Below are 72,089 nucleotides of genomic sequence, written 5' to 3'. Positions count from 1 at the left end.
ACATGCATATCGTCCCTTATATAGGTCTTCGAAACCTATAACATACATTGGGGTGATTCGGGACTAAACCAAGAACTTTGAAAATCTTTGGGCAACTTAACTAATTTTCTTGCTTCGAAGAGTCACACGCCCGTGTGGATTGGGCCGTGTGGTCAATTTCAAGGCTATTTTCCAAGCCAATTGTCACCCTTAATTACCTACATACACTTATACATTTTCATAGCAATTGACATGGCATATTTGAGTAATTATATATTCACAATCAAGACACAAGCATGACATTCTTACAACAACACATAACATATTACCAACCATGTATGGCAAACAAGCATATGCACATCACCAATATCAGACATAACATGAATAGCTAGATTTATAAGTTAGAATCATTAGCCCACTAAAGACCAATATATTTGGCCAAATTATAATAACACATATTATAAAACTAGGTCCCTATACAGGCCACTCACTTGATAATTCTAGTATATGTGTTTATACCGTCAAGGTGTTGGCTTGATAGTGTGATGCTGCCTCTAACGATCTCCAACCCCGAGTTAACCTGACAACACTAAAAGAAATGGAAAGGAGGGGGTAAGCTTTACGCTTAGTAAGCTCGCAAGAAAATAATAAGCAATTTATTAACATGCTTTCCATAGTAAAACTATCCCAATTGTACATTTACATATGTTCTGGTTAAGCTGTTTTCTTGAGTCACAGTCACTAAATCATTTATATCTGGAGCTACAGAACTTCAAATTAAGATCCATAAATTTTCCAAGAAACTAGACTCATATATATTTCCACCATAAAATTTTCAGAATTTTTGGTCCAGCAAATAAGTACAGTTTATTATTTAAATTCTCCCATGTTTTGCTGTTTGACAGCTTCAACCACTCTTTACTAAAATTTAATTATCTTTTCCTACCAAATTCAAATGAGGTTCTAGTTTCTTTATTCTGAAAATAAATTCAATAATTAATCCAACCAAATAAATTATGTTCCTTACCTATTTTTGTACAATTTTTAATGATTTTTACAATTCAGAACAGGGGATCACGAAATCAGTCAGAACCAGTCTTACAAAAATATAAATATCTCAAAATACAGAACTCCTTTGTTTTTTATGTTTATTTTATATGAAAATAGATTAAATAAGCTTTAATTCCATATCTCATTCCACTTCTAGTTCAACTTCTACTATTTTTGGTGATTTTTCAAAGTCACTCCCCTGATGCTGTTTTAGACTGTTTATCCCAAATTTCATTCCTTCACTAAAATTTCTTATTATCAACTTTCAAGATAATACTTATCCATATTCATCTTATCAAAAATTCAATCACATATCTAACTCATAATTCAAAACTCATATATTCATATTCCGGTATTATCCCACATTTTTTTTTCACATTAAATTTCTTTTAGCAAACTTGTTTCTCCCGATGAACACTTCGGAAAGTAATAATATCCGGTGGTTTTAACACATAGCTCCACACTATTGGGCTAACATGTAATTGTGGCATGCGCACTTAGCGCCACTTTTCAAATTAACATGTATAACCGTGGCATATCCACTTAGCACCACGTTACATGTTTAACCGTGGTATATCCACTTAGCACCACGTTAATGAATCAATATATATAGCCGTGGCATATCCACTTAGCACCACGTTACATGTTTAACTGTGGCATATCCACTTAGAACCACGTTACATGTTTAACCGTGGTATATCCACTTAGCACCACGTTAATGAATCAATATATGTAACCGTGGCATATCCACTTAGCACCACGTTACATGTATCAATATTTGTAATAGTGGTATACCCACTTAGCACCACTTTAGCCTTGAAAACAATGTTGCCGTTTCATGCTTGTATTAAAACCCCAAATTTTTTAGATTCATTTTCAGCTTCTTCTTTTAAAAAAAAAAACAGAGAGCTTCTTGTCTCTCTCTCCCTCCTCTCTTTTTTTCCCCTTTGCAGCTAGGGTTTCGAGACCCATCCTCGCTGCCGTCTCTCTTGCTCCACCACGGACGGTGGTCAAAACCGTATAGAATGGGATTTTTCAGCCCCGTTTCGAAGCAACTCGAGAGCCACTTCCTTTTTAGCCTAAAAATGAAGGAGAAGAAGATCTTTTTGCCCCCTTTTATGAAGTCGACACCGTGAACGGAGATGAGGCTCCGACAGTGCGACTCCGGGGCGATCCAGGTGAGTGTTTTCTTTTTATTATTATTTAAAACAGATTTTGCAAAAAAAAAAAATAAAAAAATAATGAAAAAACAAGAAATCGAAAAAAGAGAAGGAAAAAAAAAAGAAATCAAATCAACCTTTACTTTTTTGCTTCTATTCTGCTTTTCGATTGTTTAATGTCTGTAAAAAATGCAAAGAAGATCGAGAATGGCTTTTATAGCCGAGTACACATTTTTTCTATTTCTATTTTCTGTTTGTTTCTTCCTTTTTTTTTGCTTTTTGTTTCCTGCTTCTTTTTTGTTTTGTCCTTCTTTGTTTTTTCTTGTGTTTTGCGTGCTTTGATCTGTTTGCAGGTGGTGTCAGACGCACGTGCCGCGGTGGTGGCGTAAGGTGGCCAATGGTGAAGAGGCTGGTGCCGTACGAGGTGGCCAATGGTAAAGAAGCTGGTGGCTGAAGGGACGGCGGCTACAACTTGGGGCTAGGGGTTTTTTTGTTTGTTGAAAATGTTTAAGATAGTTTGGGCTTTAGGGTTTTGATAATTTAGGCTGATAGGGTTTTGGTTTGGGCCTGTTGGGTTTAGTAATTGGGTTATTTGATGTGTAATGGGTCTGGTTTTAATTTTGGGCTACACATGTTGTAAATGGACTTGAAATTTGGACTTTTATTTAATTATTTGGGTTTTGTTTGTTTTATCATTCTAGGGCCAAAATTGGCTATTACAACTGCCCCTCTTTGCTCATTGTCGTGTAACGAGAATGGGGCAAAGACCTTAAAAGAGCCAATTTTGCCTAGTCTTGTCGAATCTTGACTTCTTTTATTCTTCGAATAGCTTCATTCCAATCCTCTGTATCTTCAGAGGTATAGAACTGCTACTTTGATCTACTCCACTGCATCTTCAGGGAGATGAGGTTTGTTTTGGTAATTTGATCCGACCTACTGCAACTTCAGAGGTATAGGATCTATAGCCTTAATCTGCTCTACTGCAACTTCAGAGAGATAAGATCTGTTTATCCATAGCTTCAGTCTATTCCACTGCAACTTCAGAGAGACAAGATCTGTAATTTTCAGCCTATTACCCTACTACTTAGGGGGTTAAGGCTTGGTGGCTTGAATCTGCTTCACTGCAACTTCAGGAAGGCGAGATTCGTCGTCTTTGATCTGCTCCACTGCAATTTCAGGGAGGCAAGATTTGTAATTTTCAGCCTATTACACTACTGCTTAGGGGGTTAAGGCTTGGTGGTTTGAATCTGCTTCACTGCAACTTTAGGAAGGCAAGATTCGTCGTCTTTGATCTGCTCCACTGCAACTTCAGGAAGGCAAGATCCATAATTTCAGCCTATTACCCTACTGCTTAGGGGGTTAAGGCTTAGTAGCTTAAATCTGCTTCACTGCAACTTCAAGAAGGCAAGATTCGTCGTCGTGATTTCAGTCTGTCCCACTGCATCTTCAGGGGTGTAGAATTTTTATTTCTTTAGTCTGTTACACTATTCTTTAGAGAACATGACCTGTTGAATCTATTTCATGGACCTATTTATGCCAAATGATTAGGATGTCATGATCAAAATAGATCAAATGCTCCTAGCTAGATGTGCATGAATGATGTTTGCATGAATGCAAAATGTCATCGTTTTTAATGCTTGATCTGATATTACTCATTGTTCACCGAGATTTTATCAATGACGTATTACTCTGCCTTTACTTCGACTGGTATCTCTGACAGGAAACCCGAAGAATAGTCACAATTTGGGCTATTCTTTCCCCAACGCTTCCAACCCTTGAATTTGGGTAATTCAAACTAATTAGTCCCGTTTCAGGTCCTTGTATTGTTTAGAAACATTTCAGAGTAATATGCAGAACTTGTAAATATTATTAGTCCATTAATCATCATTTCAACGAAAAATGCTTAAAAAGATTATCGCTTTAGACAAAATGGAATTTTATTGAGAGCAAAGCTCGAAATTAATAGGGTAATCGAGATAGCAAATTTGCTAAGATACAAAATGACAACTAATAAATTAATGAAGATAGTGCATTAGAATATAAAATGAATGAGATAAGAATAAGTGCTCCAGATATCACAATATGAGCTTTGTTGCACAAATCCTCTAGAGGACCCTTTGAACTCGGTATGTATTTGGAAGACCAAGAGTACTTTGTTGATGCCCCCAAAACGTAGCATCCTTCATTCTTGTTAATTCAGAAAAGACAATACTACTGGATGCCCCACTTCGATTTGAATTACCCATTCCTGGGTTTTCAATTCAAAATTCATTTGGTCTTAAAGCGTCATTTTACGGGTTTTCACCTTGGCCTCTCCGTTTTTTTTTTGGTAAAATACATTTTAACTAAATCTGAATTCACGAGATTAGGCAGGCTTTCACCATCCATCTCGGTCAAAATTAGAGCTCCTCCAGAAAAAGCCTTCTTTACCACATAAGGTCCCTCTCAATTCGGCATCCATTTCCCTCTGAAGTCCTTTTGTATGGGGAGGATCTTTTTCAATACAAGGTCTCTTTCATGGAATTCTCTAGGGTGAACCTTCTTATTTTAAGCCCGCATCATCCCCTTTGATACATTTGACCATAACGGATAACAATTAGCCTATTTTCTTCAATCAAGTTCAACTGGTCGTATCGAGACTGGATCTATTCTCCTTCATTTAATTTTCGTTCTGAAAACACGCATAAAAAGGGAATCTCGACCTCAATAGGCAGAACTGCCTCCATTCCATAAACTAAAGAAAAAGGTGTTGCCCCGGTAGAGGTTCTGACTGACTCCCGGTAGGCATATAGGGCAAATGGTAATTTCTCGTGCCAATTTTTATAGGTCCCAGTCATTTTTCCTATGATCTTCTTGATGTTCTTATTGGCTGCTTCCACTGCACCATTCATCTTTGAACGATACGGTGACGAGTTATGATGTTTAATCTTAAACTGGCTGCAGACTTCCGCTATCGTGCTGTTGTTCAAGTTTAATGCATTGTCTGATATGATCCTTTCAGGCATCCCATATCGACATATGATCTCTTTCTTTAAGAACTTACTGACTGCCGACTTTGTGACGTTGACGTAAGAAGTAGCCTCTACCCACTTGGTGAAGTAATCTATGACCACAAAGATGAATCGGTGTCCATTAGATACCTTCGGTGAGATCGGCCCAATGACATCCTTGCCCCACATGGAGAAAGGCCATGGAGAAGTCATGACATGAAGGGGTGAAGGAGGTACATGAACTTTATCTCTATAAATTTGGCATTTATGGCACTTCTTGGCATAGTTGATGCAATCTCCTTTCATAGTGGACCAATAATATCCGAATCTCATAATCTGTCTGGCCATGGTGAAACCATTAGCATGTGTTTCGCAGACACCCTCATGAACCTCTTCCAGGATTTGCTTAGCCTCGACAGCGTCTACACACCTTAGGAGTACCTGATCCTTCCTTCTTTTGTATAGGATCTCTCCATCCAAGACATAGTCACTAGCCAGCCTTCTTAATGTCCTTTTATCATTCTCAGTCGCTTGGTCTGGGTATTCACAACTCTTCACGTATCGCAAAATATTCTAATGTCAAGGATGATTATCTTTCTCTTCTTCTACTTCAATGTTCCAACAATGAGTCGGAGCCTTATAAATACTTATTTGGATAGGCTTCATATCCTCTTGTTTATTCACTTTGATCATAGAAGCTAAGGTTGCCAAAGCATCAGCCATCTGGTTTTTATCTCGTGAGAGGTAACGGAAAGTGATATCGTCAAACTTCTCGATTAACTCAAGAACCAGCTTTCGGTAATTGATCAACTTAGGGTCTCTTGTCTCCCATTCACATTTAAGCTGATAAATCACTAATGCCGAATCCCCATATACTTCTAGCACTTTAATCTTGCGTTCTATGGCTGCACAAATTCCCATGATACATGCTTCGTATTCGGCCATATTGTTTGTGCAATCAAAATCCAATTTAATGGTGAAAGGATAATGATCTCCATTTGGGGATACCAAAACTGCCCCAATTCCGTTCCTCGCAGCATTGGAAGCTCCGTCAAAATTCAACTTCTAGGGGTGGCCTTCTTGAGAGTCTTCTTCCATGGTTGCCACGTACATTAGATCCTCATTTGGGAAGTCAAAGCTTAACTGCTCATAATCTTCGAGAGCTCTACTGGCTAGAAAATCTGCTATTGCACTCCCCTTTACAGCCTTTTGGTTTACGTAGACTATGTCAAACTCAGAAAGTAAAATTTGCCAATGAGCCATTTTTCCGTTCAAAGCATTTGAATCCATCATGTACTTCAAAGGGTCTAGTTTTGGGATGAGCCAGGTTGTGTGGTACAACATGTATTGTCTCAGTCTTTGGGTTGTCCAAATCAAATCAAAGCACAACACAACTTCTCGATCGACGAATACCTTATCTCCCATTCGGTGAATTTCTTGCTGAGATAGTATATCACTTTTTCTTTTCTTCCTGACTTATCATGTTGGCTTAGGACGCATCCCATGGAGTTTTCAAACACTGCCAAATACAGTATCAGTGGTTTATCCGGGAAGGTGGCATTAGTACTGGGGCATTAGACAAATAATGCTTGATCTTATCAAAAGTTTTCTGGCACTCCTCATCCCATACACCTGCATTGTGTTTCCTAAGGAGACGGAATACGGGGTCGCATTTTTTCGTCAATTACGAAATGAACCGGGCAATGTAATTCAGTCTTCCTAGGAAACCTCGAACTTCTTTTTGAGTGCGTGGCAGAGGTAATTCTTGTATAGCCTTGACTTTATCTGGGTCAATCTCGATCCCTTTTTCACTGACCACAAATCCTAACGACTTTCCTGATCTGGCCCCGAAGGCGCACTTTGCAGGATTGAGCTTTAGTTGGAACTTCCTTAACCTTAAGAATAATTTCCTAAAGACTTTCACATGCTCCTTCTCTGTTTTGGATTTCGCAATCATGTCATCAACGTAAACTTCGATCTCCTTGTGTATCATGTCATGGAACAAAGTTACCATGGCTCTCTGATATGTTGCTCCTGCATTTTTCAGTCCGAATGGCATACCTTATAACAAAATGTTCCCCACATGGTCACAAATGTCATCTTTTCCATGTATTCAGGATGTATTTTTATCTGATTGTATCCCGAGAAGCCGTCCATGAAGGAAAAAAATGAGTAACCTGCTGTGTTATCCACTAGTGTAGCAATGTGAGGCAACAGGAAGTTATCCTTTGGGCTGGCTTTGTTCAAATCCCGATAGTCCACGTACATTCGTACCTTCCCATCTTTCTTAGGAACTGGTACTATGTTGGCCACCCATTCTGAGTAGTTTACCACTTGTAAGAAACCAGCATCGAATTGTTTCTTGACCTCTTCTTTTATCTTCAACAAAACATCAGGTCTTATCCTTCGGAGAACTGGCTTGCATTCTTTTTTTATGGGGAGTTGATGTACCATGATATCAGTATTCAACCCAGGCATGTCTTGATATGACCAAGCGAAGACATCCTTGAATTCTCAGAGTAACTCGATGAGGTCTTGCTTTGTTTCTGCAGAGATACTAACTCCAATCTTCACCTCTTTTCCTTCTCCTAAGCTAACAGTTTCCACCAACTCTTTGTGAGGTAGGATTTGTTTCTCCTCTTGTTCTACCATCCTTAACAAATCGGGAGATAGGTTATAATTTTGGTCATCTTCAAAATCTTCAGTATCTTCCATACACAAATCTTGCTCGAAAGGAATCTCTGAGTCATTGGCAACGTTGCTCATATCATTGATATCTGGAGACCTGTTATGGGTGAAGAAAGAAATCCAAAGAACAAAAGAATCTAAGAATATTTGATTTGTGTGGTATGATTATGAATAAAGTAGAAAGAATAAAAGAATATTTGCTCAAGATGATACCCAAGAATGCATTTTTTATTGAAATAACGATGTTTGGACATTTGCCTATTTCATAAAAGGATTCTTATTGCCCCTAGGCATAGAGCAATAAGCTTGTTTTGAATATTACTCTGAGCTAATTCTAAAAGTTACAGGGATTTCCTCTGCGGTCCAATTGTTCAAAACACTTCCAGAAATATAAGGGAAAATTCTAGATAAATCCCCTTCTTCGACTTTTTCTTCAGATATGGCGTTAATGCTCCAACTTCCCAACATTTCTTCCACCATTTTCTTCATTGTCATCTCTTGTTTTGGGTGGATAGTTCTTCCGGACACAAACGTTTGGGATAAATAAGGAAAGGTCATTTGTTCCCACTTAACCTCCTCACGCGCAAACGTGCTCTTCTCATCTCTTGCCTTTTCTTTAGCTCTTTCTTCTTTTGCTTCGCATCTGGCTTAAATCCTAAGCCAAAGCGGTCTCGTTTTTCTCTTAGCATTGGTACCTCGCTCCTTCTTTAGAGGCACATTCCAAGTCCTCTTCCTGGCAAGGTTCATTTGCCGACCGTCAATCGCAGACCCATCCTCGTAATTTTGGATATTTTGGGCATTGGGATCTTGTTCCCTTCGACAATGAATGTAGCATTGACGAATTCTAGTGATCGAAAGGAACATTCTATCGTCTCATTGTCCGTACCCACGTATGGTCCGTCACTGGTAACGGATGCAATGATGTCTTCCTCGGCGTTTATCGTTACCAACCTAACTTCAGTTACCGACTTCAATTTTTGGTGTAGGGACGACGGTACTACCCCCGCTGAGTGAATCCACGGTCTTCCTAACAGGCAATTGTATGATGGCTTGATGTTCATTACCAAGAAGTTTACCTCATATGTATTTGGGCCAATCAAGAGAGGTATCTCGATTTTTCCCATCACTTTTCTTTTCGTACCATCGAATGCTCTCACGATTTTTCGACATGTCTTCATGTGGGAGCTATCCACTGGCAACCTATTTAACCTGGACAAGGGCATGACATTCAATGCCGATCCATTATCAATCAATACCCCTAGCAATGTGTATCCCTTGCAGCGAGTGGTAATGTGCAGGGCCTTTGTAGATCCCATGCCTCCTGGTGGTATTTCATCATCATTAAAGAAAATAAAATTATCTGCACTGATGTTATTGACCAGACGATCGAGCTTGTTGACAGAGATATCATCCGCAACATATGTTTCATTTAAAACCTTCATCAATGCACTGCGGTGAGTCTCTGAGCTCAAGAGCAAGGCTAGTACCGATATGCGGGCTGGCTATTTGTGTAACTGTTCCACAACGCTGTACTCGCTGTGTTTTAGGAATTTTAAGAATTCTTTAGCCTTCTTTTCAATTACAGGCTCATTGACAGGTGATTCAGGTCTGGTTGTCTTTTCCTTTTCTTGCTCAACACCACGGATTTTCCTTTAGCTGGTTCTGCCTTTGTGTTTGGAGTATAACGCCTTCCACTGTGTGTATAGAAACCCTCGTCTTGACCTTTCTCCGAAGTGTCAGCTGGATTCTCCCCTCCCGGGATCGTTACATTGCAATCGTAATTCTAAAGAACCCTTTTGCTATCTTTATAAGAGAAAGCAACGGGCTTTTGAATTATGACCTTTGGCGCAATTGGTACTCCGAATTCATTGACTCTTGGTCAGGATATAATTACGACCAAGTGATTGACCCCATGGACATTGTTGGTTGGCCCTTGCTCTGACGTGCACACATCTTCTCCTTTTGGGCTCTTGGTATACTCAAAGAATTCAATCTCTTTATTTTTCATTAGTTCCTGTACCAGCATCCTGAATTTATTGTACTCTTGGATCTCATGACCTTCTTCGTTGTGAAATTCGCAGTAGTACTTTGCTCCTTCAGGCTTTTTCTCTAAATTTTGAGTGACTAAACCCTCTTCTATCTATCATCTTCTTCCAAACCCATCTCAACGGCGTCTTCACCTCTTCTACATCCATCATGGTTCTTCTCTCTCTATTTTCAATTATCGCATTTACCCTTTTTCTGAATGACTGGGTAACGAATTTCCTGCCACATTAAGTCCTGTGAGATCATCGAACTTCACAATGCCCATCTTTATGAACCTTTTGACTAACTTCTTGAAAGCCGTGCAATTCTCAATTGTGTGCCCCGAGATTCCTGCATGGTATTCGCATTGAGCGTTTGCGTCATACCACTTAGGGAATGAAGGTTGCATGGGTTTCAGGTAAAATGGAGACACTACATGCGCATCGAACAGATTCTGGTAAAGTTCCTTATATGTCATGGGATTGACGTGAACTGGACTCTTTCCGTATTAGATCTTGAGTTGGAATCTTGTCTGGCGGAGCCCTGATGGCTAGCGATCCACGCCTCTACCGCTCACTTGTGGATCGGCTTGGAATAACCTTTATTGTATACGCTCGCATTGTTCACCTCATTTTCTTTCCTTCTCGGAGCTGATCTCTTAGCACTTTCTCCCGCTTCAATTTTCCCATATCTCACCGCGTTTTCTATCATCTCCCCAGACATCACTATGTTTGAGAAGCTCTTAATAGCGCTTCCCAACATATGGTTAATGAATGAGCCCTTCAGGGTATTGATAAAAAGCATGGATGTTTCCTTCTCTCCCTCCATCGTTGGACATACTGTTTAAAGCTCTCACTTGGCTTCTTTTTCATATTTTGTAGAGTAATTCTGTCGGGTGCTATGTCCGTCACATGACCGTATTGTTTCATGAAAGCTTGACCCAAGTCCTTCCATGAACCAATTTGGGCACGGCTGAGCTGGTTGTACCACTTGGCCGCAGATCTGATCAGATTGTCCTGGAAACAATCGATCACCAGCTGATCATTGTTAACATACCCTGTCATCCTTCGACAGAACATCGTAATATGAGCTTCAGGGCAGCTCATCCCGTTATACTTTTTGAACTCCGGGGTTTTAAATTTTAGCGGGAGCACTAGATCTGGGACCAAACTTAAGTCCTTAGCATCGATCCCGTCACGGTAATCGGTGGTCTCCGTTGTTTTGAACCTTTCTTCAAGCTATTTACACCAATCATCGAGTTGTTTTGCCAGGTCTACTTTTCCTTTCTCCATTTCTGCCATGTCATCAAGGTCCGGGATAAATGGATTAGCTGGATTATCTCCAGGCTTCGAGCTAGATCCTATAGGAATATTCATTGGTGTCGAGGCATTAGCCTGGTATTGCTGGGGCCTGATAGTGATGGGTACTGCTCGTGGGTGTACCTCCGGTTGTGGTTGAGTATTTACAGGAGCAAAGCCTAGAGGATAGATAGGGTCTTCATTATCGTTCTCCAGAGTGCTCTTCCCTTTTTCGCGTTCTCTAGCTAGCAACTGCGCCAACTGGCCTATCAGATTATTTTGGGATTCTTCCTTTTTTTTCCTTTATATCTTGTTGTATTTTAGCCAGTTGCTCTTGCATCTGCGCTTGTAATTGCTCTTGCATTTCCCTTTGCATTTGTTCTATCCTTTCTAATCTTTGATCCATTGCTTTGGTTTTACGGCAGGTATAGTAGCTGTGTTCGGTTGGTTGATTCTCGTTAGTTTCCAGATTAACTGAAATAATTTTACTTAATCAGGGTCTTTTCGTGAAATTTAATGCATATGATGAAATGTAATGCAAATGAATGAATGCAAAAAGAGGCGTTGATTCCAATTCAATTTCATTAGAAGAACTTCACTAGAAGAAAAATTTCTTTACATAGAACGGATGATTACATATACGACTTTGCCCTAATGCCCAAAGCCTTAATTTTCCTAAGAAGCCAAGCTAAGTTTCGGCCTCGATCTGATTCTGACTCGTGCTTTAAGCTCAATACATCAGCCTAAACTGCCAATGTTTGCAAGTGATCGGCTACCTCCTGAACCTGAGCTACAGCTTCACCCATGACATAGTCTCTATCTCTAATCTGGTTTTGAGAGTAGTGGAGCTGTTCCCTGTAATGGTCGTTGTTTGTCTCAAGAAGTTCCACTCGAATTTTACTATATCGCAGCGCAGTCTCGAGTTCCTCTACTTTCCCTTTCAACTCCTCGATCCTATTCAGACTAGCTTTCAGCTCAAATACGGAATTACGGCTACAATGTTGATGTAGTGATCTTTCCAATTCAGCCACACGAGCTCGTAACTTCTCCTTTTCGCTTTGGCTTTCTAACGAACTTTTTTTCAGAGTGTCCTCTCATACTCGGGCATCTTGAAACCTTTTCTCCCAATGGTCGGCTCTAGTCTTTTCTGCTTTGATTTCTTGACGCCATTGCTCTGACGTTTTACCTAAACCGGTAGTTCTTATTGACATACGCAGCTTTTTGTAATCGGTTTTCAGACTATCCAAATCTTCCTTGGCCTTGTTCTTTTCTTTCCTTAACTTCTCAGCCTCTAGCTTGTGGATATCGACGTCTAATTTCAACTTTATTTTCTCTTCTTCTAGCTGCTCTATCTTCTTCCCCAACTCTGAGTTCCTTTTCTCAAAGTCTTGTTTAATGATCTCTAACTCAGATGGGATAACCCGTAAATGCTCCTCTATTGGTTGAGTGTTCCCTTGATTCGGCTTAGGGATATGGTCGTTGACTCTCTTACCCTACCACCATTCATACTCGAGGGTCGTCATCGGGCCCGTGGTGAATCCTTTTATTCTTCGGGTTTGGTTCCAAGCATCCGATATCTTGCGAACCCTCTTCTTATAATTGTTGTCTTTATAGGGGAACTCACATTGTGCCAACCCTTGTGTCACCGGTATAAATTGCCTTGATCGATATTGCCTTAACACTATCAGTGGAGCGTATCCAATGGCTCCCCATATTCCAGCCAGAGGGACCCATTCAAAATCACCGCACCTATATAAGATCTCGTCAAGAATCAACCACAGAGCCCTCCATTCAATGTCTTCGGCCCGTAAATTTTGGAGAATAGTTTCCACTTCTCTTCTGAGATGTCGTCTCGCCTCGATGTGGCCACTAATTCTCTTAATGGGGAATAATCTTTAGAGAATACCCGATAGGAGACCTTCTCCACCTTCCAAAAATGACTGTGGAACCAAGCCAAAAGAAGCTGTAAACAACCAATAAATCTTCCCTCGCCCGCTCTCCTGCATGCATTCAAGGATCGGAAAGTTTCTGCTAGGATTGCCGGACGGGTGTGGTACCTTTATCAAGTCGATCGAATAAATTTGAGACAGCTTCATCTATGTGTCCTGCCGCCTTAGGAAAGATGATCAAGCCGTAGAGGCTTAAGGCGAAAACGTCAACCCCTTTCTTTGAATCCGGGTGCGCAATAATCAAGTCCCTTAAATTCCTCCAATGAATACACTTACTATCCCTTTTTTGCTTGATGCGGGCTGCAACCCATTGCTCGCTTATCCCTGTTATATTCATCAACTTCTTCAAAAAGGGAGGGACGTTGACAGGTCTTGAATAGGCCCTATCGGTCTGAATCTTCGGGCAATTAAGTAACGCCATGTATTCCTCCACAGTAGGTACTAAATCGACTCCTTCGAAGGTGAAGTAACTGTAAGCGGGGTTCCAAAACTGTGCAAGGGCCCGAAACAAGTACTTGTCATCGAGTAAATAGGGTAGGTCGTCGTAGTTACAGTAAAAGAGTTGTTTGACTTCGCCATTCCAACTATTCCATATATCCCTTAACTCTTGCATGTCGTTCTGAGTTACACTAATGCGAGTGAAATCCCACAACTTCGACTTATATCCCTCTGTCAAACTATCTCCTTTCTCTTGTTGCGTTCTCTCGGACCACACTCGGACGGCCGCATTATCCTCCACTCTATCAAGAAATCCTTTTTCCATGCTAAACTCTCTTATCTAGTAACCGAACGTGAATCAACACCCTTTTATGATGAGATGCCATGCGAAGACAACAAAACATAACAAGCCAGTATTATATACAAAGAATAGAATTCAAAGCAAAGAAGAAATAAATAAGCACCTAATCCGGTAACCACTAGGGTTCGGTGTGGTTCTACCTAGGGTAGGCTCTTAGGGCTCATTACATGTGGTTCGGTTCTAAAGTAAAGGTACCTGAACCAACAGATTCCTCGATCCTCACCCATTATAGGTTCATATAAACCGAGTTCGATTCAGGGGAATACATTTCCCTATGGCTATACGGAGATGAAAACCTCACGAAGACGCAGGTACGGATGTATCCCGAAAGCGATCCACTATCCTATACGGAGGTGAAGACCTCACGAAGGAGTAGTTTTTCACTTCCACTTAAGAGGGTGAAATTGACCAATAATGCGATGCGATATGCAAAGATACATCAAAGAATTAAACCACTTAAAGCAAGCATATTATGAAGAAAGCCACGAAAATAACAGACAACATACAATGCAGTAAATTTAAAACCGATTTTTAATTTTCGATAAAAGACAAAAATTAATCAATTTAAGGCTTGACTCTCGAGTCCCCAGCAGAGTCGCCAAGCTGTCGAAATCATTTTTTTGAAAACTGGGGTCGACTTGGTTTGAAAGCGAAAATTAAAACGGGAGTCACCATCGATTTTTGTTAGGTGTGATCGGATCACCTTTGTTTTAATAAATCAATTTTAGTTTACTAAAACAGCGTCTTTGGTCTACGAAACTTGAGAGAATGAGTTCGGGAGTCGGTTACGTGCGAGGAAGGATTAGCACCCTCGACACGCCCAAAAATTGGTACCGAATTGATTAGTTAGTGTCTTAATGTCGAAAATTAAAAAATCGGGAAGGGATTTGAAATACAATCTTTTCTATTAATATTGATTTTAAAAATCTTGAATTAGCTTGAATCGATTGTTTAAAGATTTCCTTATCTCGAGATATCGGAGTATCACATCCCGTAAGTTAGGAAACAATACCATGAATTCCCGAGCACAAGGTCGTCTTTTAATTTAAATGAGAATTTCATGTGTTTTAAAACTCGAAAAGGATATTTAGCTATTTAGAAACAATGAGAAAATCGAAACCCCGTAAGTTAGGGCACAATTCCTCGATATTTCAAAATGCATAACATTGCCTTATTTGGAAAATTTCGTTTTTAAATAGTAGCGAATACAATATTTAAGCAACATGTGTTATTTATTTAGGTTAAAATCAAACGATTTGTTGGATAAATGTATTGGGGTCTAATTTGTGGCAATGATATGAAATGAAATATAGTGCGACATAGAACAATGATTCACGCATAAAATATTCCACAAGCGCATGGCAATGATATAAACACGAGTAAGCAGATTAACGTACATGCAATAGCAATAATTTCACAACATACATTATTTAACATTAAGCTTAATAAACATAGAAATGAAGCATAGTATAAAACAACTTAGATCAAATAATAAGATAATCTTAAATATAAATCTCATATGTAAAGGGTATAAAATAAATACTTACGAAAGCAATTTGAAGTGAATGATAAAGAATAATTTAAAATCATTAATGAAAAGTCTAAAATAAATGATACGTAAAAAGAAATTTACAACAAATAATATACATAGTATAAAAAAACTTCACATAAATATATATATATATATATATATAAATGTATAAAGAGTTTAAAATAAAACATTTAAAATTTGAAAATAAATGATCCATACAAAAGAAAGTTCAAGAATAAACATTCTATAAATTTAACATAATAAGCAATTCAAAAATAATATATAAAAAGGGTTTAAAATAAATAAATAAAAGTAATGTGAAATAATTAATATATATAAAATAATTCAAAATGACATGTATTGGAAACATTTTAAAATGAACATTATATAAAAAATTTAAATTGAATAATATGTAAAATAGTAAAAAAATATTTAAAATAAACAATGTAGAACAGTTTAAAATAACTAATAAAGAGGGTTTAAAATAAATAATATATATAATAGTTTAACTACATAATGTATATAAATTTAAAATAAATAATATGTAAAAGTCTAGAATAAATAATGTATATAAAAAAATCATAAAATAAATAATATACAAGATAATTTAAAGTAATATATAATAGAACCGTTTAAAGTAGCTAATTAAGAAAATATACTTGTAACCTAAAATAATATACAATAACAATTTGAAAAGAATACCATAAATCAATTTTAAATAAATGGTTCCTAAAATAATTTTAAGAGAACTAATAAATATATATATATATATATATAGAAAAAGATCTAAAATAATATATATATATATAATTGTTTGACGAATACATGTTTTCTAAAGAATAAATAAGCAAAATATGCCAAATAGTTTGACATTAGAAGGTTTATGATCAAACTAAAAATAAAATAAAATTAAAGGGACAAATTTAAAAGAGAGAGGACCCAAATGGAACGTATGCAAAGAAAGAGGGACTTATTAGGAGAATATCCCCGCCCTTATGTGCTTTACATCATGCAGGACCAAAATGCGACTAGCGTAAAATCTATAGGGCCAAATTAAAGCGCAAAATTAAGAACCAAAGGGGGATATTGAAAACGGGTAGCAAAACTGAAGGACCTATAGTGCAAATGACCCACTTTAGCCTTGAAAACAATGCTGTCGTTTCATGCTTGTATTATAACCCCAAATTTTTTAGATTCATTTTTAGCTTCTTCTTTTAAAAAAAAAAAACAGAGAGCTTCTTGTCTCTCTCTCCCTCCTCTCTTTTTTTCCCCTTTGCAGCTAGGGTTTCGAGACCCATCCTCGCTGCCGTCTCTCTTGCTCCACCACGGACGGTGGTCAAAACCGTATAGAATGGGATTTTTCAGCCTCATTTCGAAGCGACTCGAGAGCCACTTCCTTTTTAGCCCCAAAGCGAAGTAGAAGAAGATCCTTTTTGTTCCCTTTTTTGACGTCGACGCCGTGAACGGAGATGAAGCTCCGACAGTGTGACTCCGGGGCGATCCAGGTGAGTGTTTTCTTTTTATTGTTATTTAAAACAAATTTTGCAGATAAAAAAATAAAAAAAATAATGAAGAAGCAAGAAATCGAAAAAAGAGAAGGAAAAAAAAGGAAATCAAATCAACCTTTACTTTTTTGCTTCTATTCTACTTTTGCGATTGTTTAATGTCTGTAAAAAATACAAAGAAGATCTAGAATGGCTTTTATAGACGAGTACACACTCGTTCTATTTCTATTTTCTGTTTGTTTCTTCCTTGTTTTTTTGCTTTTTGTTTCCTGCTTCTTTTTTGTTTTTTCCTTCTTTTTTTTTTCTTGTGTTTTGCGTGCTTTGATCTGTTTGCAGGTGGTGTCAGACGCGCGTGCCGCGGTGGTGGCATGAGGTGGCCAATGGTGAAGAGGCTGGTGCCGTGCAAGGTGGCCAATGGTAAAGAGGCTGGTGGTTGAAGGGACGGCGGCTGCAACTTGGGGCTAGGGGTTTTTTTGTTTGCTGAAAATGTTTAAGATAGTTTGGGCTTTAGGGTTTTGATAATTTAGGCTGATAGGGTTTTGGTTTGGGCTTGTTGGGTTTAGTAATTGGGTTATTTGATGTGTAATGGGTCTGGTTTTAATTTTGGGCTACACATGTTGTAAATGGACTTGAAATTTGGACTTTTATTTAATTATTTGGGTTTTGTTTGTTTTATCATTTTAGGGCCAAAATTGGCTATTACAATATGCATATTTTTATTTTTATTGGTTTTTGTTAATAAAAAGATTAAAATACAATCAATTAATATTTTAATTATGGAAGGATATTTTCGAAACCGAGTTAGTGCCTGATTGACTCGTGTCACTAACTCAATTAGAAGCTTAAATAATAGTATAGATATACAACTTATTGAGATAATAAATTGTGCATATTAAAATTAAAATGTATAAAATATATTAGAATGAAGCTTTGGTTAAGAGGTAAATTTAAAATTTTACTAATTCAAATAGGTGAAAATTCAAATCTTACTATATGCATATTTTTATTTTTTATTTCTTGGTTCTTGTTAACATAAAAATACTAAAGTTGTTGGAAAAAAAACTGGTTCGAAAACAGTTTTCTTGTATAGAAAAAAATAAAAATTTAAAAATTGAGTCGATTTATGATATTTATAGTAATAATTTTTTTCTCAAAATCACACATATGTTTTGGGCAAGACAAGTCCTTGTTGTTCTTGGCTTTCAATCGAACGGTCTTCCCGCTATTTTCATACCACGAATTGCTTCGAGTGTGGGATTGAATACTTCGAATCAAACATAGAACCAGAAAACATTTTCTTTATTTTAAGTGGGAAAGTAAAATTTTCCCTCTTGTTGAAATTAGTAGAATTGTTATTCTTGGAAAATAGAATTTATACTCAGAAATAAATTCTCACTATTTTTGGGCAGAATGACATTATCTCAAAATTGTATATAACTTGTTGTATATTTAGCCCTACCAGTGTCATCTATTTATAGGGAGAGAAAGTGAAACCCTAATTGATTTAGTAGAATGCATTTAATACATATTTAATAGAAAAATAATCCCTTAGTTGAACTAGGAAAAATGTGAGGCTAATAGGATTTGCCTTCCCTCATATGTATTACGATGGGGATTCGGGTTTCTCCTATATTAGGTCTAATTATATGTGCTTCCTAGACTTTTAACCCAACACTTTATAATTTAAACCAATCCAGTACATGTTTTTCTATTTCTCAAAATAGACATTATTTATTAAATTAATTTAAATAAATAAATTTTCTAATTAAATAATTTTCTCAACCCATTTCTAATTCCTTTAAAATCATGACAACTTTATCGTAAAAGAATCTATGAAAAATATATTTAATTTCGTATTCAACATATTCACAATGATCAATTAATTTAATTCCATTTTCAAACTTCAATTAATTAATTAATTGATAATTTGAAAACCATAAATTAATTCTCAAGTCATTTCAAACTTGAGAAAACCACATTCATTTCCATATGTTACCAATTTCTCTAATTTTATCATTTCTATTTATTTATGTTCATTTGATTCAACATCCAAAGGTTACAACTTTTCGCCTATTAATTATAAACTCATTTAGTTACAAAGTCATTCCACTATAGTATAATAACTGAGTTTTCCCTAATGACATATCATTACGAAAACTACTCGATCAGTGCTCGTCCAATGACTTTGTCATAAGCGTGTTACCCGCATATAATATCTTTAATCTATTTGGGATAAATCTGTTCTCCCAATATGAGCCTATTTTATCTAATGGTAACTATTACATCTTTTTTCATGAAAAGTCAACTATTTTAAATAGTAATTAAGTCATTTATCACAAATATAAACAACTTATGACCACGTTTACTTTTCTTCTATCATGTAATGCCAATGAGAGGATATCATTTACTTATATCTTAGGCTATGAATTCCACTGTTGTGAATGATGCTACATACTGCAAAAGTAGTATACCCAACATACTAGCTTTCAGTTCCTTATCTATTCGAGCTCAGGTTTTTACTTACATTAAAGTATACGAGTTAAGCATACATTGTCTATCATCCACTCGATATTAAGGTATAACACACTATAAACGTCACAAGTGAATAAATCCATAAACAGATTCAGGATTTATTCTGCTTGAGTCTAGTTTAATGTACTATTAGTGTAGTCAGTCACATCAATGTCTTTATCTTCTAGGAGTCATCCACTCTAATATCCAAGACAAAATATTTCCTAATTGGACTTGACAAACGATATATTAATCTTTCAATCGGTTTGCTCATTTCCGATTAGACTAGAACATGTTTAGGTTCGTGTATTAATATAAGTTGTCTTTCCGTATTATAATTGGACCACGTAATACTGTTTATTATTAGATAAACATTAGACAACCAGTGAGCTAATATTTGCTTCTATTTTGATTTACATACAAAAACCATATGAGGACATTATACAAAAGATATAAATGTAATTAATGAATAATTTTATTAACAAATTTGTTCGAAAAATTACAAGTGTAAAAACGAATATACTACATTAAGGATACGAATCTAACAAAAGTATCATCAAATAATATAACTTATTTTAATTACATAAGAACATTTCCATAATTTCACTTACTAAATTAGTGTTAGGTTGAATCATAACACTAACTCAATCATGGGCTTAAATAATAATATAGATAACAATATAAAAATTTATGAAAATTTATAATCTATAAAAATATATAAAATTTTAAAATAAAAAAATTAAATATATATATAAACTCTAACATATATATAATTAACCAGCAACATGGAGGGGTTTTCATGTTTTAACTCAGCGGTGGGAGGATAAGTTGAATGACGTGATTAAAAGGTGCAAGGAAATAAATGATATGGTTAATACGGGAAGTTGAGAACCCAACAATACTTTTGGAAGTTATAGATTACTTCACGGAGAAACAAAAGGAGATGTGTTGTCATCATAAAGTGGTTATTTTAAAATACGTAACTACCTTAAAAAGAAGATAATAAGCAAGCAATTATCTGTTAAAACATATATGTATCTTAATTTTATTTTATTTGAGCCTGTCATATTGTCAAATCACACCTTCACTTCACTTTTTTTTAATTTTTTTATAGCAGTCATTTTTAATTTCATATCCTCAACCAACACCATTATTATTTTTAAATCTTATAATTAGATGATACAGTCAATATATTAAGCGACACTCAATTTTAATATAAAAACATTTTATTTTTGTAAATAATTTAGATCAATACAATTTTTGTTATTAAATTTTTATATTATTTTATAAAAAATTTAGTAGGCTCTTCAAAGTAAGAGAGGATTTAAACTAAAGTACTGAAACTAAAAGATAGATTTAGACAATAGAAATAGTGCCATTTAAAATATAGGATGTACTTGAGTTCCAACATTCAAGAGTCAAGTTTGACCGGACTCATTTTCTACTCATATAAAATAAAATTATGTATACACAATGCTATAATATAAACATTAAGAGCTATGTGAAGTTTCTTATGTTTAAAATTAACAAAGAAAAATATTAAATTAATAAATAATACAAATTTTTAAAAAAAAATTTAAAAATAATATGGGTGAGCTTAAAACATACTTGTGTTAGCCATTTAAAAACATGTGCTTGGGAAAAATTTGAAGTCCATATTTCGAGTTGAGTCAAGCTTATACTTATATTAATATCATACATAGACTCGATTTAAACTCAATCAACCTTATCCACAAAAACCTTTATTTTAATCCATTTAATTATATTTTATTTAAACTATAATATAAAAATTTAAAAATATTGAATATAAAAATTAAATAAAAATTTATAAATATTTTGAATCAACCTTTGTATCTATATTAGATTATAATTATTATTTTAAATTAATTATCACTTAATTAAAAAACTAAGATGGAGCATTGTTTAAGCATCAGTATCTAACATTTAGGAAATTTCATTCTACCTCAAAAAAAAAAAAAAATCCAAGTAGAAAAACAAAACAAAAATCAGCTTATAATTTTATTAGATAGGTTTTACTTTCCACCCAATAAAAAGTTTGATTTTTGTTATTATTTTATATATTACTTTACCCAAATAAATTTTTATTATTATTCAATAACTACTTTAATTACTATTTGAATTCTTTTACTATTAGAATATTTTATACATTTTAATTATCTAGCTACTGACATAAATAACATAAAATAAAAAACAATATTAATTTCATTTAATAATAATAAAAGTTAACTGTATATTCACGTGTAACACATGTGATTTGAACAGATATTGTATAGTGGTATTCATGTTAAAAGAGTAAAGGAAGAAGCAAGAGTTGATCCAAGTCCCCGGTTGTAAGTACTTCAATAATTTTTCTTTACTTTTAAGTACAAAATGTGTGTGAAATGTAGTTATGTTCATCTTATATATGAAATTCATTAAAGAGTAGTAATGAATGTAGTTGAAACTTTACTTTGTGAAGACTTGAATGAATATTTTGAAGAAAAAAACAGCAAAAAGGATTAAATCGTGAAGTATGTCAAAAATTTGATATGTGAGAATATATGTGGTGAAGTAGAATAAAAAATATGATGTTTATGAGAATAAAAGAAAAATGGAAATTGTAGTGAAGTTGCAAGTATATTGAATTATTTGTTGACAAGGATTAAATTGTAAAAAATATAAATTTTGAATCATTTCATTCATTTTGAGCGAAAGAAGTGAAAGACGGTAATTAAAGCCCATGTAAACAAATGAGAACTAATGGAATATGATTAGCACTTCGATGCTTCTATAATTAGCACTTCGATGCATCTGTTATTGGCACTTCAATATATTCTTGTGACTGTGCACTTTGGTGCGATTGAAAAGTGACACTTCAGTGCATTACTGTTAATGTTCTAACATACCCTATAAATTTTTTTAAGTACTCTACAATGGGCTATACAAGTGATAAATGATAAGAGAATGGTTTATATGATTTGATATGTGATTTAGGTGCGAGGTATCTAACCGTAGAATAGTTAATAAATATATTAAAAAAAGCAAGAGAAATAAGGAAAGTAAAAAACTGAAATAATGAATGATTAAATATAAAACAATAATAATAATAAAAAGGCAATGAAACCTAAACATAAATTAGCGAATGTGTACAAACGTGAGAGTATTAAAAGATATTTAATGGGAGGAGAAAATATATGTAATATATAATATTAGTGTGAAATTGATAAAAGAAATAATAATATAAGATTTAGAATAAGTAAATTGACATGATAAGTGAAAGTGGAAACAATTATGAAATGTAGAGGACATGATAGAAAGTGAGACTGAATTGAATAATATGTAAAAGTGAAAAGAAAGATGTAAATAAGTATTCTTTAATTAGGAATTACTAAGTGAGAAGTGATTTAATTAGTAATTAAATGAAATTAGTAATGTGGGTATAGTAAGTGATATTAAATCATGGAGTAAATAAGTGACAAAGTATGATAAAGTGATATTGAAACGGGTTATTGAATTAAATGTTAACAAGGACTAAATTGGAATGATCATAAAGTTAAGGGTAGTGAAATTGATACAAAGTGTAAAAAATACAAGTATGAAATAAAAACTTCTAAATTTAATTCTAAGTCATATTAAAAGTGATATTCAAGTGAATTTTAGTGATTCTTGAATTTCATATCGAAAAGGATTAAATTGAAAAATATCTAAAAGTAAATAAGTGTATCAAGATTTTGAAATAACATATTCAAGTGTAATAATATATAGAAGTGAAGTGTTTATAATAATGAATTTAATTCTAAGTGATACTAAAGTAGTAAAATAATAAGTATTGATTTGTAAGAAAATAATAAAAGTTGAATGTATATATATTCACGTGTAACACATGTGATTTGAAAAACTTAAATGTATAAAGTAGGCGTTTAAAGAAACATTTAAATTAAAAATAATATTTTTATATAATATTTTTATATTAATATTAGAATAATATTTTATTTTTATATTGAAAAATTATTTTATTAAATATAAAAATACATTTTATATCCAATATTAAATTACACTTTCATTGTAATTTAAATATTCAATTTCGATTTACACTTTTACTGGTACTTCAATGTAAAAATTACCACTTTAAATCATATATACATTAACATTCAACATTCAAAATTTGGCAAACATTTTAATTACTAAAATAGTTAATAATATTGTTTTTGGACGAATAAAAGTATAATATTTCTTTTAGTTTGTTATACGGAATAAAATATATTATCTCATGAATAACAAATAACATAAATTTTGATAGATAGCCTTTTGTATAACATAGGATATATAATTTACGTTGCAACCTCTAAACAAGCATTCCGCTGTAGCACGATGGTTAAAATTCTATTGGTTGAATTTCCGGGTTCAAACCCCGGCAGCGGAAATATTTTTTTATTTTTATTTTTGCTGATGTATTATTTTTCAGTTTAATTTATGATTTGGTTTTGAAGTTTTCTAAAACATATAAATTTTCTTTTATAAAAAATATAAATATTAAAAATCCTGTTACACGTGGAAACATGGGTAGAGCCAAAAGAAAATTTTAGTGGGACCAAAATTAAATTGTATTTTTATGAAAGTAAAAGCGTAATTTCACCATTTTAATAGCATATATCTTTATAATTTTTAAAGGATTAAATCAAATTTTCATCATTTTTAGGGGCCAAAGTGTAATTTTATCTTTATTAATTTAAAATTTTAAAATTTCAAAGTGCTTAAATGGAAAATTTTCCATTTTAAGGGGGCCGAGGCCCCGCCAATTGATTTAGCCCTGCATAGACATCACGGATTTAAAATATCAATGTGTGTTTAAAATAATATTCAATAAATAATAAAACTAATTAATCATAATAACATAAAATATATACGACATATAAGCGATATGAAGGATATATTGTGCATTTTAAATAAAGATATATAAAAAATTGTTAAAATAATACTTTGATTGAGTGGTAACTTAAAGTTTTACTAATCCAATTATCATGGATTCAAAACCTAGCACATGCAAATTATATTTATTGGCTTTAAAAAAACTAAAATATGATTGAATAATTTAAATTATTTTAATTACAGAAGGATAACTCTGTAATTTTCCTAATTGAGTTGTTGCTAGTTGGTTCCCAGTTGACTTGTGACACCAATTTAGTTAGGGGCTTAATAATAGTATATATATTAGAGTTACTAAAAACTCTATCACACGCGTATGTATGTGAATATCACATATTTAGAATATAGAGAGTACAATTGCTTAGTGTTTAATTAAAAGACTAAAGTAACCTCAAATAATATAATTTATTTTAAATACGGGAGGATATTTTTGTAATTTTCCTAACTAAATTGGTGTATGGTTAACTCATGATACAAACTCAATCAAGGATTTTATTAATAGTAAGTATAGATATACAACTGATAGAGGTACTAAATTGCTCATATTGAAATAAAAATGTATAAAATAAATAAAAATTAATCTTTGGTTGAGTGGTATATTTAAGCTTTTACCATCCAATTAGTATGTGTTTAAATCTCATCATATGCATATTTTATTTTAAAATAAAAAGACTAAAATATCATCATTAATATAAGTTATTTTAATTATGAAATGATATTTTCGTAATTTCCTTAACCGAGTTAGTGTCAGTTGACTTCTAACACTAACTCAATCGAAGCTTAAATAATAGTATAAATAAAATATAAAAATTTATAATTTACAAAATATTAAAAATATTAAAAATATAAAAAGAAATAAATTTTAAATATATAGAAACTATAACTAGATAGATAGATAGATATGAGTAACCATAAACTTGGAGGGTTTTTCATGTTTCATCTCAACAGTGCGCGGATAAGGTGAATGATGTGAATAAAATGTAAAAGGTCGTTGGTAGGGGAAGTTGTTGAGAACACAGTTGTACTTTTGGAAGTTATAGATTACTTATCGGAGAAAGAAAAATTTAAGATGAATATGCATGTTTGTAGGAGGAGATGGTGACATGGAGAGTGATGATCATAATAAAATTGAGAAGCATCCTGCTTCACATGGGATTATAGAGAAATGTGGCTCTTGACTGCAAACAACTCATAAAGTTGTTTTCTTTTATTCATCTATCACCCAATATTCAACAACAAACAATGATTTTTGAGTCAGATTTAAAAAAAATTTTACAAAATTTTCAAGTCAATAGCCATAAGCTATTATAGAAGGACAATGTCATGGAAGGAAGGATCCATCACTCCTCAAGTCAATAGCCATAAGCTATCATAGAGGGGCAATGTCTCCCAATATCCTGTATAAGTGATGCTACATCTATACTTGATTCCCTAATTATGAAGCATAATCAACTTGATTTATTGTTGCACTTTGATAATAAATTAAAAACTTTTGAACCAATAAAATACCCTTTATTTGATATTATATTATATTGAATAGTAAAAATATTTTATTAAATATGAAATTATACTTTACATCTGCACTTTTATCGTGATTTAAGATTTTCAATTTTGAGTTGCACTTTTTAGTGGTATTTCAATATAAAACTAACTTACCATTATAAATATATATACATAAACATTTAATATTCAGGTTTTGGCAATCATTTTTTTAAAAATATATATTTTCTTTTAATTAGTAGCTAAAAAATTTAATTTTGATTTGTGAGTTTTTCTTATTGCACTAATATTTTAATTATTAAAATAGTTAATACATTTTAACATCTTTTATGAGATTTATGATTTTTAATCTTGAGAATAATTTATTAAATAAAATAAAATAATATTTTAAAATTTTTTTGAAAGTGTTTATATACATAATACACTTAATTATTCTTTTAAAAATTTTGATTACAATCTATGTTGATATTATATAATTTCTATTATATCACCAAGAAATTAATATAAGAGCGTAACATATTTACTTTAAAATTATAATCAAGAGTTTTTATGAGTAAAAATGATAGACTAGGGACTTTTACTTAAAAAATAGTATAAAGATTTATCTAAACATATAATTTTTTTTTGTTGTGGTACAAAATCAAGAACAATTATGGCAAAGAAAAACCAGTAAAAGCTTTGGAAGGATTTATAATTCACTCTATCGCCTCTTTTCTTAACTGATGGTTGTTTGCTGGTTAGTATTTAATGTTGACATATTGAAGGAGGAATCTAACGTGATTGAAGTTTTCATCCTATTTTAGCGTGTCCAACAATAATTTTGATCAATTTCTTGTTAGAACCCAGCAGCCTACAACAAACAATATTGTGAGATTTAAGCAAAAATAAAATAAAATAAAATAAAATACAAAGAGTAAGAATTCTAGCTTGAGGTTTGCTAGCAAAATTAAAGCTACAGATAGAAACCACTAGAATTTTGAACAATGGAAGCTCTTCCAATGACATGTCGATTTTGAACAACACTTTACACTTAAACAAAGAGACCGTTGTGAGTAGAGGTCCTCTGAACCGATAGCCGATTGGATCCTTTGCTGTCTGTTTTGAAAAGAGATACTCTAAAGTTACCCCTTAAAACTCAGTGTGAAGATGTGTGAGTAGCCGTACACTAACAGCTAAAGGAGGCTACTATGGGTGGTGGGAGCCAATCCCAAGGGGAAGAAGGGCTGAGACATTATAACTAATGAAACAAAGAAAAACATGAATGATGGAGGATCTAACCACCTTCGGCCCTATTTGTCAAGAAACGACAATGCTGGAAAGATTAGACCATCCACCCTAGGCCTAGCACCATTGCATTTACTTGTCTTTGCCATAACTCCAACGTATTTGAGCAAGTTACTATTTGTATAGAAAAGTGACAAGAAACTCAAGGGAAGGATGATGTGATTGATACCAGAAATGGCGATGCATTCATGTTATAGAAGACAAAAGTCAAATCCAACAAGTCCCCTCAACGGTTACAAATCTTGCCAGTTGCCAACAAAAAAACAGACCGACAGGGGCCAGCATATTCAATTCACAGCATGGTGAAGGATTCACAGTTCCCCTCCACCAATCAGAGCTATCAACACACACCCTTCATTTCAGTTTCTGTTTGTGCAAAACTAAGCATTTTCATATCTTTTCACGTCTTATTCAAACTGCGTAAAAACAAAAACGGATTCTTAGATGGTCGGTAAGTCGGCTGAATTGAATTTAATGTTGTTGTGGTGAGCCATTAACCAATGCACATGTATCCATGTGCCTTATCACAGTACCATTCAAGACCCCCCCCAAAAAAAAGAAAAAAAAGAAAAAGAGAAGATAACTACCTAGTTATGATTGTTTCTCATGTAAAGATGTTAAGATAATGAAGGAAAAAATGATAATAAAGTAACATTAATCCAATCCAAATCCTAGTTTCCTATGCAGGAACTTGAGTATGAAACAAGTCAATTAAACCCAAGTTGGGATATGGTGTGTTTTAACTTAACATGCATGGTTGAGTTGTCATGAGACATTAGAAGACAAACCTACTGATATAAAACCAGGTTTTGCCTACTGGTCTATTGTGATTACTGTTGACTTAACTGATTCCTAGCATTTTCCAGCAAAATTTCTGACACTATGATTAAGGTATTCAGGTCCCACAGGAAAAAAAACTCAAAACATGCATATAAAAATCGTCCGATGCATTAGATTCTCCTGTATAGATAAGCCCTCTGTTATCAAAGGCAAACGACAGAGAAAATGGAGAACAAAACCAGAGGCACCCCCAAGAAAATGAAGACCAGTAATCTATGCATGCCAAGGTGGAAACGAAACAACAAAAACAAACGTTTATCTCCAATGAATCTCCTCGAACGTTTCCGAGAAGCTGTTTTTCGCCTCATAATGTTATCGGCTCTCACCAAGGCGGCCGCCACACACCGCACACAACCCCTGCTGCCAGTGGCGCCCCTCGAAGATATTACCAGCCAGCTGACACTCACCATAGCGAAGCTGTGGCAGATTGCATCGAGTTCATCAAAAAAAAGTCGTCTAGGGAGGAGAACCGGGTGTCCGGTGCTAGCAGTTGTACTAGTGAAGTGGTGATGGCAGTTCCAGTTATGATTTAAATGTGAGTTTGTTTTACATTAAAAACATGTGTGGTTTTAGTTGAAGATTTGAGTAATCTATAAATTGGGTGTTTGTGAGAGATGTAGATTTGTAAATTGTGTATGAAATGAAGAGGGAGTTGGAGACTCATATTTTTGGTCTTGTTTCAGTTTGTATTTGATATGCTGAACTCTTAAAACTTGCTTCTGCTTCTATAATGATTGTTTGAATTTATTGATACATCAAAGCAAAAAAATCCAAGTCCCACATCTATTATCAGCCGAGATAACTTCTTGTTCAACGAGTGCCCATGCATCAATGTATAGCTACTTATTAGGCCAGATGTCCTGTCTTTATTGTGACAACTCGATTATTTGGGCTCTTGCTTTGAGCTTCGGTCTGTTTACAGAATCAGTCTTAGCCCAACAAGTGGCAATTGTCTGTTTCTTGCAACACTTAAATGATTTTTTCCTTTTAAACCTTCACTAACGTGGTGTTTGGTACGTCAAAATTTTGGAATGTGATTGTTAAGAATATAATATTAAGACAATTAGTATATTGAAAAATATTAATAAAAATCATGAAAAAGTTATTAGAAACGTGATGGTAAAATTCAAAAATACTCTCATATAAAATAAAAATTTTAACATTTTCAATAATATTTATCATTAACAAATAAGTAATTTAGTCTATTTATTTTTATAATATTATTTTATGCATTTTAAATAAAAATTAATATACTTATCTCATTAATCTGTCATTAAATTGAAAATAACATTTAAATATATCATATGCATTAAATTAGAATGTATTTTAAAATTTAATTAAATAGTATCTAAAATAAATTTAAAATCAAATGATTTTTATGATTTTATGGTGAAAAGTATGGTATAAAAATAATAAATATAAATAAATAAAAGATAAATTTTACTTTTTAACTTAATGAGAAAATTACTTTTCACCAATATACAAAGAAACCATATTTCCATGGTTGAAGGAAAGTAATGGTCGAATCTTACATTATGGACTGCAATTTCTATTCTAAAATGAGATTATCATGCATTCTCATATTCCTAAATAGTATTAAGATGTCGTAATAGAAGGTATAATTTTATTATGAATCTTTATTAGGTTATCTAAAATTATCTTTTATCTTTATACTACTTTGCTTACATTTCTGTTAAAAGAAAGTTTGATGAATGCTCTAGCAAAATAGAATTTTTTTTATAAACTTTGAATTTTGATGTTGAGCTAAACCAACAACTTAAATTTGTTTGATTAATCTTATTTACGAGTTTCTTTATATGGTTTTTATAAAATAAAAATAAAATCATCAATCTTTCCTTATCTTACATTACAAGACAAAACACATATTGCCATAAACATTTAAAAAAAAAAACAAACTATTTCAAAGACTTGTTGGGAACCCTCAAACCGTATTAAATAGGATAGACCTTTACAATAGGAACAATACCTCTTGTTAGGGAGAACTTTAGCTCCACATTTTCATTTTAAGTTTAGGTAGTAATTCCACGATCAATACCTATTAATATTTAGAATAAAATATCTTAGATTCAAATCGATCTAACAGTCAATAGTGGAGATCAAAAAAGAAAGTTCTTTAGCTTTTGATTCATAGATTCATAACAATTGAAACTATTTCATGAAAAAAAAAAAACTATAGAAGAGAAAGGAAGGAAAGCTTTTGAGTGGTGCAGATAATGTGAATAATAACTTAGTGACTTAAATAGAAACTTTTGAATAATTCAACAACTATTTTGTAACTTTTTTAAAGTTGAGTAACTAAAATCTAAATTTATGGTTTATTGACATTGAGTGTAATTTACCCAATATTCTATTACCATCTTCATCGTTATTTTAACTATCAATTTGGTTAAAAATTGTTGAATAATATATTATAATTAAAGTTTGCGCTGAACCCATGTGAGTAGAAGAGGTGAATTTAAGAAGCATTAATTAATTAAGATGCATGAATGCATGAATGTAGTATATCAAAGAGTTATGTATCAATTACTTGACTAGAATGGATGAATGTATATAATGTAAGAATCACTTGGAACATCTACATAAAGGATTGGAAGTAATGAAGCAAAATTGATTCAATTTTGATTCTCTCCTCTCTTTATCATTTTATATTTCTCCAATAAAAAATGTCTTAAAACCAACATTTTAAGTAATAAATATTATATAATTTTTTAATTAAAACAACTAAATCTTACCATTTTCTAACACTTAAAAGACTAATTAGTTAAGATGTCTGTGTTGGCACTTCAAGCCCTAAAATTATCCAATTTGTAATTTACCAAAATATGGTCAAGAAACAAAATTGAGATTAGTGAAAAATTGTGTAAAGTCCTTTACCACTTTACCTATAATTCAATAGATGTATGCATATTTTATAAATATATTTTTACATCAGATTTTTTTTCACCCATGGGTATGACATAATCCAGTATTTTTGGTTTTGTTTGAGTATCTAAGTTTCATGGTTTTGATGGACTTGCTGGTTCAGGGGATGGTCATGCATATGCATGTAGTGTAAGGAGTGGGAAAGAAGTACGATTCTTTGGTCATCTGTCTCAATACTCATTAGTTTCTTAAGCTAGTTGTGGGCACACTTCTCTCATCATCTTTATGTTATTTTTTCTATGGTATCTATCAAATCCAGATATTTATAGTATCAAGGCATTTTCTGTGTTACCCAGTAGTACTCCTAATACAAACAAGGCTTTGTCTTTGTGTAATATTATTATTTGAAGATTCATTGATCCCAACTTTCCCTCTAAGCCCCCCTCCCAAACCAAAGCCAGAAACGAGAAACATTCAATGCTGAATGTGGTGCTTTAAGTTCTTATATTTTTTGCTTCAATCTTAATAGGTTTTATTCAGAAAGATAAGCCTATGCATGTCTGCATTAGGTCATTTATAGACAACCCAAGCTCTATTATGAATTGTGCAATAGATTAAAACCATGTACAACAGTCGAATTTATTTATTGTTTGTGATTATTTGAAGTATCTTGATCAACCTGCATATATGTATTAATAATCCTCAAAGTTCAGCAGCTTAGGATTTAAAGAGGTCTTTTTTTTATTAAAAAATAATGAAAAGCCTTCAACTATAGCATTTTCTGAGTAAACAAGCTAGTTGAGTCATGACTGATTAGTTTTACCGCTAAAGGACATAACGTGCTTGGAGTCTCAAAAAGCTATCTTTCAATCTTATGGGTAAATGCCCCCAAAGGATATAAAGGATCATCGCTAGCCATAATGTTTGAAAAATATGTCAAACCAAATAAAGGTAATGCATCCATCCAAAATCTGGGTTATAGTGATAGCGATCCCTTTTCATTACTTTATTTAAAGTACAAATATTATTTTTAAATTTATAATTAGCTAAACCTTTTCAAAATATATAGTGTTCGGAATAGTTGTAAATAAAAAAAAAATTATAATTAACTAAAAATTATGTTACTTGATTATTAACCAATAATTGTCATCATTTACAGTGATGAGTTATGTCTCTTAAATTTAAAAAGTATGTCACTTGATTATTAACAAATAGTCATAATTATTCAAGCGGATATCTATTGAATAATTATGTTTATTGCTAAAGATATGACTATCCATTTTGGGTATTCATGTCATTATGAAGAGATATTATAAGACCTCCTATAAATAGGAGTGAACTTTCATTTTTATGACACACTGATCTGACGTCAAATGTAGTAGTAATTTTGGGTTATTCGAGCACTTAATGAGCTTGTTTTCTAGCCAATTTAGTATTTAATACTGCGTTTTTGGTATTTAGTAGTTAGTATTAAAAATTAATAAAATAAGTTTTTTTTTAACACATTTTGTGAGTGTTGTGACCTATTAGGCCGACACGTGCCTTAGGTATTTCTAATTTGTATAATTGAGTGGGTAGGATGATCTTTTATAGGCTCAATGGACGTAGGAGCAAAGGACGAGGGATGCATAAGCTACCCGAGACGTCAAAGCATGAAACAAACCAAAGGAGGCACAATTTGCTCATTGTGTCGCGCCATAGACCTTGCATGGCGCGACCTAGGGTTGACGTGCAACCCAAGTATCCTGAGACTATTTTCATCTACACAATCAACTTTATACGAAGACCTAAAACATTCCAATTACCTAATTCAGGCTGCCAACACTCCTATAAATAAAACCTTAGGGGTTTGATGTAATGAAGTCATCTTAGACGCATCCAAAAATCCTAGTAGTTTAGGAGTAGGGTTAGATTTAGTTTTCAGTTCTTTTCATAAACTCTTTGTTCTTTCCACTTGGAATCAATTTCGATTCAAGAGTTCTTTTATTTAATCAAAGTATTTCAGTTATTTCTCTTTTGCAAGTGACGACTCATGTTATTCCAATAAAGAGATCCACTACTTCATTTTTCAATTTGACATCACAATTAAGATTATTCTAGTAACTTTTCTTTTTCGATTCAATCATGTTAATTACATGTTCAAATCAATTGAGTTTGAGATTATGAATAACATGAGTGCCTAAATCCCTTAGGGGAGATTAACGAGTGGATGAGAACATGATTAATGGACGATTTAGGGTTTCTCAATTGGAGTAGTTGGTATAGATTACATGTTCTTAAACCCTAGGCTTGACAACGCTAGTAAGTAATCATAGGTTAAACGAGATCAGGAGATAAGTCTGCCAAGTAAAACATAATCTATGTTGGTTGAGAAAGTGAGATAAGTGAGTATCAACCAATTAATTAATCTTTTAGAGGCCGACAGGTAATAACTGGTTAGTTAATAGCTAATCCACCCTAAAACCCTAATATAAAGTTAATTCAACCCCTGAAACGATTTAATCTTCCTGATTAATTTTAATTGATTTAACTGTTGGTTAATTTTATTTCTTATTTATTTTAGTTGTTTAATTTCTATTATTCATCCATTTTATGATCTATTGTAATATAAAATTTAATTAGTACTATTTAGACTTATTATTGTAAAGAAGTTTTTTGTAAATTTAATCCCGAACGGTCTTGATCAAAGGTACTTTTCTAGTGGTACAAGTACAAGTACTCATAAGAGAAGAGAACAGGATAAATGGAGAGATCCCGATAAGATTGGAATTGGTTGAGCGGGAGAACAGCGGATGAAATTGAATAGGATTGCATGCAACTCTATTCAATTATTCAATTAAATTAATTAGTCATTATGAATCATTTGAATAGAAAAATTAAATATATTTTTGTATATATTATTTTATGTTAAATTCATCATGACTTTAATGGAATTAAAATTGTGTTAAAATTATTTAATTGTGAAATTAATTTAATTAAGTAAATTAATTAAATAAATAATATTTATTTTGGAAATAGAAAACAAATATTGGATTGGATTAAATTATAAAGTGTAGAGTTAAAAATCCAAGAAACACATATAATTAAACTCAATACATGAGAGGCTCAATTCCCCTCATATACATGTGAGGCGTGGTAACCTAATGTTTTTATCTAAGGTGTGCCTCATCCCCCTCTTCTAGTTGACTAGGAGATTACTTTTCTATTAAATAAATATTATTTATGTAACTCTTATTCAACTACAATTTTCTTATATATTTCCTTTAAATATATGACACTGGTAGAGTTATTAATATATTAGTTTCATATATTGTTATTCTACCAAAAAGTAATGAAAGAATAAATTCTATTTTCTGGGAATTACAATTTCTACCGATTTTTTTTTTTTTGAGAATTATTTTCCTACTAAACGTAATTAAATCATTTCTTATTTTGTGTTCGATTCGTGTCTCTTAAGCCCATACTCAACGCAAGTCGGGATACGAGGATAACAGAGAAGGTTGATCGGTTGAAAGTCGAGAACGATTCAAGTCTGTCTCATACAAAACAAAAATATTTGTCAGTAGAATGTTTATTACTATAAATATCGCAAACGGACTTGGTTTGAAAATTTTTAAACTTCTACTATAATAGTAAATTGTTTTAATAACCAGATTTAACGTGTTGTTCTAACTGATGTTGGAATACATGCTAGAACCAGAAAATTTGCATAACAAATCCAAGACGTGAGTTGAAGAGATAAATGAAGAGAGAATCAATACAAAATATTTATTAACACAGTTGAGATTCATCAATCCTACATCTATAGAGCCTCACTTTAAGAATGATTTTATTAAATAATTAATCTAGTATAACTAGCAATGGATAATTAAAGCCTTAAAGTCAAAACTAAAATGTTACAAATACATCACTTTACATTCAATATCTTCAAATAAAATTAATTTAGATAGGCTTGGAATACGCATATAAAACTCCTCTCTTTCTTCTTCAAGTTACATGACCAGATGATATTTATTATTCAATAATATTCGCCACAAAATATCTCCACATTTACTGCCTAATCAAAAGTTAAGCATACTTGGCCAAATATTTTGAGGGTTCCAAATTAGGTTATTCTAACTACAATTCAAATATGTTGGAACAAGCAGTACAGGAAATCCAAGTTTCCAACCATTTTCACAACAATTTACTGTAACTTTTCCAAAAAAAAAAAAACTGACAGTATGAATGGGCAAAAGAAGATAATTGATTTATTCAAATTCATTTCCTGGACGATTTTTTTTCCATACTCTTGAGTCATTATTCTTTGATTTTAAACAAAAATCCTGGTGAAAAGCTTTTCACAAATGGTTGCAGAAGGGACACTGATTACGTTTTTAACTGTATTTATTCAATGGTGAGTCAAATTAAAGGAGAAAAATGAAAGCTGAAAAGCATCCATTGTTTCCGTCATAGTTTTATAGGGTAAAGATCTTTTGCTGTGAAAAGAGGCATTTTGGTACAAACCGTGAAATAAGTGTAGGTGTGGAAAAAAGCTTCAACACGTTTTGGCATATATAGAATATTATCCAGTTGCAAGACACCGGTTTTTTCTTAATAATTTCCATTTCTTTATTAAGTAAGTACCTGATTGGGTTACCAAAAAGAAAATAATCACATCATTAATACTGTCATTATGTTAGACAGACAGGAAACAGTTTTTGTTTTTTTCTTCACAATTGGCATCCTCTAGTTAAAACCAACATTTTCGTTAGCTTTAACTTAGACAAGAATCACTAAACTTCCTAAACCAAGCCTCATTGTCCATATTCTTGGCAATAAAACAAACAAGATGCTCATTAATTAAGTTAATTTCTTTACCATGGCCCAACAAGAGACGAACTGATAGTTTACACCATAATATTAAAGCCATAATTTCTAGCTACCTATTTAAAGAAGCCAGTGGACATCTTCAATTATAGTAACATGATTAATACGAAGATTGATTTTGCATCAGATAGAATCCTGTGATCTGGCATTGTAGGAGTTGAGGCTGAGCTCAAGTGAAGCACGAGAGGCGGTGTAGCCATCATCAGACCTGTACCAACTAGAGTAGCAGCTATCTGCAGATTGAGGCTTCATATTGCTGCAAAAAGCATTGATGTCTTCGCCGTGCATGGGGAAGAGAGGAAGGGTTTCAATATGTGGTGCAACAGCCGCTCCTTCTTCCTCTTCTTCTTCTTCATCACCTTCTTGTTCTTCTCCAAATAATTTTTTCTTGTCAAAGAAAGCATAAGATGATGTTGTATATGCAGGATCCATGCCAACCCACCCAAGGTTGTGGCTTGCACCACCACTGCTGCTACCACACGCTGATATCGAGCAATCCTGGTTTTAAAAAACATAGATACAGTAGTGTTCAAAAATATATATAAATAAAGTTACTGCCTTTCCAAAGCTTTTATGATTATCATCTCTTACCCTAAAACTCTTCTCCATGGTCATAGATCCATAGCCATAGTGTCCTATCTGCCCAACAGTAAGCACACCAGTTGAAGGAGGAGATGAAGGAGCATAACCTACAAAATTTATACAAAAATCCATTGGGAATAGGAAAGTAAAGGGTTTTATAAATAGCAAGCAAAGGTAGGGAAAGAGAAAATAATTAGAGAAACCAACCAGGAGTTATGGTGGGATATTTATGATTATGGAGAGAATCATCAGGTTTCCTGGTAGCATTTGCAAGAATGGGTGTTTGCATGGGGAGAATATCAGGTGTGGAGGTGAACCTTTTCTTCTGCCTCTCACGAGCCTTGTGGTTCTGAAACCAATAAAAGACATTCTTGCCTTCGATTTTCCCGTACTGTCTAAGCCTAGCAGAGATCCTCTGAATCTGATCAGCACTTGGGGACCTAACTCCATTGTTGTAGTAAAGGTCTTTCAATATTCTAATCTGGTCAGTGGTGGGAGTCCACCGTGTACTACTTTGCCTGCAAAGAAAGCTTCCTTTGCCACTGCCACCGCTACTATTATCATCATTCGGATGTGGTTGTTGGTGTTGGTGTTGGGGTTCCATGATGGATTCCAAACAAGAAGAAAACAAAGAGATGCAAACAAAGCTAGCAAGTTAATTAGAGAGAGAGAGAGATGGTGTAGGTGTGAATGAAAGTGCATGAAGAAGTGAGATATAAAAGGAGATGAGAAGGGGAAGAGAGGATATTCATATCAGAGAAATATCTGAGAGTGAAGGAGTGAAGTTGTCAGAGTGATATTCATGAAAAAGGAAGTGACAAAAGAGGCATAGAAAGGGAGGATATCAGTGGAATTACTTGGATGAAAAGGCATGACGAGGTATGAAATGATGATTAACCAGCCTTCTCCTTGATAACAGTGACAGATATATGAGAGTTGCCCATAATATAATATAATATAAATATAATATAATATTGCAACTGAAATGAATGAAAGAGAGTCTTTCAAGGAATGATGAATCCGATTTACAACTCAATATATGACCTGAATCAAACCTTCATATATTTACTATATTATACAGACCCATCAAAACATAATTTGTGCTTCATTTATCAAACAAGAAGTAAACATAGTCATTAATGAATAAGCTCTACTCTATTTTGCAGATCCAGAAACCAGACTATAAAAAATATTCCTGTAAACTGACAGTGAATTTCAAGAGAGACATAAATGCTTTCTCCAGGATTCATTATCAGAAGAGAATCACACATTAAACAAAAAGTATTTTATATTAACACAGTCTATCTCTAGTCTTTACTGATGTCACAATCGTCCAATAGTAGGTTCCTTTATTCTTTATAGAGCTTTGATTACCCTATCCTTTAAGAATTTCAGGGATTTCACCTTGGAGCTGGAAGGAGCCCTCAGTTTATAGATGAGAAATGGTGTTAAGAGGATACCCTCCCTAGGTAGGTCTTGCAAGTACAACAAGTATTGGAAATTGAATTCATATCTTAGGACCAGCTTCCATGTGCAGTAAAGGAAAGCAGCTTTGGCAAACCGAGTTTTGAACGCCAAACTCTTTTAACTAAAATAAAAATAAAAAACCTCTTCATCTTTCCAGTTTAACTTTTTATTGTCCTAAATTCCATGTGGTGGATATGCAGCACGTGCATGCATAAAGGCAGCATTGCTTTATATTTCTTCCAACATACAAAATCAACACACTTTTACGTGCTAAAGTTGAAACGGATTGGAGATACAGTGAAATTTATTTAGATTACAGTTTCTTGAGATTTTGTTGCCTGGCTACGTAAACGCCCATTTCTCCATTATTCTGCATTACTCTTTGTTTCCTTTCATACAAAAAACACTCCTCCTTTTTTTGCTCAGTGTGGGATAATATATAATAATAATATTTTTTAAGGCGGAAAAAGGGGATTGTAGTATTACATACACCTTGAGTTCAACAAGTAACAGTCAGTCATATTCCATTTTTCTACAATAATTAGGACTGCAGCAGCAGCCTCTTTCTTTCAAACTTTTCAGATTGTGTTTTGATTCAGACATTAACATCATGAGATTTCCTCTCCTTATCATGCATTGCATTAATGCTTCTCTTTCTCTGATCCTCTCCATGTGGGTTTTGTCGGTAACTTGGTTCTTATTTTTCTCTAAACTCTATTCCACTCTCTTTTTCTTTATATTACCTCAAATTCCGTTTTTTTATCCTTTTTTAGCCAATACAATATTAATCTAGTTGAAATTTTATTAAAGAATTGTTTATTTAAAATGAAATAAATATTTTTATAATACTGTGTTTTATATTATTATATAATTTTTCTAAAAAAAACCAAGAATAAATTACTGAAAACTTATCACATCCAAATTCTTACTAAAATTTCATTTGTTTTCTACACAAGTTATTTATATTAGTGAAAACAAAATTATGTTTAAAAAATAAGCTAAAAGGGTGAAGTTGAAAACCAAGGTATCTTAAATTCCAATCTCATATGTGTGTAATTTTTTATATTTTTTAATTTTTAATTTCACAATAAAATTAAAATTAAATAAAGTGTATATATATATTAAAAAAGAAATAGAGTGCTTATCTGAGAAGTCCTAAGAAATGGGCTAGCTAGTTACGTATAGTGGGGGCAGTACACATCCTTTTCTTTGGGGTAATCATCCCAATTGCTGTTATTTTCTCCGCCATATCTGCAATGATACATCACAATATCATTCCATATCTCCTCACTCTGCATCTGCCTTTTTCCCTTTCTTCTGTCTCTATTAAATCTAAGATAGTGACTGTGCCAAACCCTACCCACACCCTTCTCTTTCTTTTCTTCTAATCTTTACTTACCCAGAATGGATGATAGACTGTCCGTAATCAAGTTTGATAACCCACACCTCTTCTTTTTATTTTATATATATTCCAGCTCTAGGGTTTTAGGGTGGACCCAATTTTGATGCACTAAGGTTTTCTTTTGGCTTTGGACAACATATCCCCCCCCCCCTTCTCCATTTACTAGTTTTGTTTTGATTCAATCTCTACCACTACCGACCTAAACCTTTATTTTCTTGTTTTAACTTTGTTTCGTATACTAGTAAATATGTTTTTGTGATGAATTTAACCCTTTTTTTTTATCTTTTATTTTTCTAGTTAAATTTAGTTATTAACATTTTAAAAATAATTAAATTTAGCTCATTAAATAAACATAACATATTAAATTATTAAATATAACAACTCGCATGACAATCAAGTTTATTGCATATTAATTTTATGGTTTTTTATTTTAAATATTTTTATTAATTTTAAATTATTTGTTCATATAGCATTTAAGAAAAATAATGATATCGTTAAAAATTATTGTTTAATCAACATTTTAGTTAAAAAAATAATTTGACTCTTTTTAAAAATTAATAATTAAGTTTAGTTAAAAAATCAAATTAACAAAAGATATAAACATTGAGGAACTCTAAATAAAGTTTACCACTAGAAATGTTACAAAAAATTCAAAATAGATATGCTATTATTAAAAGTGATGGATATAAATATATTCTAAAATTTTAAAATTAACAAATTTGAGTTATTTAATTATGTAACTTCATCATTTTATTTAAACTTAAATTTACAAGTATTTAAAAAAAATTCACATGCTGTTAAAAATTCAAAACATATCAAAACTAGAAAAGATCTATAAATAATGAAATTTAAGTAAAATACTCAGAATATATCCGAGACATAGATAATCTACACACGATGAAATTTAAGTCAAAATAATTCTAAAACAACCAACGTATAATTTATACAATGTAAAGGTTACACCTAAGACATTAAGGTCCCAAGATTTTATCTTTTGCTAAATGCTACTATCTTATTAACATTAATTTATTTGAAATTAAATAATTAAATATATAAAAATAATTTTCAATCTTTGATTAAAATATTATCTATATGCTCTTCCTATTGAGGTGAGAAGGGTTATATATAAAATACATAAGATGCCACGTGTAAGTAACATGTTTATGCAAAATCACATCTTATTTTGTTATAGAGAAAAAAATGTAACTTTATAAATTGATGACATGACAATGTAGAGTGATTTTATAATCAATGATTGTTCCATCATGATTGAAGCAGTGGCAAATTCAAGAGGACCTTTTGTAATTTATAAAATTTTAAATTAGTAATAATAAAATTATACTTTAACTTTCTTAAAAATGATAAAAATTTAATTTAATTTTTAAAAATTATAAAAATATAAACTACTAAAATGATAAAATTATATTTTTATTATCGTAAAACTATATAATTTAATTCTAATTTCTAAAAAAATAAAATTCTGACTTCGCCTATTTAGAAGGGTCGTAGGTACTTATGGCGTTCTGCTAATGATGCTCAAAGGGTGACATATGTAGGTGTTATGGAGGAGGTATAATAAAAAAAAAATTATAAAAATTATAAGAAAAACGTAAAAAGCATACTAACACAAGAGAACAACCATTAGAAGAACCTAAAATTACCCACATTTGCAGGTAAAGAAAGAATGGAAATTATAAAAAGAAAACGTAAAAATCATCAAATAATAGCTTACGAAGACGAAAGAACAATCATGAGAAAATTACCCTTTTTTGCAGGTAAAGAATGGAAATTATAAAATGAAAATGTAAAAAACATCGAACAAGACAAAAAGAAATATAATAATAATAGTGGAAGGAGGGAATGGAGGTGGATACCTGTAGGGGTAGCCTTTTGAAGATTAGCGGATGAGAATTCGTAGGGAATGGTGCATACCGTATAGGTCGATTCGATGGCCGTTGTCTGCAATGGATCCCTCTCCATTGCTTATTATCTTTTATTTATTTATTTGAGAGAGTATTTTTTTTTTATTAAGGTAAAATAATATTATTCAAAATAGTTAATTACAACAATAAGAAAACTCCAAATCATAATTAAAGACGTTTACCTTTGCATTATAGAATGTTAATGCATATTTTCATTGTGGTAAGTCATAATTTTATATTATTAAAATACCAGTAAATATATATTTCAAGATTGAGAAGTCGTTGCTGCAGATAACAAAGTATGTTCCAAATGTAGTGTGACGGATTTACGTTTTGCAGATGATGTTTTAATCTTCACCAAAGGCAGCCTAGATTCTGTGCTGTGAGTATAGAGTTCATTGCAGATTTGTTTTAGCACCTATTTGGCAACAACCCAACAACACCCAAAGTGAGTTTTTACTCACGTATCCAGCAAAGAGACCTACAAGCTACTGAATTCAAACTTGGCACTATTTCCATACGCTACCGTAGTAACCAAGGATGGATCACAAGTTGGACAGCCTACAACTGATTCGGTCTTATTCTTTTCAACCTACATAATTATTGGTGCAGGCACTTCTTATTACTTACCTATGCTCTAGTTTCTCCTGAAAGGAACAAACAAGTGGATTGGCAAACCAGAATCACAGGGTGCTCTTGAGCCGCCATGCATTTTCAAGCACTTATGAGCCTTTTTCATGATGTTTGGATCATTGTAGATAGGATGGCCCCAATCCTATGTGTTGAAAGGAAGAGATCTCTGTGGAGCATGAGGCAATTACTTAACATGAAAGGAATAGTCACATGGTTCTTGATCAGGTTTGAGCAAGGAGTCATCTGAAGTGTACCTGGGCACACCTTTTCTACAGCTACAGCTTGGGAAGCTCTTACACCCAAATTTCAGGAAGTGGGGTGCCGTCGATTTGTTTGGTGCACTCTCTATATCCCTAAGCATGTTAAGTAGACAAGACATGGCGTCAAGGGACCACCTCTTCTGTAGCTGCAGATATTCCCCAAATAAAAATTAAAAAAAAAAATCATAGGACGGCAATATGTTGAAGCTTTGGGGATTACTGAGGAGGGTAGTAGAATGGTAGAGAGGGATCCATTGGGCCATACACCAGTTCAAAGACAATTTTATTTCCATAGTCTTGCAAATTGCTTAAGCAGCCTCCATATACCACACCTTCGGCAAGACAGAAACAAGTGACTCTTTTTGCTACTGAAAGATTAACAACAGGCAGGACATGCAAATAATTAAAGAAGTCAGAATGAGAGTAACAGGACTCAACGGCATTGATGAAGACATAATCAATAAGAGAATTTGTGAGGAATGGAGGATACATAATTCCATGTTCTTACACTAAATATCTAACGTCTAGTTTTGTTGTTGCTGTTTTTGTTTGAGTACTCTGCAATGATAAGTCCTTTAATTGGATCCGAGATTCAATAGCAACATTATTGGGATGGAAAAGAGAATATCATAACTACTAGCATGTAAAAACCATTCAAAATTGCTATCAGATAAACAAAGAAATAAATAGAAAGCTGCCACGGCAGTTAGATCTCAGTCCAACACATCAGATGCGTATACACCACAAGGTTTTCAACATTTTATACAAGAAATACTAGCCAAATTATACAATTTAGTATTATAGAGAAGTTATATAAAGCTCTCCACCATTGTCAATTCAAAACTCATAATCGCTGTCATAACTAATCAAACCAAATCTACAGCTTTTGGTTTTTTGTTGTACAAGAGAGAGAGAGAGGGAGAGAACCTACGCACTGTGCAAGAAAAATCCTTATGAATCAAAACTGGCATTAAATGGCAACACTGCAGCATTTACCAGCTAAGTCACTGTCTCTCTTTGAGTCTTACACCTGTAGAAGGAAAAGTAAACACCGACCGGTGAGTTTTCTCCAAAATAAAGTGAAACATCTTCCTTTAAGGGAAGTCCGCAATGTCAAACTGTCAACCTATTTGTTGTTATACTCCCATGGTACGGACTCACCCCTGCCCTTGCAGAGATGCAGTGAAGACAACGTCTTCTGAAATCAAAATTTCCACAATTATCATACATATTACATGCAATGGTTTACGTGACTAATGTACAAGAACCCACAAATAGAACAAAGAAAAATTCCATAATCTTGTGCAGGCAACCATATATAATATTAAGCAGTTTTTATTTCTAATACTAAATCACTTCAGACATCAAATGATCAAATTATTGATTGATATAAGGCACATCAATCACATCATATTTCTGCTGACCACAATCCTCGCATAATTCAGCATGTAAAAGCCACTACTTAGCTACTGACCTGTTGCATTGAGCTCGAGATGCATAATTGTGATTGTTGCATTTTGCACACATCCAATCTCCACTACGCCATTGTTTTGCCCTGATAAACGATGTTAAAAAATTTGTAGCTTTAAAAAGCAATCCTCTGAATCTCATGAAAAATATCATATTTGCTAGACATATGACTCAGCATCTAGATGCAAAAAAGGAACATAAACCTGATTGGATTCTAAACACAGAAGTTCATAACACCTTAGTGACCATCTCTTTAGCATACTACATTCAAGCCTACAACCAATAAGAGGCAAGAGAACTTTAAATAGCAATCTAGAAGCAAACAACACCGATTTCAGGACCAGTTCCAGAAGCTAAAAATCATTTACAATATCTAACAAGATTAAGGGACTGGAAAAAAAAATATCATTGCCATATGTTGACAAAGGAGTTAAGTATCATCTAACTCATGAAATGAATCACTAATATGTCCAAGATATACAACAAGCATGTAATAAGGGGTCAACATAATAAAAAATTACCCTTTTCCAAGAAGAGTTGTTGCAGCTTGAGGAGGAAACGGATTGGATGCTGGCCAATTTGAAGCCATAGCAGGATTTATACTGGGATAGGAAGGATATGCTCCAGGTTTTGGGTCACTGGTGGCTCCTACCATTTGGTCAAATTGAGGATACAGTTGTTCGTCCTTGCCCTGAAAACCCAGAAAAGGGGACACAGTAGTTCAGTAGTTAAAAAATTAAAAACCTGCTGGAAAATAACAATAATTATAAATGCCACAACAGAACTGATTACTTACATTTCCTAAATTTAATCTTTTATGATCCCAATCATGTACAAATTCTTCAGATGCTAATCGCTTAGTTCCAAGTGCTATATAACCCAAAAAAGGAAAATGAGAAAGAGGCAAATACTCAGTTACTAGTAGTAGAAAAAAAACCATCATATCAGAATATAAGCATTAAAAGCAAAACAAAGCAAATGAATGTACCTGGTGGTATGGATGCATTGCAATTTTTGCACTGCAAAAACAGCCGATTGGATCAGAAAAATAACATGGAATATTTTGTAGAATTCGTAATGAGTAAAAAGAAGAAAGCTGAATCCAGTTTAGGCAGCAAGATAAGACCTGTGACCGTGAAGAGTAATTATGGAAGCCACAGTTGCAAATCCAGTCACCATTTCGCCATCCCTTTGGAACAGAAAGGGGCTGATTACCAGGATTTGCATATGCCCCAGGAGACTGGTTTCCAGCAACAGGCCATGTTGGTGCTGATTGAAGTCCACAATTATCAGCCCCTCCCAAAGACCAATTGGAACTCAAAGGAAGGAACTGTTGGGGAGCACCACTGCCTACAAAGCCAACATTCATCTTTTGTTCCAGTGCTCCTAGGGCCCTAGCAAAATAATGTGAATAGGTTGGGAGAGAAGCTCCAGGCATTGCAATTGCTGGCATTGCTGCAATCTCCTTTGGTTGCCCGCACTTTTTGCACTTCTCTCTTGATGCATAATTGTTGTTAGTGCAAGCTATTGATCCATTGCCACACACACCCCAACCCACAATGCAGCCACGAAGAGGACAAGGAAGCCAAGCACACGCACACCAACCAGTTCATCCCATACCAAAGTAAACATACAAAAAACACAAACCACTCAACCTAATTGATACTGATTTCCTAACCTCAACTTCGCAGAGCACATATCACTATATTTCATTTAACATGTTACATTCATAAACATACAACGGCCAAAAGTTATGCTTTCGAAATGGCAACTCTGTCAACAATTACCATAAAACCAACTGTTTTAGCGCGAATTAACATAAGTAAAGCAGAAAAAAGTTCAATAAAAACTCTCCCCAAGTCATTGTTTAAAGACAACCCATCGTAAATCTTTAATTAGGCAAAGGAAATATGGAATTTTAACATGCCCTTTGTTCTATCTCAGCTAATGAAATTCCAACTATTATCAATGCTAACAACACAGATAAACTCCAGAACCCAACTTTTGATGTATAGTCTTAAATTGAATAATTGAATTAACCAACATGAGTAGTAATAGGAAATAATAAGGAAAAAAACCCAAGAAAAGAGAAATAAGTATAAACTGACCAGTGCAGATCCAATCACCAATACGAGGAAGCCATTTGGAATCAGCAGGAGTTTTGGTGTCAACGAGAAGACGAGGCTGCTTACATCGGTTACAGAAGGATCTAAAGGCATAGTTCCTGTTCTTGCATCCACTGCACTCCCAGTCTCCTTCCCTCCCTTCTCCCATTCCTTCCCCTCCCCTATTAATCGTTTGTTTATGTACAAATCAAAAGAATAATAAGAGCTTGTTGCTTGGGAAGCAGGAGAAAGTAAGAGGGGAGGTCGGGGGCACCCTGTAGAAATTTGAAAAATGAAAATTGCTGCAAATTATGAAAGTGTTGGGAGTTGGGATCGATGGAGCGCAACAAATATCAACGAATGTGGTGAAAGAAAGTTCTTCGTCAGACAGGGCAGGGCCTAAACCATGACCGAGAGAGATGAGGGCCATCAGGCTAATTACTACTCTTCCTTGGGATTAAAATTAAGCCTCTATTGTTGTAAGGTGCTTACTTATGTGGGCTTTCTTTAGGCTTCAGGGTACAGGCCCATCTTTTCTCGGCACAAATATCACCATGCATTGCGTGGTTATCAAGATTCTCGACTCAAAAACTATGGCTTCAGCGGCAACCTTGTTTCAAGATCAGGGCAGTGAGTAGTACTGATATATGGAGGTGTTATACAATTCACTTGTATTAAAGTAAATCTGAATGAGCTAAATAAATTTTAAAACAGATTTAAAATGAGTTAAATTTGAGCTCAATCCGACATATTATTAATTTAGACAATTATATCAATATCTTTATTTTTAGGAATTAATCATATTTCAGTAATTAAGACAAATTATCTCCTAATATTTTTTATTTTAAGCCATTCTTACTTCACATTAAAATCTAAACAAATATTTTTTTAAAATAAATTTTCATATAAATAAAAGAAAATGGTGTTGTTAATTACTACATCCCACGTCTCAATCCATTACCAAAAAAAAAAAATAATAATAAAGAACAAACTTAGTCAAAGAAAAAACCAGCAAACGAACAGACACGATTAAAACAAATAATGTAAACTAAACCAAAACAAAAACAAATAACAGCACCTTGTTTCAATTCCGATGAAACCCAAATCAAGATCTCTCCCCGGCAGCGCTCCATATTATCCTTGCGTATGCACAATGACAGATCAAGAGGAAAGGAACTTTGGAGACCAAATGGAGGTAAAAATGATAGGCATCTCCAAAACTAACTGTCGACCTTCATCTTCGAAAAACCCAGCGCTGCAAATCTCTAAACAAATAGTTTTTTAATGCATGTAAAAGTTATGTCATATCTAATCATCATATCCAACAATTACACACTTTGTGTAATACACACAAATTTATTTTAAAAAAGTAAGGCATCGTTCATAAAACCCAATTAAGCGAAATATTATCATTTATAAATTATTACTACTGTTTAAACAAGTTCTTCATCCCAATTTTCATGCCTTTGACAAAATATATATTGATGGGAACTAAAATTTGGTAAACTATAAAAATAGTGACTTAACTATGCTTTTGATTTTATTTTAATCACTCTTCCATTAATTGTCATTAGAGAAAATTGACTTCACTTTTATTTATTTGCCTAATAACAAATTTAACTCTCAATTTGATATTAAAGTTTAAAAATCAATGTTTATAAAATTTTTCATTTTAATTTTAAAAATTTAATAAAATTAACCATCAACATTTACAAAATTTATCAAATTAATATTAAAAGTTTAAAAATATTTTTAGATAAAAATGATTTAAAAATTTAAAAAGTATAAAAGAAAAAAAGCTGGATTCAAATATACTAAAGTAATAAAATTGTTAAAATTATCATAATATGGAGTAAATGAAATGAAATTAGTGGAATCATTGAGGTTTGGGGTTAGTATTTTTATAGTTTTGTTGTAGGTAATTGGGGTTCATATAAGAATGTATGCAACATTCCTTTTCATGGAATAAATGGACAATGAAACTCTCACAAAAAGAGTAAAACCTCTTATTTTCTTTGGTTTTTCATCACATTGTTTTCTACTCCCTTTTTATTCTAATTTATCAGTATATACATGGAATCACAATGGCACCAATTTAGTAATCTTAATTTATCTTGAGGGAGTTAAGCCCTAAAATAAGTCAATTCGTGTTTAAGATAAGAATATTTCTAGATTTTCGTTCAATGGGTTAACCTAATTTACTAACTAGGCTTAATTGATGAAATTAAATTTTACGTTTGCTATTAAGTGATTAAATAATTGACGGAGATCCAGATAATTAATTATATTAGTTTAATGAAGTTCAAGGTGCATAATTTCATTTACTACTTTCAGAATTTGCTTCTATTACGTATTTATTTAGTTTTTTTTCAATAAAATAGAATCTATAATCTATATAAAAATCACAAATTTAAATTTTTTTGTACTGATGAGAATTTTTATTTATTTATTTATCATATCACTAAATTTATATTTAAAAATAAATATAACATTTAATTTAGAATTATTAGTTAAAAAGTTGAAGTAAAATACAAATTGTGATAATTATATATCTAAAATATTTATAACTTTGTACAAGTTGTGATGATTACACATTTAAAAATCAATATAATTTACAATTATTTTTTGAAAGGTAAATTTATTAATTCATTTAATGAATGGAACTTTACAAATATAGAGGAAGAATAGCAAATATTCATCATAGATGGTGAAGGATAAGCTCCATCATCACAACAAAGGTTTTAGCCTCAACACCAATAGAACATTATGACATATTGACAATTGGCTTTGTCACAACTCAAGCATGACATATTTGAAGTGGTTGCAAGCGCTTAGTACAATAAAGAAATCAGCACAGGATGGTCCAAAGCAGCGACCAAAAATCGATAAAAGAATCAAGCATTCACCAAACTAAAGAGGATAACAACAAAATCATCACTAAAATCACTTGTAAAACTAAGATTACATGCATAAGTAAGACTAAAACTTCTAAAACTGAAAATTTATTAAACAATGGAAAAACAAATAAAAAAAATATAAAACTTAAAGACAACACGGGTCCAAATCGACACGTGAAATCATTTATTATTCTAAAATACTCTCAAAACAGAAACAGATTAAGAAGTTGACAAATAGCCACCCACTTTCTAAGAAAAACTATCGGTGGCTAGTGGAGTTTTAGCGAATGACAGGCACCGCCATCTATTCATCACAACTTGTGAAGACAACAAAAATAGTATTATTAGTTAAAAAGATTGTGCTGATTTTAAAATAGTATTATTACTTAAGCGAAGTTTAAGGATAAAATATAGGAAAATCTGTGATAATTATAATTATAATTATAATTGAAATTGAAATTGAAATTATTAGTTTAAAATTTTGTGCTAATTTTATTGATATAAACTAGAGTTATTACTTTAATAGAATTATAAGCAACTTAATTATCACTTAATTAATATTAGAGTTAATTATATTAGTTATTATTTTGAAGAATGTTACTTTACATTAATTATATAAAGTAAAACTATATTGTATGTTGAATATGTTAAAAATCAATAAAAAAAGTTAAAAATAAATATGATTTGAAAATTCTCTATTATGATATTTGAATAGACAAGTTAATATATTTTAATTATATCTAATAATCTAAATAAGAAATATTATTTTTAGCTAATTATTGTAAATAAAAAATAATTTTAAATATTAATTAAATATTAAATGAGTAAAATCACATGCAATGCATGTGACATGAGCTAGTATATATAAAAGCATGAGTTTAGAGAAGCTTTTGAATTAAGGAGGGTCCCTTTATTGTTCAATATATTATTAAATTAATATTAAAATAATAATTAGTTAATATTATTATATGATAATAATAAAAGTAATATTAATTAATATGATGGTATATTAATGTGAAATTAATTAATTTGGTAATATATTTTAAAATTAAAAATAAACAATAACATAATTTATAATTAATTAATAAAATTAAAAATCTATAAAAACAGTGAATAAATTAAAAATAAATAAATAAATAAAATTCTATATATAAATATGATAATAATTAATAATGTTTAAATCAATATTTTTATAATTAATAAAAATAAAATGTGTGACATTGACATTATATATAAAAGGATATTATCAATATATTGGTAATTTAATCTATACATTTAATTATTTATTCATTCTTAATTTATACATTAAAACTCAAAAATATATTTTATAATTAAATTTAACTAGTAACTTTATTTATAAATATTAATGGCATCAAATCAAATCAGTTCAATCCAACACAAATTTCGACTTGACAAATGGTATATGACTCATATTTATTTGAGAAATTAATATAAAGAGAATCATTTAGTTAATAATTAGTATTTTGTATTATTTATATTTCTCATAATTTTTAATATAAAATCATATTTTAGCATTAATTAATAGGTTTTGTTTTGAAAAAAAATATGAGTTTTATTATTATTATTTGAGATGCTTAGTTATTGTTATTTTATATTAAATAGATTTAATTAGTAATATATATTTTAAAATTTTAAAATATATTATTTTAAAATTTTAAAAATAAACACGTACAGAAAACAAAAGGATGAGCCCGCAAAAACTCAATGCTTATGGGAAATCTCACTTATCCTTTTATTACTTGATGGATACATGCAATTGCGTAAACAAATCATCATGAAAGCGAGACTGTTTAATGAATTATCTCAGCCCTGGTTGGAGCTAAGTCATATATCTGGACAGACAATTGTGGAAAAGTAGGAAAATTAAGCATAGAAAAAATTGGACCTATGTTGTCCATATGAGAGGCAACCTGGTAGGCTAAGTCCCACTAAAGTTGAACGTGAAACCTGCATGCATTTTCAGCCATCTCCATTACGTAGATCCTCGGTCTGTTCATTTCTCCCACATACCACATGACTTTGTTTCCACATAGAATTCTCTCTTCCTACGCTTCCTCCACGTATATAAATACCTACATTACCTTCCTCCCTCGCCGCCTTTCTTTCCATTTCTCTACGTTTTAGCCTCCTTAACTATTCACTCTAATCACAAGACATGGGTATCAAGAAATCAAATAAACTACCTCAAACGACAGCTATCAAGCAGATTATGAAAAAGTGTTCTTTGGGGAAGAAAGAAGGGTATGGTCATCAAGGAAGCCTCCCTGATGATGTACCTAAAGGCCATTTTGTTGTATATGTTGGTGAAAACAGAAGCAGATACATAATCCCAATATCATGGTTGGCTCACCCTGAGTTTCAAATCTTGCTTCAGCGAGCTGAAGAGGAGTTCGGGTTTACCCACGATGCCGGCCTTAGAATCCCTTGTGAAGAAGTCATTTTCCGGTCTCTAACAGCCATGATTAGATGAACAAACTTTGACAGGCTTAGTCAGGGAATTGAAGAAACATAGCTTTGCTTCATTGCAGCCTTTTACATACTTACTTACATACATACACCCTTTTGCATGATATGCGTTGTTGTTGTTTTTACCATAACTGCTTGACATTTTCTTTTTCTCAGCACTATTTACAAAATGTATGGAATTTTCCCTCAAGTGAAACAAAAGTAATGAAAAGACATCATGGAAAATCTAAGATTGTGTTTTTATGTTTTCCTTCTTGATATATGAAAGAGTTTATAAATTTCAAACCAGGACACAATCACTTGTAACCGTTGAAATTAAAAATAAGATTGTAAAATAAATTTGTTAGCACTTATTAGAAATAAGATTGTAAAATAATTTTGTTACCGCTTAATAGAAAATAAACCAAGCGAAAATAAAAGAAGGAATCATTGTGCCGTGAAAGAATCACTGTCTTAAAAGCAAATTCGCCTTGATTAGTATGTTGTCTTCCAAAGTTAACACTGGACTTCAATATTTGTACACTAAAATAAAGAACCTGGAACACAATTATATTGCTCTTCTTTAAGGAATCAGGAAATAAGATAAAAATAAAATATTACAGTTGGTCGGAAAAACTTGGTTAAAAAATTTACACTAGGTTCAATTTTCAAGAAAAGTTACAGGGGTTACAAATGGTCCCGCTTAAAATCTAATCTTCTAGACGGAATTCTCTAATGTAATTTTAATAAGATGCAAAATTTTAGAAAAAAAGAAAGATGAGAGAATTGAGAAGAATGGAAAAAACTCTAATTTTATTGCTTGTAAAAAATAGGAGAAATGAATCCTATTTATAGGATTCTTAAATGGACAAAATGGTCAAATGACCATATTGCAATGATTAAATTCTAATAGTCATATTACAGCGGCCAAATTTCAACAGTCATTTTATAATGGCCATATTCCAACGATCATATTGTAATGATAAAATATTTGCGTTATTCCGAATAAACTATTTCATTATGATCATGAATTACTAGGTGATCATACTGCAATATGTTGACTTAAATTTAGCATGCATGTAATTAATAGAAAAAAGAAGAAGAAGAATGGCGTCATAATATGGAGTTAACGACAAGGAAATAAAGTGAAAGATGTAGCTCCCATTAATTCAAGTGTGTGCATTATTTGTTAAACAACATATTAATCTATTGATAAGATGGAGACCTTACACAATAAATGGTTTATTGTTTACACTGCTTAATCTCCTTGTCATCAATCTCGTACACTATGCACATGCAATGAGGGTCCATTGTTAGCTAGGTAGGGTTCCTTTAGCAAATTTCTAAGTTTTTGTCCCTTCCATTTAAGCAGTCCATAAAGTGGCTGAATTTGATAGCCACTCGCATAAGCAAAAGCCTTCGGTTTACTGATTGGCAAGCATCTGTCATCGGGAATATATGGCATTCAAAGTGATGGTCCTGCGTATTAAATGGTTGGAATTTGTTTTACATGTCTGTCACATTTGTAGCAATTGTCTCTACTTTCATGTGAAATAAATCTAGTTTGAATGGATAAACTTGTGTATTTTTTAAATTTGTGATTGGCAATGGCATATATATTAGCTACACAATAAATATCTAATCTGTTTCTTTGTTTAATTACAAGTACAGAAATGCAGTACTGGGTGGAGGTGGGTTAGGTGGAGTGGGTTGTCAGTAATTGAAGTACACAGAATATAGATTATATTTAGGTTAATTTGTTTACAGATGTTTAATCATGCATGTGAGATGTTGGCAGTCAATAATGATGGAAATTAGGTAATAAGTTGAATGCATTTGGGACTTATTTTGTTGACAACTGTCTCTCCAACTATTCTTATTTCGTATTGCTTTCAGATTATATGTTCAACAAAATGGATAATTTTTTAGCATTACATCTAATTAAGTCTTAGATTTTTTCTATTGATATACTCTTTTATGTTTTTCATAATATATCTTTTTTCAACAATATATATTTTACAATCTTAATGTAATAATTTGAGTATTGCGCAAAAAAGTAGGGAATTTTAAGTAGTTTTTGAGATAGGGAAGATGGATAATGTTTTTAAAGCTTTAAATTCACTATGTGGATTGCTTGTGTTGTTTAATATCATTTTAGTGTGAATTTTTAAGGAATGATTATCTGTAAATTATCCTAAAACATTATCAGTGAAAACAATTAATTGAGAGAAGTTAACTTGAGTGTGAGTTGAGAATTTTACTTGACGACTAGCAAACGCTTAAGTGTGGAGATATTTGATATGTGCTAAAAGCCATATGTTTTAATCTCATTCTTAATGCATTTTTGGGTGATTATTCGATGTTAATGGTGAATTTTATGCTTCTAATCCTTTAAATTCATGTTTTTATACTTATGAGAGCATTTGGGAGCAAAAGGAGCAAAAAATGAGTGAAAACCGGAAAATTGAAGCAAGTTATAGGAGCCACACGGCCTGGACACACGACCGTGTGAGTCACATGGGCTACCATACAGCCATGTGCCAGGCTGTGTCGATTTTGCGAATTGCACTCCGAACAATGGAAGAACGTGACTTTTAGAGTTTTTCAGGCATTCTAAGGACCTATATATGACAAAAATAATAAGATAGGAGTGAGCTGTCATAGAATACACAAGAAAACAACTCAGTAAACACCATTGAAGAGGATTCTGAAACAGATTTCCATCAATGTTGAAAATTCCCTTTTTGATCTCTTTAGAGATTATCATGAGTTTCTTTGTTTCTTGTAGTTATATTTTATTTTGGATGTTTTTATTTTTTAGCATGAACTAATTTTTTATATACCTAGGGAGATGAACCCTATGATGAATTATGTTTTTATTTTTATTTTTATTTTATGCAATAAAGATTTAAAGCTTGGTTTAATATTTCTAGACTATTGATCCATATTTGATGTGCTTAAATCAAAGGAGGAATAGACCCTATTTAAGAGTAGATATAGCGTAATTAAGTGGAGTTGCATGCAATCCTAGAAATAGGACGACAAAAATCTATCGGATTAGAGTCAAATCTAATAGGGGAATTCATAAATCGAATTAATGCGATAATAAGGGTTTTAATTAGAAAGAATTTTCAATTACTCAACCTAGAGTTAGTTGCTTTTATCCTTGAAGAGATATATTAGCTTAATTTAGAGATTTCTACAAATCAAGATACTAAGTGAAGAAATTGCGTAATTTAGATTGATAATGACAGATGAAATCTAGGTGAATTCTTTCTTGGGTATTGTTTCGCTTAATTCTTTCTTGGGTATTGTTTCGCTTCTTGGTTGTTTACTTGATTATTTTCCTAATTTGTTTTTTGTTGCGTTTTTAGTTAATTAATTTAGTTAATTTTAGTTTTAATCATTCATTCAAATTTATCGGTTAAATAATAGAAAAAAAGTAATTACTAGTATTTTTAGTCTTCGTGAGAATGATATATTTGTTCACTGTAATTATACTATTAATTGATAGATGCACATTCTTTAGTCGGATTTTTAGTTGGTTTCGTAGACATCAAGATGGTTTAAGACTTTGTTGTATCTTGAATGCATAATAAAATCTTAAGAAAAGTGTCTCATGCTTCAAAGTCTATTTTAATTACTTTATTATACATTTTTCTAATAACACTTTCTAGTAGGATCAAGTAAGAAAAACCGAGAAACTAAAAGTTAATTCGAATTGAGGTGTTTGAACATAAAATGAAATAGAAGTTAAAAACGCAGATTAAGCGAACTGAATTTTATTTTTAATTAATTTATTTTTATGATGTAAAAATAAATATTTTATATTTAAAATAATGAGAAAAACTTAAAAATTTTATATAAAAATGTATTTTTAAAAATAATGTATTGATTTTTTTATTGTAATTAACTTATGAAAGTGTCGACACTCATGGATGTCGAGTTACATATAATTTATTTGTGTTTAATTTTTATCGTTGGGCAATTAAGCCCTAAGAAATACAATTAGACCTCAACATCCATGAGTGTTAAGTTATTCTTTATTTAAAATTTAACCATTTAAAAAGGCTTAATACATAATTTGGTTCCTAAGTTTGATACTTTTTTTTCTAATGTGGTACTTATGTTATTTTTTGGTCTAATGCGGTATCTATATTTGGAAAAAGTTATACAGTTTGGTACTTAAAGGTAACAGTGTTAAGTTTTTACCAAACTGTATAACTTTTTAATTAGTATTTAATTTAGACTTTAGAGTTGATTTGATAAAAATTCATAATTAGCTAATAATAGTAGTAATGAATTTTGGTCAAATTAACCCTAAAACCCGAATTAAATGATCATATATTCATGATTTTTTGTATTTTTGTATGTCAAGTTAAGTTCTTTTGACACTTAAAAAGCTGGTTCTCAAGTATTTTATGAAGTTTTTTAATTACTTTTTGTTACTTATTAGATTTTATGTTAGAAGGTAGTTTTATTGCATTTCTTTTACATTTGAGACCCAAATTGGCAAAATTATGTCATTGGAAGTTTAGTGATTAATTTGCGTTAGTGTAGGGAGGTGATTGACGTTGAACATAAAAAAGGACTTTTACTGTGGTCGAGATCACGACATAGGAGCCTGTGTGTCATGACATGGGCCCTTCCACCACCTCGAGGAAGTTGAACTTCACCAAAACTCAACCTGGAGTGGCTTATTGTGGAGGTCACAACACTAAGGATAGAGTGTCATGACACTAAGCCTTAAAGTCGCGATCCCATGCCATCGAGGTTGTGACTCCAAGCCAAATGTTGAAGTGAAGGGAACCTAGTGGCCTATCATCCAGGTCGCGACACTAGCAAGGTCGTGTCGCGACGCCGAGTGTCCCTCATGCATTTTTCATTCCAACTGCCATTGGTGTCTCAACATCAAAGTTTGACGAGTGAAAAAACTGTACGAGTAACTTTATGTCCAAATAAGCTTAAGTCACTTTTCTTTTAAGAGCATAATTGTTAATGTTAGGTTAAATACTTTATTGGTTGATTGATGAGTTGGTGACTTAACTAAATTATTATCTATGCTTTGATTATTTGTTTGTTCAATTGTATTGAATTGCATAGTACACTAGAATTGACATCTCTGGTGGAAGATTTAGATAGACGAGACCGAGAGGAGATGCTATCATGTAGGATTTCAATACTTGTGTGTCAAATAGTGAGACCGAGATGATATCTGTATGCCTAAGTGAGATCGAGAGGAAAGCTTAGGTGATATCTTTTAGTTTAGGACCAAGAGGAGATTCCTAGCTAAGAATGGCAAATAATATAATTAACATAGATTTATTAGTTTAGTTAGTGATTAACGATTCATTCGACTATTGTTTCAATCCCTTTGCATTTTTCTAGTAAAAAGGAAGAAAGTTAGTTTGATATTTTTATTTGTTAATTTAGAATTTAACTTTAATATATTTTCATATTTGGTTTGCATTATTGATTTTTTACTCAAGTAGACTAGTAGTTACTTATCTTATAATTAATTTGACAAACACATTTATCAATTTAATAATCTCTTAGGTTCAATCCTTGAAATATTCTGTGTGTTCCATAGTAACATTATAAATACTACTACTTGATATTGTCACACCTGCAATAAAAGTCACTTTTAAATCTTTATATTTTGTGCTAATTCTTTGCTCAACGTACGTATGTTGTAATGCGATCAAGTTGTTGGTGTCGTTGTTGAGAATCGTAACGGTGTAAATGTGTTGTTAAGTTAGTTGTTTCAGAAGAGCAATATTAGTCAAAAGACTAAGGGATTAGATAGTGCCTTACTTTTCATGTTTTGTGGGTTTTTTTTTTGTTATTTTATTTGTTTCCCTTGTTGAAGACTTCATTTAATCATGTTTAATAATAATGATTATAGGTGACTGAGAGACCAATACGGATTTAACTAGAGATCGAGTTTAACGAATGAAGATTCAACGAGTCGTTGGAGTTATGATGGCAATTTTGGAAGGTAAGAGTATTCGTATAAGCATCATTATGATTCGTATGGATATGCAACTGAGATGGGTAGCTACAATCAATGGTGGTTGGATAATTATTTGACATATGATTTGTATTCTCCATATTATTTTAAAGTAATATAGAGAATGATGAGTATACTAAAGATCCATCCTTTGCTACACGGATTGGATTGGTGGAGGATAATATGTCTTAATGCCAAGCTACTATGTCCTCCATTTCCAATACGTTGGAGTAATTATTGAAATTTGTCCAATGGAAGAGGTCGAGCATGAGGTTCCCAAACTCGAATAGGAGACTTACCTTACCATAGTTGAATATGACATGTTTAATATATGGATGTTTAACAAGAGTTCATAGTTGGAGATTGTGATGAGATCATGAGAAACGAAGATGATATCTTTACTTCAATTGACATAAGAGTAAGAGTAGATTTAGATGTAGAGGAAAAACTAAACCTGGAATTAAGTTAAAGTGTGAAGGAGCTAACATACTTTCCAGCTATCGTTGTGGAGAAATCAATTGACGTACTTCACGATGTTATATATTTTTAGTTCACCCAATGCTAACCTTTAGTGTTTAAAAAAAGAAGAAACTTTTGCATGCTATATGGGCACACAAGAAGAGACCATTGAGTAAAAAAAAAACACATCAACCAACTATAACAATTGTTAAGTCTTATTTATGCAGTCATCCAATGATATAGATTTTAACCAAAAGAAAAGATAATAGATTTTAATTGTAAAAAAGAAACTACCATATTTGGGTTTGCAACTCTTTTTTTCTTTTATACTTTCACTAATGATTATTTAATTATCATTTTTAAAATTTTATTGAATTTAAAAACAATTATATGTAGATGTACACAACCTGGAGATCCATTCGGAAGAAGAAGACGGAAAAAGAGAAAGCGTATTGGTTGGGAGATTGATTCATCTGCTACTAAGATATAGATGATAGCTTGGAGGAGAATGTTCCCTTGAGGGAACAGGCTATTGGAAGGAAGCCAAGGACTAAACACCCAAATGTTCCACTGTCAACAAAATAGGAGAACAGGAAAATGAAGGAAGCTAAAGTTTCTTTCAAAACATAATGGGAAATGGAGAAAGATGAGATAAATACAAGGAAAGATGTTAGATGAGAGGATAAAAGGTTTAAGGAGAGATTACGAATAGTTATAGACTTTATATTAAAAAGAATAAATATGATAGATCATGTTAAAAACCTAATAATATATAATAATAAAAAGAAAGAAAAGAAGTAGTATTTTATTAAATACCAAAACATGTGAAGGAAAAGTAAATAAATTTATTTGATTTTCATTCCTCATAACATTGACTTTTAAAGGTTTTTGTTTTTCAAATTTTATTTAAAGATATTTTTAATTTTATAAAATAAATAAATCAATTTTAAATCGGCTGAACTGAAAATAGGTGATTTGATCGATTCGATCATTAATCTGACTCCTAAAATATTGGCCCTATCAAATAATAAAAAGAAAGAAAATTATTTTTCCTTCTATTTTTTTTATCTTTCTTATCAAGTACACTTATTTTAAAAAAATTATGTTTTCACCCTTTTTTTTTTTTTTAGTTTTTCATTTTTTAATTTTCTTTCTGCTCTACAAAGTAAAAGCCACAATAAAAAAGACAAGAAATCTCACATAATTTCAAGAAAAAAGAAGCTTGGTTAAATCCTACATCAACCGACTATAACAAACGTTAAGTCTTTATATATCACTCATCTGTATACCCTCTAAGCTCCCTCCTATGTCAGGTGAGCATTGCCTAAGCTCTATTGCATTTAAAAGGACATTTACTTAAATGCTACATATATTTTCCATTGTTATTTTTTTATGTTAATTCCTTTTGTCGGCTTTTGAAATTGTAGAATCGAGCTGATAAGTAGTATAATTGCTTTTTTCTTGTTTTGTGCCTAAATGTGTTTTTTATTCAGGGCTTTTGTGGTTTCTTAATATTGTAATCTTTTCTTCATTTTTTTTTTTTTTGTGCGTTCTTCCTTTTGTCTGCCTTCAAGGTAGAATCAAGCTTATAATTAGTGTAGTTGCTTTTTTTTTTTTTTTTTCTTTTAAGCGTGTTTTTATTAAGAATTTTTGTAGTTTCTTAATATTGTAATATTATTTAGGGGTGTTAGCTTTACAATAAAAATTTTTGCTTTAGCAAAAAAAAACATGGAAGGCTGATATAGGCTCAAGGCAAAAGCTTCAATGGAACTTGGTTGAATAAAAACATGGAAGATGTGTTTCCCTCAAGGGAGAAAGTATTCGCTTATGAAGGAAGTGCATTTCTTAATTCCTTTGCAGGAATTACGTTCTATGAATAAAAAAGGTTAGGTTTAATTATGAGTCTAGTTCTTCTAATATGATGAAATTTAAGAATTAATTCCCATACTTTTTAAGTAAACCTTTCTAGTAGAAGAAAGAAAGGACAATCTGGATACTAATAACCAATGACATAATAAAGCTTTGACCCTAGTTGAACCTTGTTTCATCACCTTAGCACCTTAGCAGGAAAAATAGCTTTGCCGATGAGTGGATATAAAAAGGCTTACAACCATTTAATATAGTTTGGTTGATGTGGGATGTAACCAAGTTTTTGCTTCATGAATTTAAGTCGGATTTTCTCTATGTTGTATGCTCATAAAACATGCTAAATATTGCAGATCCATCCACTTCTGCGAGTACGTGATATAGATAAGAAATTAAATCAACTGTCATTATATTTTTTTTCACTCTGTTTATTTCCATGTATTGCAGAACCAGCTTGAAAGCTAGGAATTTGTGTAGGTTTGATCCTGGACCAGTTCAAAACACTGGAGAGGAAGAAAAATCATGCAAAAAAAAGAAAAAAGAAAAAAGGTAATGGTCCAGACAAAGTCTACCACGAGACTCAGAGTCGTTAACTCAAGTTCCTTGGCTCAACTCTCAACTTGGAACGAGCAAGCCAGATAAAAACCACTCCAGATCCGACTCGCATAGCCACCTCAAAGGCCCCTACGCGGGTTACAAGCTCATGTCACCAAGGTTGGCGGCCAGCTAGGAGAGCAAGAGCTATACATATAATTAGTCCCTTTTGATTTGGGTCGATGTGGTATTCTCTTTCGTTCGAGAATGCTTTTACTTGTTGAGGTGATGAGCTTGGGAACTTCATGGAAAAGTTTAAAATGAATATTTGGATAAAAATTAGACAATAGGTTTATATAATTTGTGAATAAATTCATCCTCATAATTCTAATTTGATTTTGTATTGAAGTTGATTTCAATATATAACATTGAAGTGTACATAATATTGTAATTGAAGTATGCATTTATCTATCTTAATTCAAATCTTAATATCAATGTCTTTTTATTTTATTACTATAATCTTATATTCCGCCACCTAAATAAATTGAAGTAATGTATCATACCAAACATTTCATCCTATAATATTACATTCTCATAATCTCATTGCATAATCTTAGATTGTTTGAACCAACCGTTATTGGTAATATCGCATTACCAAAATCACGTTGTTTGCTGGATTGGGCCATGTTATTCCCGAAGCCTGTTTTCTCTAAGTATTTATGTTGTGAATGTCTTATAGTTTTGGACTTCTTCCAGTTGGTTTTAGCCTTATAATAAAATCCAGTAGATTTAAATAATAATAAAAAGAATTGCACTTCATATGCCCATCTGGCTCAATGCTGACACGCCAACCCAAAGTTTTTGTTTCTTTCCCAAAATCATAAGCCCAAAAGTTAAAACCCAACAACAACAAAAAAAACCCTAAAAATCATCATTTATATATCAGCACCCAATCCCTCACCCTCAACCTCCATTTTGCCCATTTCACTGCTCTCCCCTAGATCGTCTCCAAGAAAGAGATCTCCTTACAGCTACCGTACACACTCACACACACATTCACTGAATGGGTCGAGTCATCCGAGCTCAACGTAAGGGTGCTGGTTCCGTCTTCAAGGCCCACACCCACCACCGCAAGGGTCCTGCTCGTTTCCGCAGCCTCGACTTCGGTGAACGAAATGGCTACCTCAAGGGTGTTGTCACCGATGTCATCCACGACCCTGGCCGTGGCGCTCCTTTAGCCCGTGTTGTCTTCCGTCACCCTTTCCGTTACAAGAAGCAGAAGGAACTTTTCGTTGCCGCCGAGGGTATGTACACTGGACAGTTCGTCTATTGTGGTAAGAAGGCTACTCTTGTGGTCGGAAATGTATTGCCTCTTAGATCTATCCCTGAAGGAGCTGTCGTTTGCAACGTCGAGCATCATGTCGGTGATCGTGGGGTTTTCGCTAGGGCTTCTGGTGATTACGCTATTGTTATTAGTCACAACCCTGATAACGACACCACCAGGTCACTGATTCTTGCTATTTTTTAACTTCAATTTTGGTTTGGATATGATTGATGCCTGATTATTATTTGGATCTGTTACCATTATTGTCGTATATTGTTTTAGGTATTGTTTATCCTATGTATATACTTTGCAATAATTATATGTGCTCATATATAGGCCTGCCTCATGAGAAATAAAGAAAATTACATATTGCATGTGAAGGACTGGGATTGACCTAGCTTGAACTATGAATTGATGTAATGTAAAATGGAATAGCATCTCTTAGGCAGACTATACCTTCTACTGAGGTTTTAGTTGGATGGGTTGCCTTAGATCACTATTTTCGTTCTTAGATGTGAAATATCGTTTTCTTCACAGGTTCAAGGGGATGGTAACATGGTTGGGGAAGTTTGGATTAATTAGTTGTTTTGGTAGTGAGACTTTTGGATTGTAATTTGACAGGATCAAGCTTCCATCTGGTTCGAAGAAGATTGTTCCAAGTGGTTGTCGTGCCATGATTGGGCAGGTTGCTGGAGGTGGTAGGACTGAGAAACCTCTGCTTAAGGCTGGTAATGCTTTCCACAAGTATAGAGTGAAGAGGAACTGCTGGCCTAAGGTTCGTGGTGTGGCTATGAACCCAGTTGAGCATCCCCACGGAGGTGGTAACCATCAACACATTGGTCATGCTAGTACAGTTAGACGTGATGCTCCACCTGGACAAAAGGTTGGTCTTATTGCTGCAAGGAGGACTGGTAGGCTCAGAGGACAAGCTGCTGCCACTGCTGCCAAGGCCGATAAGGCTTAATAGGATACTACTAGTTGTTTTGGCGTTTATATTGACATCAATGACTGTTAAAGCACATTTAAGCTAGAAATTTTGTTTGAAATTTCAGATATGGTACTGTTTTGGAGTTTGGATGACGGTTGTTTATGTTTTGAGTTTGGGTTTTTATGTGAAAGTGTTTTATGCCAGTGTTTCCAATCATTGTTCTATTCGTAGCTTCCGTAAGGATTTGGTTTCCGATTTCATAATGTTTTCCCAAATAGTTGGTTGTTGACGTAATGAGTGGTGAGGCACATATTTGGAGATGTAATGGCTTTGGAAAAATTTAACTACTTTTTTTTTATTATAAAATCTACAAATGAAATTGGCAATGACACATTTTCTATGTTTTAAATTTATTCATTTAGATATTTCATTTACTGTTCAAACTATCCATAATTTTTAAAAATATATTTAATAACTTTATTTTTTTTCGTTTATTAAAATTCTATATAAGCAACTTTCGATTTCCTTTTATAGACCAACTTCCAAAATTTTTAATATGTATATATATAAAAATATATAAGGATAAATATCAAATTGGTACATTTGATTCAATTTGTAATTTGATACATATAAATTTTAATTTTTATAATTATTCATATCAAACTTAAATTTTAGTTAATATGTATACATAAATATTTAATTTTAATTCAATTATACATACTACAAAAATGAACATATCAACTTATTTTTATATTAGGTAAGTATAGTTATTTGTATATGTAACATGTAAACATAAAATGATGTTATATAATGATGTTAGTTCATGTGTAATATTGCACATCGAGCCAAAGTTAATGGGTAGTTTTGGGATTTGCCCCTAATATATATTATTATACATTTAATTTTATGTGTTATAAATTATAAAATATATAAAAATAACATAATATAATAAATTACAAACTTAAAATGGATTAGGTTAAGCTCGGCCTTGAATTCTTGAGCCCGAGCTCAGTTCATATTTTAATTAGACTTAATCTTTTAGGTTAAACCCATTTTTTATGGTCTACTTTTTTCTAAATCTTTCTAATTTTTGGATGGACATTTAAGCTTAGGCGATAATTTAACTCTTGAATAGATCTAAATTTGAGCTTATAAATTAATTAATCAGTAATTGATAAAAATAAAATCAATCAAAAATGAAGTAATAGGTGTGTATTTGATGGGTTTGATTTTTATATAAAAGATTTATTTATTTATTTATTGAAGAAAAGAAAGAATCACTATTGCAAAACATTTACTATATAATATATATTACTCTTACTGAACTTCTTTAAAATTTAAATTTAGACTTAATTAATTAATTAATTGCGTTGGATTAGATTAGGTAATTTTACATTTGACTACTTAATTTTATATTTGATAATTAATTGAGTTGGGTTATTTATTGAAATTAATTAATTAATTAATTGTATTTAGGTATTTTAGATATGGGTGATATAATTGGGTTGGGTTATTTTATATTTATGCTGGTTTATATGCCTAATTGGTTATTGTGTATTTGAATATTAGGTAAGGTTTAATGTTTGATCAGCTAGTATATTTAAAATACAAAATCAACAAAAAATTGCCTGAATAATTTGATAAAATTAAATTAAATAAATTGAAATAATTCAGTTCATGAAAGAGATGATTGTTTAGGGTCAATTTGACATTGATGTTATGGATGAAAAGTATTTTTAAAAAGTTTAGTTTAGAAAAAAATGCTTTTGGAAAGTTTCGTAAGAAAATGTTGTGAAAAAGTGTGGTTTGTTAATTTAAGGTATTTGACATTGCTGTCAATAATTTTGGTGGGAAGCTAAAATGATCATTTTAGACATGATATTAAAAATTAAAAATAAATTGAATTAGATAATATTTAAATAATTTAATATAATTATACATAATATATATTTTAAATACTTTTTAATAATTAATAATTTATTTGTAAATTTAATTCTACGTGAAATATTTTAAAATTTTAAATATAATAAATATTATCTAAATAATTTAACATAATGATATTTGTAAACAATATTTAAATAAGTTAATAGAATGGTACATTAAATATTTAAATGATTTAATATAATGAGATATAATATTTAAATTTATCCAAAATTTTAAATATATTTTAAATAGTTAATACAAATAAGGGTATTTTAATAATTTGCACTTCCAAACGCAAAAGTCAAAAATATTTAAACCCTATCTTTTGCGTTTGGGTAGAAAATTTCTTTTCTACCGCACTTTCAACCCCAAAGCCAAGTGTTTGGCATTGTTTTTGGGGTGGAAAAGTGTTTTTCCAACCCCAAAAACATTCTCGAACAGGGACTAAATAGTGTTAGAGGTATAGTTATCTCGTTCAATATAACCTTTTTAATATTTCATTTGATAATTGTCTTCTCGATGGTTTTTACATGTAAAGCGAAATGTACAACAAATAATTGCTCATTGATTACTTGAAGTTTAATTAACATTAAGTTACATCACATAGTCGAATTATAATGCAAGAAGATAACTTGTATTAATAAGTAATCTAAATCCATGGGTTAGATTGAGTAAATGACTTATGTTAGGACAATGATGTTGTCTATAAGTGTAATCAACAGATAACTTGCCTTGCCGATCAGAGCAAGATTGACTCTCAAAAATAGAGACATAAATGTGATTGTCTGGGCTGACAATACATTGAATATCACCTAAATTGGAATAGTCTTAGACTCATTTATTGATTAGTTCACATGTGGCATTCATAGTGTAACTTACATAAGTCCTAAGTAAGTCAATGATCATGTGTGCATGACTCATGTACTTGAATATATTGAAAAACTATGCTCTCAAGGAAGTGAGTTAAAAGTTGGTATGTTGGGTACATGATTTATGCACGATGTTTGCTTCACTCACAATAGTGGAGTTGTAGCTTGATAAAAAGAGCAAATGGTATTCTCTCGTTGGTATTGTATGGATTATGAAAATAAAATATGGATATTGGACATTTGTTTGGGACAAATGATTTTATCATTACTGGTATAAGTAATAATAATTTTCATTACAAAAGATACAATAGTGACCATGAGATAAAATAAAAAGATTGAATTAGGTGAACGTATTTAGCCTAAGGAGGTCCTGGATATATTAAGAATGTAACACAAATATGACAAGCTTATTGAACTAAAGCTTGGAATAAGTAGCTTGTGTAGTAGCATATAATGTTAGTGTGTGGAGATGAAAATAAACTATTTAGAAATAAACCAAACGCTTCAAGGCACTGTTGAAAATAATCCGGTTTGAAAATGATTTTCTTGCACAGCAGAAAATTAAAATTTTAAAAACTGAACCAGTGTATAATATTTATAGCAATAAACCCTTTATCAAAATCGCACCTATGTTTTCGGCTGGACAGATCCTTGTCGTTCTCGAATTTCAAACAAATGATTTTCTCTAGTATTTTCATACCACGAACTACTTCGAGCGTGTGCTCAAATGAATTCGAATCAAACACGGTACCATAAATTATTTACTTTACTTTCAGTAGGAAAACAAATCTCTCTTTAATAAAAATTGATAGAATTGTTATTACGGAAAATAGAATTTATACTTTAGAAAATAAATTCTCCCTATTTTCTGGCAGAATAACAATATCCCAAAGTCGTATTTTTAGCCCTACTAGTGCATCTATTTATATGGAGAAGAAGTGAAACCTTTGTTAAATTAGTAGAAATCTATTTCAATAGAAAAACAAAATCCTTGTCTAACTAGACGAGAGAGGGGCGACAACCCTAGTTAAATGTACTAGGGTTTGTTGTCCCATGTATTTAGCATGAGGGTCTTTCAAGTCTTTCCCGTATCGGGTCCAATTATAAGTAATTTTTGGACTTCTAACATTGTGCTTTATAATTAAATCTAACCCAATACTTGTTTTTCTATTTCCCAAAATAAACATCATAAATTAATTTAAATAAATGAATTTCTCAATTAAATGATTTTTTCAACCCGATTCTAATTTTGTTAAAATCATTGCAACTTTATCGTAAAAGAATTTATGAGAACATATATTTAATATTTCTACATTCAATGGATTCACTATGACCAATTAATTTAATTCATTTTCAAACTTAAATTAATTAATTAATAATTTGACAAATTATAAATTAATTTTTCAGGTCATTTCAATTTAGAAAAAAATCACATTCATTTCTGAATGTTTTCCATTTCTTTAATTTTACCATTTATATCTATTTATGTTCATTTGATTCAACATGCAATTAATTTTTAGTTTCAACGAGCTAGCGGAGAGACTGATTAGACATATATAATTAGGGCTCAAATGATTTATATTTAAGTTTTAGCTTTTCCCCTATTAGTTATAAACTCATTTAGTCACGAAGTCATTCCACTATAGTATCGTGATTGGGCTCCCCTTATGAAATACCGTTACAAAAGCAACTCGATCAGTGTTCGTCCAATGGCCTTTTCATAAGTGTGTTATCCTTATATGATATCCTTAATCCATTTAGGATAAATCTGTTCTCCCAATATGATCCTATTTTATCTCATTGTAACTATGATATCCCGAATTAGGGCCTAATCAGAATAGTGGTTTCGGGACCACAAATCCGAGATAGAAATAATTATTTTATGATTATTTTGAGGTCTATGATATGATTTCATGATTGTGTGAAAATTTTGTGAAGAAATTCTATGCATAAAGTGCTTAATTTGAAGTTAGGGACTAAATTGAATAAGTTACAAAATTTGCATTCTAGAAGTTTCTAGTATGAAATTGCTTTGAAATATTAATTAGGAGGTCTTAAATAAAATTTGACCAATTTCTAAGTTTATGGACAAAAATTGGACATGGATGGAATTTTTGAAAGTTTAATAAGGAAGGGCATTTTGGTCATTTTGATATTAAATGAAATAAAATGGGAAAAATAACACAAAAATGATCATCTTCTCCATAAGTTGCTGCCAAATTTTGCTCTCCACCATAGCTAGGGTTTCAACACTTTTAAGCCTTAATTGTAAGTGATTTCTATGCTCGTTTTTAATGTTCTTTACATTTTTGAAATCCTCGTAGCTCGGTTTACCTGTTTCTACCAATATTTTGACCTAGGGTTTATATTTAAAAATTTACCCATGAATGATATGCATAAATTTTGATGTTTTATGGTAGAATATGAAGCTTGAGATTGTGTTAAACAACTTTTGCTAAGTGATTTTACGTAAAAACGACTAAAATGACATAATCGATAAAAATACCTAATGTTCATAAGTACATGTTAGAGTGAGAATTGGATGTTGCTGTAGAAGGGAAAAATGATCCGCATATCATAAAACATAAGAAAATAGGATGAAGTTTAATTTACGAGATTTGGGGCAAAAGTGTAAATATGTGAAAGTTTAGGGGCAAAATTGTAATTTTTAAATTTTGGGTTGATTCAAATAATATGAGTCCTAATTAGAATATATTTGAAATGATAGAGCAAGGAAAATCGAAATTCGGGCTAAAATCGGTAAAATACCAAGTTGTAGACAAAATGGTAAAAATGACCATTTCCGCATACGAGGTAAGTTCATGTGTAAATAAGGTAACATAATTTTATTTTAAGTGATTTAATGATATTTATGATATGATATTTATTATCATGAAATATTGTTCTTTGTGAATTATTATTTGGTAATATGCAAATTATGTGAACAACTTGATAAGTATGAGATGTTAGCAAGTATCGGTTTTTACATTTCGAAGAAGGTGATCAAAATGTAAAATTGAAAAGAATCCCGTTTGAACCTTGGGAATAGGTTAGGGTACAAGTGACATGTCACTAGGATGGTTGAGTTCTGAACTCGTTGAGTTGAGTTTGAGTTCGTGAGATGTAACTAGGCATCCGAACTCGTTGAGTTGAGTTCGAGTTCACTTATGGATGCGAACGCCCGAGCTTGTTGAGTTGAGTCCGAGTTCGCTTATGGGCGGGTTACATGGTAGCTTGGCTACATATGTGGCACTTATGTGCAAACTTTCCATGTATCCGAGTTATATTTCAATGTGTTCAACGGGTAAAATTCTAGTGAAATGGAAGAATACTCAAGATGCAAGTGACGTATTGGTAAGTGTTGTGGAATGGACACTTTGGACAGGTATGTACTTAACCCTCGGGTTGAGACTTAATACGACAACAATAATGTAGTAAGACGATGAATGATGAATAGAAATGTGATATATGTTTTGGTGATATTATGCTAATGTTGGTTGGTATAATTGCTTTGTTAAGTTATTTGTTATTTGCATGTGAACTTACTAAGCATTTATGCTTACTCCTTCCTTTCCATTCCTTGTAGTTTTGACAAGCCGGTTTGGAGATCAGGACGGTCGGAGGCACGCTCACACTATCAACGGACCATCTCGGTATGGTGGATTGCATATTTTGGGAATATGGCATGTATAGCATTATAATCCTTGTGTATATAATCTTATGATATAGCTCATGGATGGCATGGAAATGTTTGAGAATTATTAGCTATTAGAGTGGCTAATCGAGATTATATTTGATAACACGTATGCTTTATATGCTAACTAATCTATGGAAATCCATAAAATGGTGAAATTGGCTATAAAACAGAATCACACAGCAACAGTGACGTGAGTTTGAAAAATCACTAAAAATATTAGAGATAGAATTAGATGATGAGTAAAATATGGAATTGAATCTTAATGAATCTATTTTCATGTGGAAGAAAAACAATAGGTAAAAGAGTTGTATTTTATGAGATATTTATATTTTGGTGAAACAGGGTCAGAGCAATTTCTGAATTCCCTGTTCTAACTTTAGAAGTTCACCATAATTTGTGTAAAAATAATTAGGACTCACAATTTATATGTATGGATTCTTTATTGAGTCTATTTTTAAGTGAAACAAACGACATGTCATTGGATTTCTTTACAGAAAGAAATTTGATTCGTAGTGCATAGGGGTTAGAGTATCCAAACCCTAAAATAGGGGAGACTTTAACTAATAAACTGCACTAAATGGCTCAACCAAAAATTCTAGAAAAAATTTAGTAGATAGATATATGAGTCTAGTTTTAGGAAAAATTTACGGATCTTAATTTTGAATTTCAGAACTCGAGATATGAATTTTTAAGTGACTGTGATGCAGTTAGCTAGCTTGTCTGGAAATTTTAAAAATAAATTATTTGAGCTGTTTAATTAATGAATTAAGTCAGTTAACACCTCGTGCTCGACTCCGGCGATGGTCTCGGGTACGGGGGCGTTACAGTAACCATTACATCTTCTTTCATGATAAATCAATTATTATCAAATAATAATAATCAAATCATTCATCATAAAGATGAACGACTCGTGACCATTTTTACTTTTCATCATCTTGTAATGCTAATGAAAGAACATCATTTACCCATATCTCGGGATATGAATTTTATTATTATGAATGATGCTACATACTATAGAAGTCGTATGCCTAATGCATCAGCTTTCAGTTCCTTCTCTATTTGAACTCAGGCTTTTACTTATATCAAAGTATACGAGTCACGCAACATAATCTATCATCCACTTAAGATTAAGCTATGCTACACTTTGAACGTCATAAGTGAATAAATCCATAAACAGATTCATGATATATTTTTCTTAGGTTTAGTCTAATGTACTGTCAGTCTAGTCAATCACATATATGTCTCTTTCTTCTAAGAGTCATTTGCTCTGATACCCTAGACAAAATATCTTCCCAATTAGACTTGATAAATGACATTAGTCTTTTAATTGGTTTGCTTATTTTCGATTACACTAAGGGCATGTTTAGGTTCGTCTACTAATATAAATTGTATTTCCATATTACGATTCGACTACGTAATACCACTTAATATTAGTTTAAACATTAGATATCTAGTGAACTGATATTTTCTTCTATTTTGCTTTATATGCAAAAGCCACGTGAGGAAAATATATAAAAATGTATTAAAGTAATTCATGAATAATTTTATTAACCACTCTGTTCGAAAAAATTACAAGTGTACATAGGCAAAAATACTACATTTAGGACTACAGATCCAACAGGCTTTAAGGTTCTATTCACCCTTTTATATTTTGGTGCACAAGAGTTACAAGCAAATAAACCTCGAGGATACAATGAAGCTTAGTGACATATGTGTTTTGCATTCACAAAAACAATCCAATAAGCATTGAGTGAAGTATAGTAAGGATATCAAATTCTATAAAGAATTTCTTCAATAATTCTCTATAAAATAATTTAGGAATGTTAGTATGTGGAGGGAGAACACAAAGAACTTATTTTCTAAATATTTTTTGGTATGCCATGCAAATGAAATTCTACTCCTATTTATAGAACTTCTCATGACTCTTCATAGATATATAACTATTTAATCAAGTGACATTATCTTTGGTGTTTAAAATACATAACTTATCACCATGAAAAGTGACAACTCTTGATTAATAACCAAGTAATATAACTATTGTTTACTTATAACTTTTCATTTGCAACTATTAGAACATATTATATATTTTGAAAATGTTCCAACAATCCCACATTTTCAAAATATTTTAAATTTTGAGAATATTAAAAATCAATTGCATAAATGAAAATGTCTTACGATTGAACATTTAGTTAGTAAAGTTAATTGAATTTGCATGGTAGACTATACTTTAGATTGGTTGTTCCATTTGATTAACCAAACACATTTCACATAAGGATTTCATCACTAGTCAATGCAAAACATCTGGGGATACTATTATGGTCATGTGTCTATAACCCTTTTTCACAAGTACTGTTGAGCCAATCCCTTGAGCTCTTAGAAACGGTCATACTTTCACTCACATAGGTAGATCCTATCAAGAGTGTTCTTGTAACTATAATGCTTAAACATAGATATGTTAATTTTCTAGATCATGGTGAAAACTTTATATTTATTTTTATCTTGAAGTTCACAAGACCAAATATAATAGTTTGTTTTTCAATAGTGTCGAAAACGGTGGTTTCAGGACCACAAATTCGACGAGTGAGTTCGAGTAATTAGTATTTAAATTATATGAGTCAATAATAATTTTTATGTTGAATTTTGATTTAAGGAATTTTAACTAACTAAATTGAAAGTTAGTATAAGTGGCTCGGTTCAAAAGTCAAGTGGTTATTGAAAACGAGGTATTAGGGCCTCGTTTTTGTAATTTAAGGCAGTAAATATTTTTATTAAATATTTATAGAGTCGTATTACATGTAAATTGAAGTTTGGACCGGTAATTTTCATGATTTATTGCTTAATTACGGTAAAAGGATTAAATTGTAAAAGGGTAAAAGTTAATTGCTATAGATTTAAAATAGTAAATGGACCAAAATGATAATTTAACCATGGTAAAAAAGTCCAAGCGGTGGTGGATATGGTTAACCCACTAAATTTTAGGTTATTTATTCATTTAGTCCTAATTAGTTTAGGGTTAAATTGAAATAAAGTTTAATTAACTAATAAATTAAAATAATAGAAGGACCAATTGTGCAATTAAACCCTCCTTGAATGGTAAATATGTCATAGGTGATGATTGTGGACTGTAATGGGCTTGAAATTGTTAAAATTGAATGGAAATTAAAAGGGTAAGATGGTAATTTGATAATTAAACATAATGTAAACAAAATAAAAGCTAAAATAACTATCATCTTTTTAATTTTCTTCTTTCAAAAAGCGAATCACCATGGGAGGAGAGGGGTGAGCTTTCGGCCAAGCTTAGGGTTCCTCATTTGATAGGTAAATATTGCCCGTTTTTAGTATATTTTATATTTCTGAGCTCGTTTTAGCTTGATTTAACTAACTTGAGGACTAATTTGTAATATTTTCAAATGTTTTGGATTATTCCATTGATGAGTTATGAACATTCTTGGAATTTTGTGATAGATCATTGAGTTTGGTTGTTAAAT

At 32.0% G+C, this 72,089-nt stretch overlaps 4 protein-coding genes and 1 long non-coding RNA gene across 8 annotated transcripts; 3 read left to right on the top strand and 2 right to left on the bottom strand.

Annotated features, from left to right (window-relative positions):
• Positions 1-35,762: 35,762 nt before the first annotated feature.
• LOC108487798 (protein WUSCHEL-like) lies at positions 35,763-37,267 on the bottom strand. The gene is made up of 3 exons (XM_053019636.1): positions 36,577-37,267; positions 36,379-36,476; positions 35,763-36,285 (listed from the first exon to the last, which is right to left on the bottom strand). Exons 1-3 carry the CDS (start codon positions 36,971-36,973, stop codon positions 35,911-35,913), a joined length of 870 nt encoding a protein of 289 aa, XP_052875596.1. The 5' UTR covers positions 36,974-37,267; the 3' UTR covers positions 35,763-35,910.
• A 5,446-nt stretch (positions 37,268-42,713) lies between these two features.
• Positions 42,714-46,082, bottom strand: LOC108487166 (uncharacterized). Of its 4 annotated transcripts, none has more exons than XM_017791430.2 (8): positions 45,632-46,082; positions 44,650-45,047; positions 44,512-44,542; positions 44,320-44,393; positions 44,045-44,214; positions 43,528-43,608; positions 43,180-43,251; positions 42,714-43,083 (listed from the first exon to the last, which is right to left on the bottom strand). In XM_017791430.2, the coding sequence occupies exons 1-8, from the start codon at positions 45,795-45,797 to the stop codon at positions 43,053-43,055; spliced, it is 1,023 nt and encodes a 340-aa protein (XP_017646919.1). In that variant the 5' UTR covers positions 45,798-46,082; the 3' UTR covers positions 42,714-43,052. The 4 variants fall into 4 exon arrangements, with proteins under 4 accessions (XP_017646919.1, XP_052876622.1, XP_017646922.1 ...); XM_053020662.1 differs by having other exon boundaries at positions 43,180-43,248; XM_017791433.2 differs by having other exon boundaries at positions 44,650-45,019; positions 45,632-45,764.
• Positions 46,083-50,637: 4,555 nt separating this feature from the next.
• On the top strand, positions 50,638-51,237 carry LOC108488916 (auxin-responsive protein SAUR50-like). The gene has a single exon (XM_017793189.2). The coding sequence runs from the start codon at positions 50,702-50,704 to the stop codon at positions 51,014-51,016; it is 315 nt and encodes a 104-aa protein (XP_017648678.1). The 5' UTR covers positions 50,638-50,701; the 3' UTR covers positions 51,017-51,237.
• A 7,820-nt stretch (positions 51,238-59,057) lies between these two features.
• LOC128281545 (uncharacterized) lies at positions 59,058-60,316 on the top strand. Its single transcript, XR_008271772.1, has 2 exons — positions 59,058-59,345; positions 59,774-60,316. It is a non-coding gene; the product is annotated as an uncharacterized LOC128281545 (long non-coding RNA).
• A 482-nt stretch (positions 60,317-60,798) lies between these two features.
• LOC108489611 (60S ribosomal protein L8-3) lies at positions 60,799-62,325 on the top strand. Its single transcript, XM_017794274.2, has 2 exons — positions 60,799-61,363; positions 61,806-62,325. Exons 1-2 carry the CDS (start codon positions 60,924-60,926, stop codon positions 62,146-62,148), a joined length of 783 nt encoding a protein of 260 aa, XP_017649763.1. The 5' UTR covers positions 60,799-60,923; the 3' UTR covers positions 62,149-62,325.
• Positions 62,326-72,089: the final 9,764 nt, after the last annotated feature.

This window comes from Gossypium arboreum, chromosome 10 (assembly GCF_025698485.1).
Source record: "Gossypium arboreum isolate Shixiya-1 chromosome 10, ASM2569848v2, whole genome shotgun sequence".
Classification (NCBI taxonomy): Eukaryota; Viridiplantae; Streptophyta; class Magnoliopsida; order Malvales; family Malvaceae; genus Gossypium; species Gossypium arboreum.
Note: the sequence above shows the minus strand (reverse complement) of the source record. Positions and strands in the feature narration are given on the sequence as shown.

Bases quoted from the DNA above. Each gene is read 5' to 3' on its own strand.
- LOC108489611 (XM_017794274.2), top strand. From the start codon at position 60,924: ATGGGTCGAGTCATCCGAGCTCAACGTAAGGGTGCTGGTTCCGTCTTC. The intron at 61,364-61,805 runs GTCACTGATTCT...GTAATTTGACAG, and splicing joins CCTGATAACGACACCACCAG to GATCAAGCTTCCATCTGGTT.
- LOC108487798 (XM_053019636.1), bottom strand. From the start codon at position 36,973: ATGGAACCCCAACACCAACACCAACAACCACATCCGAATGATGATAAT. The intron at 36,477-36,576 runs GTTGGTTTCTCT...TAAATTTTGTAG, and splicing joins ATATCCCACCATAACTCCTG to GTTATGCTCCTTCATCTCCT. The intron at 36,286-36,378 runs GTAAGAGATGAT...TTTTAAAACCAG, and splicing joins CCATGGAGAAGAGTTTTAGG to GATTGCTCGATATCAGCGTG.
- LOC108488916 (XM_017793189.2), top strand. From the start codon at position 50,702: ATGGGTATCAAGAAATCAAATAAACTACCTCAAACGACAGCTATCAAG.
- LOC108487166 (XM_017791430.2), bottom strand. From the start codon at position 45,797: ATGGGAGAAGGGAGGGAAGGAGACTGGGAGTGCAGTGGATGCAAGAAC. The intron at 44,543-44,649 runs GTCTTATCTTGC...CTGTTTTTGCAG, and splicing joins ATTACTCTTCACGGTCACAG to TGCAAAAATTGCAATGCATC. The intron at 44,215-44,319 runs GTAAGTAATCAG...CTGGGTTTTCAG, and splicing joins AAAGATTAAATTTAGGAAAT to GGCAAGGACGAACAACTGTA.